Source organism: Pimephales promelas, chromosome 4 (genome assembly GCF_988280905.1).
Source record: "Pimephales promelas chromosome 4, fPimPro1.hap1.1, whole genome shotgun sequence".
Classification (NCBI taxonomy): Eukaryota; Metazoa; Chordata; class Actinopteri; order Cypriniformes; family Leuciscidae; genus Pimephales; species Pimephales promelas.
Window position 1 is genome coordinate 5110938 of NC_142772.1, and position 60904 is coordinate 5171841.

Here is a 60904-nt window from a genome sequence, read left to right on the forward strand (position 1 = left end):
CTGGTTTTTGCCTTGCTTCTATGTCTCATTTGAATAATTCAGCAGAGTACTAGTATTCTCCAGGGCTCCATTGTCTCAGTGTGGCAGTCAAGCAAAAGAGAGGGAGAGAGAGAGAGTGGAAAGGAGCAAAGAAGGAAGGGCAAAAGCCATAGCAGTGAGGCGTTCTTGCCTGCTCGCCTGACTGTGTAAATCAGTCCTAATGAGCCGGTGAAATGGCAGATAGTCCAACACGCACACACACACAGCAGCCATCATATCTTCCAGAAGCTCAAGGTATTGACTGCTCACCTGACCTTCTCCTTATCCCTCTACTTCCATCTATGTACCTTTTCTCTGTATTTTCAACTCTATTCAAGCCAATTGTGGCGGCAAACAAGATACAGAATTGTATTTAAATGAATTTAAAGAAGCAGAATTATGTAATGAATTCAAATATATTCATTTAGCTGCTGTAAATTCAGAATTTAATACTGCACTTCATTTTTTTTAGTATGCATTACTCTGAAATATCATCATAACACAACAAATATGTTTAAAAAAAAAAAAAAAAAAAAAACATTAGATAGATCCACCCATCCATTTTGCTGCTGCATTCCACATGTCCTTTTCCCCTGGCAACTTCCTCTAGTTCCTCTTGATGGATACCAGGGCACTCCAAGGTAAAATTCCTCCAGTGTGTCCCTGATCTGCTTGGGGTCTCCTCCCAAGACGTCATCTATTGAATCCAACGTATTAGTGCTCGGATTCGCTTCCATGGTGATGGTGCGACTCAAGTACGTCTCGAAGTCTGTGAGATAAACTAAATGCTATTGGCTATTTGAAAAGGCGGAGCCATTCAATATGTCTCGCCTTAGCTTCCTGTGTCAGTGGAAATTATGTCAACGCATCATACAAAGCTACACGTTTCAAGGCATTTCAGTGGGCCTTTAAGAGTATTTACCACCCGGTTACATTTTTATTGGGATGAGAAAATTGCTTCTCTGGAGGTTGGACAGGATCCAAACTTTTCCAGTTCCCCCTTACAATCTGTTTGGGTTTCCCTGGTAGTCTCCCCCACCATCTTATGACTGGCCCTACCTATGGCCCACTTATGACGAGCCCCACTTTCGATTCCAATTGGATTCATAAGGTCAGGAATCAGATACTTGTAATAAAATTAAAAGATCGATTCCGCTTATCGATTCCTCTGTGCGGATTTTAATGAGATTTTAAACCATTTCAAGTGCAAGAAGGCACAAAAGAGAACTCAATTTGTGTTGTAGACACATATACTCGTATAGTAAAAAAATTTGAATGAGTTCTCGTACATGTCTTCTTGCGCTTCTTTTGGGCCAGTATATATGCATTAACTGTAGGTGCATCGCTAGTAACAGTATTGGATCCTGCATTAGGTCTTAAAGTGAGAGCAGCCTAATAAACCTGCAGTCTGTCAATTAAAGAACAAAGAAAAAGAAAATCACACTGATGTTGACTGAATATAATTTATAAATGCTAATTTATTTTGCTCTAATTTATGACTGTTTACTTGACTTTAATAATGTTTGGAATTGATATTAGTTGTTTTTACTGTGGTATTTTTGTTTAAACCATAGGGATATGCTATATATCATCACTAGGGATGGTTTAACACAGTTACGAATGCACACCATGCCAGATTGACTGATACCCCCATCTGAGCCTGGTTTCTCCCAAAGTTTTTTTTCTTTATTTCTGTCACCTAATGAAGTTTATATTACTAGTATTTATTTTCCCAAAACAAAAAAATCATGTAAATTAAAGTGTATTGTGTATAATGTATTATAAAGACCATGAACTAAAAACCTGTCCTTGATTTACATTATTTAATAATGATAATGTACATCACTTCCACATTAAGTAACACAAACATAATTTGTACACACATAACTTCAAAAATGGGTTATTTTTATTTTAAGTGGCAGATTAAAGTAATCTCAAAATGATTTTATATGGTTCCCATGGTTCTCAATCTCTCTTCCGTTAGGTCCATGCCTTTCTGTGAAAATAAACCGCACAGATTTCCAGTCTTTATCATGAGACTCTTTGTCAGGTGCATGGATAATGATGTCATTTGAAATGTTCTCTGCCTTTAGTGCCAGCCAGAACAGTGGCTATATTAATGCTGGTGGTTTATACTAATCCGCTCTCCTTTCACTTTGTTGCATTCACTTTATCTGATCAGGACCCCAAGATTTACTGTCTCTTTTACCTAAATTTCTGAAGTGATGTGCATTGCCGCCATCTGCTGTTCAACACGTTCACACTGTGCTTGATTGTATTTATCAGCATCAAAATCACAATCCCCCCCCCCCCCTCTCTCTCTCTCTCTCAAATAATAATAATAATAATAATAACAACAACAACAACAACAACAAACACCTCACAACATCCAAGGTCAAGTTCCAGGAGACATGAAAAATCAGATTTGTCTTATCTTATAGACCATTTCACAAGATGTAAACAACACTGGTCCATAAGCACTTCCTGTTTCAGTTTGTAACTGTTTTCTTTATTTCACATGTAAAGAAAACATCTTAAAGATGTTTGTTTAACTTTTTGATTCAGTTTTAAATGTTTTGTTGGTTGTACTTTATCCCAGCTTTTATGTAGTGTTAAAAAACTGAAACAGGAAGTGCTTCTGGACCAGTGTTGTTTACATCTTGTGAAATGGCTCCTTTCTGGATATTTCTGGTTTGTAAATTATATTTTTTATATAACTATTTAAACTATAACTATTTAAAAGAAATACATTTGTATAACAGAAGAATAAAGATTCTGAAATGAATTTCTTCCTCCATCCCAGTAGATGGCGAAAATGCACCGATGTCTTGACAACCGCCGTAAAACCTAGTAGAAGAAGAGGAAAGAGTAGACGAAGAAGAAGACATCGGCGCCAAATTTCAACAACATTCATGGCGGAGTTTGGTTTCACTTGTCGATGTATAGATTTTTTTTGCAAACATATCTAAGTCTTTTTAAGACATTGTACAAATCGTCTGGAAACGCCTGTGACATTTTGCGCCTTTTAATTCAAAGTGTCATGCCGGTTGATAGTTAATACGGGTCGCGTTTCACATAAGCGTCAATAATGTGGAATAACGTCGAACTTCTGCTGAACGAGGACACTAACACAGTCCGACTGTACAGCGATTGTGAACAAGAGTCCGGGAACGCTTTATATCAAGTGGATACATTGGTTAAAATCTCATCCTCCGAAAGGGTTAGTAAAAACTGTCTTTGTTGATATTTACAATAACAAAAAGTACGTGTCATATTGACATTTTGGAACAGTGGTAATGACAGCTGGGTTTTGACGTAACGTACCAAACCCAGTTCGATCTCATCAATATACTGGACCGGTCAAAAGTTTGGAACATTACTATTTTTAATGTCAGAAATCACTCTAATATGCTGATGTGATACTCTATTATTATATATGTTGGAAACAGTTGTGCTGCTTAATATTTTTATTTTTTTGGAACACTTGTGATACTTTTTTTTTCAGGATTCAATGATGAATCGAAAGTTAAAAAGAGCATAATTCTAACATTTGATCTTTACCATCACTTTTTATCCATTCCATTTAACACATAATTACTGAATAAAAGCATTCATTTATTTCAAAAGACTTCAAACTTTTGAGTATTTTGTTACAAAAGATTTCTATTTTAAATGATGTTCTTTTTAAACTTTTTTATTCATCAAAGCATCCTGAATCCTGTATCACAGGGTATATACAAATATTAAGCTGCACAACTGTTTCCAACATTGATAATGACTATCAAATCAGCATATTAGAATGATTTCTGAAGGATCATGTGACACTGAAGACTGCAGTAATGATGAAAATTCAGATTTGGATAACAGAATTAAATTGTATTTTAAATTATTTTCAAATAGAAAACCATTATTTTAAATTGAAATATTTTTTCACAATATTACTGTTTTTCCAGTATTTTTTAGATTGCCATCAAAAACATAAAAAAGTAATGTTTCTAAACTTTTGACCGGTACTATATGGATATATATAGTTTGTACATTTGAGCATTGCATACCATGTTCAGTGTTTTACACTGTAATTAATAGTTGTACTATATAGTTTGTATAATGATGGTAATTGCAATTATTATTGTTTCTTTTCCTTTTGTTGTCATTATTGTTCTTGTTCTTTTGTGCTCCAGGTACTGTGTAACCCAAAGGTCTACGCCACCAGCACTCCAAACTGCTGTATTGTGGTTGCTGACACTGCAGTGGTTGTCTTTGATCCTGGTTTTCAGACTGTTCTGATTCACCTGTATTTTGGTAACACAGCTCTGTCATGCACAGTTAACATTCACTGTCCACAGTACTGTATACAAAATAAGCAAAACCTAAATCTTCAATTGCTCTCATGTGTGATACAGACTCCGTAGTAGATGCTGTTACTGCTTGCCCCCAAGGCCAGTTTCTTCTGGTTGGAGAGAGAAATGGAAGTCTGCACATCATCTATGTCCCTCTGAAGAAGACGGTGCTGACCAAAGTAAGCTACAATAAATGGATTTGCATTAATTGCTAGTTTGACTCTAATATCACAGAGCTGAAACCAAAATTGCGATAGTTTTTTTCCCCCTCATGGTGACTAAGTGGAACTGCCTCTTGAACAAGAAAAACATTTAGGACGGTACTTGATTTTGTCCATCAGCCTATACCATGAAGCCGGTTTAGGTGGCTAGCCTTATATGTTTTAGTTTAGTTTGTGCCAACCCTGAGTTTTAGGCACCATGAATGTGGTTTGGCTTTTAGCAGTGTTCATCGCCATAGTAACTTGCGCTCCCAAGCTAACCTGGTCCAGGGCAGGTAATGTTTCAGGTAAGAGGGTGCAAAACGAACTTGGACCAATCAGCTGTGAGCAAAGTGACATATGTCTGACACGATAAAGTCACTCCACCTGTTTCTACTCCAAATTAAAGGTCACTACATAGCAAATTATTTGTAAAGACAAAATCATCTGGCTTTTAGTAATGCTTATTTATAATAATAATAATTTGTATGATTTAGAAAATATTTATGTAATTATTATACTCTTAAATGATCTCACATGTACAATTATAGTTCATCAACTATTAGTATGCCGATTTTAAATGAATGTCTAAATACGCTTTAGAATTAATAAATGAAGCTATAAAATGACTACATGTGTACTTAAGCCTAAAACCGTGTTCTGGACAAATGTGGGCAAAATTGTTTTGATTTATTTTTAAAAAATATCTCCCTTGATCTGAGCGGTACAAGACTTTGCTACTTTTCCTAAGTTTTTTGCTACTTTTCCTAAGCTTTTGCTAAGTTTGCCTCCTAAACACACACAATTATTTTGACTCAATTCTACAAAAAAAAAAAAAAAAGTGGGTGAAAAAAACTCCTTAATCTTGTATTTGGGTCAAAAATGGGCACCCATAGAAATTAATGGGAAAAACTGTAATTTAATTTAATCTAAAATAAGCCAAAATAAGACACCAGGTCATTGGCAAAGTCACTTCATCTTTAGGTTTTGGCTCTAAGAACTTATTGGAATGATATTTGAATGTAGTTAAAAAAATGTATAAAAAATAAAACATAAAAATAAGCATAATTTACATAGAAAATATGGTACTTTTTGAAGTAAATAAATTCAAAATTACCGCCAAAATAAAAATAAAAAAAACACCATAAAAGGATAAAACTTTATCGAAGACAGTGATATAACATTTATTATAAATAAAAATTAGGATCACATCTGAGTCCTCTGTGCCTACATTTGTCCACAATTACAGGATTAAGGGCTATAAAGTGAATACGTTTTGAGGGCTAAATGTTCAATTGAAAAACTTCACACAACTTTTACTTGCACTAATATAGCAAGACCTTTTATTTTAGTTGTCCTCTTTCATAGACAGCTATTTTATTCTTGCTGTGTAAATTTGTTTAAATTCTTAATATTTTAATACTTTTATTTAAAGGAGTAGTTTACTTTTTAAAAAACATTTTCTGATAATTTACTCACCCCCATGTCATCCAAGATGTCCATGTCTTTCTTTCTTCAGTCGAAAAGAAATTAAGGTTTTTGATGAAAATATTCCAGGATTTTCTCCATATAATGGACTTCATTGGACACCAAACGGTTCAATGTCCAAATGAGAGTTTCAGTGCAGCTTTAAACGACACCAGGCGATGAATAAGGCTCCTCCTGCCCTTGCACTAGTAAACGTATCAGAGAAGAGATAAAGCTGGAAGGGGAAGTTTGTTTGTTTAAAGATTACAAGGGCACATGAATAATAAAAAAACCCAAGAATTAGCTATTTGATTTCATGGTAACTTATCTTTTTTCCAGAATCTGCACCAACAAACCTCCTGTGATGGTGATGAGACAACCTTTAAGAGCCTAATTCTGCACGAGACACCTGGTTCTAAAGGTAAGTTTCTATAATATATATATATATATATATATATATATATGGCCACTGACAGCATTTCCATAGTCTGTACTTGTTAAATTTTCAAAACTTTTTCTTTCTTTTGTGTTTTAGGAGTGTATGATCTATTTTTCATTGTTAACAATGGTTTCCTGCACACATCGAATGTGGCTTTGGGAAAAATACAGAGCGCGATTGAAAACATGGATCTAGTGGCTTTAAATAAGGTAGATGTTTCAATTAATCAGACGTCTCTAATGTTTTTCACACATTTCTTTTATTAAAGGGGCAAATAAAAATTCTGTCATTAATTACTCACCCTCATGTTGTTTCAAACCTGTAAGACTTTTGTTGATGAAATGTGAGAGCATTTAAATGACTCCATTGATTCATATAAATTACTTTTTTGATGCGTGACGTTTTTGGGAGAATGGGCTTTCATTGGAGGGACACATATCTCTCAGGTTTAATTGAAAATGTCTTTGTGTTATGGAAGTTTATGGATTCAAAAACTTGAGGGTGAGTAAATGATGTAAATCCAGTAGACTATCCAGTTAAAATGATCATAGAATGGAATGGTTGTCTCATGAGATATGAGAGAAATGAGAAACAGGAGAAGGAAACATTTATTATTTTGTTTTCCTTACAGATCCAAGAAGATATTCGAATAAAGTTCTGCTCTACTGAAGAGATTCATGAAGATGGCTGCATCTCAGCAGGTCTGGTCTGCTTTGGGAGCACAGTCCACCTTCTGATTGGGGTAACTTTGATTCTATATCTAAAACTGCATTTTCTCTTCCTTCCCCAAAAAATAATCTGAAAACTTTACCTCAGAGCATCCGTTAACTCGAATTATTTGAAAATCTCACTTGAAAAATCCAATAACATCAGCAATTGTCATTCAAGCAGCTGATTTCTGTAAATGAATGCAAAACTAAATGTATATTGCAGCATAGGGTGAAGTCAGGATCCATCAGCAACGATTTGAGACAAAAAATAATTTAAATTTCATATAAAACTATGTAAATGGTGCTCTGTGGCGCAGCAGGATTTTGAACACGGTCCTGAGCCGTTGCTGGGCGGCGCGGACAGACACCACCGGTGTGTGTAAACTCATAGAGAATAATGTGTTCGAATTTTAAAGACGTGGCGCTGCGCTTCTCGTCCGGTGTGCGAACCCCTTTAGAGTTATTGATTAAAGAATTAAAATGCATTTTCAAAGTAAATGTTATTATCATTCCCTTTCCATGACTGATATACAGTCATAATTTGTAAAATGAAATGTAGGAGTTTAAGTAATTTCTCACCTGTATCTCTATGACAGGCTGATGGTGCTAATGTTCTTTCACTTTGGACCATGGGTCATGGGCAGACATCACTGTCTCTCACAAAACTCCTTGACTCTGCTTTAATGGCAGGTACTAAATGTGTTCTTGCTTTGTTTACATTGAATATTATTACTAAATATGAAGTGTGTTAACATAGCTGTAAATAAATGTACTAATGTTCTATTTGTCTATTCAAGAGGTGAAGAAGATCCAAGTTGTGGATAATTGGATGTATGTCCTAAACAAAGAGGTAAGGCCTTGCACCCAAATTAAAACTGTTGCCTGAATCCCAAAATATTTTGGACACTAGGGGTGTGTGATATTGACAAAAAAACAAAACAAACGGTTCTGACGCACTCTCTCCGAATTTGTTTCACTGATTTCATTCACTCCTTCAAGGGGACTATATTAGTGGACTAATGTAGGGCATAGTGAATGAGTGTATAGGGAGCAATTCTGAACACAGCTAAGGGCAACATCCAGGCAGGAGAGTTTGAGCTCTGGGGAATGCCCCTCTGGAAGAAGAAATTGAGATAAAAAATGTATATACATTGACTTCTATCTGTACCTTACAGTTGAGTCAAGCCTCTATTTAGATATGTAGTGTCACTGTCCACATTACATTCACATTACATTGTTTTTAGGAAAGTATTCGTCCGAAATGCCACCATAATCAATCACCATTTTCACAATCAATCATTGCTATCACTTTCGATTACCTGGATGCCCATCCCTAGTAAACAGCATAATGCAGAATTCAGTACCGACCCACTTCAAGCACTGCCGTCACTGTGATATTTCAGACCGTCCTCAGTATGAAAGATGCTCTGATGACAGAATTGGCTACATATTGTTACGGAAGTTGATCGTTTTCACGGATTTTGCCAATTTAAGCATTCAAGTGATTTTAAATCTTTCAAACATGATAAAACTCTACATTCAGTGAAGACTGAATTGTGCTATTAGTATTTTTACATTTGATTATTCAGTTTGTTACCTGAATGCTGCTGTTAAATAGATTGCCCCAGGGATGGCGTATCTTTGTAGGCCAACCCAGCATCACACTGGTTCCCTCGTCTAAAAACCCAATAGGATTTTTCCATTGGCTTTTGAATTATCTCATAAAATAAGCTTTTTGATCAATAAACATTTATTAATCTTATGTTTTGTCCTAGATATTTTTTCACAAATGCTTAACTTCAGCATCAGCATCACCACCAAGCCTCCAACAACTCTTTCGGTCTTTATTTACATTTTCCTTGACAGTTTGAGTCAATCGTTTGCAAGAGCTCGTTTATAAACACAAGGCTGTGGAAACTGACTGTATTGTGCATTTGAGTTTACCTGTCCAGCTGATGATTATTGTCCCCGACAACGTCTGTAGTCCCATTTAGCTACATGTTAGCAACCACCTTTTTTGAGACATGTAAAAGCATGAAGGTATCACTGCTGGTGTGTCATAGAGTAAAACGTGAAAATATCTTGAGCTTGTTTTCACCTCAGACCTTATTTCAGGTTTTTAACCAAAAACAACAACAACAACAACAAAAAAACATTGAATTTGGGATGATGGACCCAGAAGTGCTAAAATGCTAACTTGTTTATGGGTTTTGCCTATAATAATACATCATTCCTGCAGCACTCTATAGACCCGCTGTACCTGAGAAATTGAACGCAGTTTATTTCATTTGTACCTTTATTTTGTGTTTGCCTTATTGTTTGTAATTTGTTTCTTTGTTCTTTTAATAACAAGATAAAAAAATATATATAATGAGATTGGTCATATTGCTCATATGTACTTTGGTCTAAATGGTATGTCATTCGCACCCCTACAGTCAATGATCGCAGTGTTGATATCTGCAGTGTAAATGATTTCTAGTTATAATTGCACAATGCATATCTGCATAAATTAATTTTGATTTGTCAAAACTGAATTATGGGAACTATTAGTGAAGCTTGGGGCAATAATTAGTAAAATGGCTTGCATTAATGTGTCAGCTGATGAGATCAGTGACATCATTAAAGATGTATCAAATGGAAATTTGACTACTCTGTTGTTGTTGTTTTTTCTGAAATCTTGAATCATGGGTCCTCAGGCCATATAGCGCAAGTGTGGTGTTGATGCTAGTTTAGTTTCTTTGCATGACATGCATTAGGCAGGTGCTGTTTATAGAAGTTTGTTTTCTGTGGAATCTGTTAGTTAGATGACACAGACAGTTGTCATAGCTATTGGTGGAAGTTTTTATTTATGAAATCCTTCCTGAGATCAGAAGACATAGAAGTTTCTGACGGTTATCTAGCTGAGATTTAGCTGGATAGTTTTCTGAACTTTTCAAAACTGTTAATGTCAGTATTATTGTTAGCAAAATATTAAATTAACTAAAACTTTAAACTTTAAAACTATTAAATGATGCAGTTTTCTGTATAATTTGTAAAAGTGTTACAAGGGTTACTTTAGAAGTGCATATTCTTAGTGATCTGGTTGGGGGTGATCACTGTTATTGGCATCAGCTTAAAATTTCCTGATCAGTGCACCACTAATTTGTATCTAAAATATTCTTTTTCTTTCTAGGGCATGCTCAGCTTGTTGGACATCCACTCTTTTGTGATGCTTTGTTGCTGGCCGGATCAATACATTGTTGATTTCCTGCTGATATCAGAGAGAAACTCCTCATCTATTACACAGCAAGTGTCTTGTTTGACTTCTTTTTGTAAGACATTGAGAGACAGGGTGCTTGTTTTTCACCATTAATCCACACATTGCCAGATAAATGTATTTTGTGTTGTACAGGCAAGATGATAACAGCTTGAAAATCATGACCTTGGTAGCTGAAGGAAACAAGGTATGTCTATTACCATTTCAGTCAAAGACGACTCTTGCCATACGCGAGAGACTGTCCATGAATTTTCTTAGCAATTGACCGTTGGCAAAGACCCGCCCTCCTTAGTTACTGTCGATATGTCCGACAAGCGTACGCCTCTCTACTCCACACCATGTTCTCACCCTGTGAAAAATAAATTGTGGAGCAGAGAGGAGACTGACAATACACTGACAGACCAGCTTTTAATATTAAACATTAAACAAAATCTCACCTTGCAAATTTGGTCTTTTTTTTTCTTTTTTTTTTTAAAGAAAGAAATTTAAACAGCATACCGTTTTGTGGCTCTTTAATGTGTCATGACAGATTGCTGTAGTAGATTATCGCTGAATTTATTAATATTTATGCAATATTTATGGTCTATTTTTGCCATGGAAAAAAAAAAATATATATATATATATATATATATATATATATTATTTTTATATATATATTTTTTTTTCAAAAAAATATTAATGTAGTATTTTAGTTAAATATAGAGTCTAGGCCTTCAGAAAAAAATATTTTTTGAAGAAAATTAGCACCATCTGGTTACAGTATAGAGAAAAAAGTGTAGAATCATGGTGTAACCACTTGATGGCATGTACAGCTCTCTATGGAGAGGCATGTGAATTCCCCAGCTGTTTATGAACACATTTTTTTGGTGGATTTGAATATATAGTTGAAACAATCTCAAAAACTATTTCTTAAAAAAAAATAGTAAAAAAAAAAAATAGTAAAAATTAGTGAATTTTTGTTTTTTGTCAATTTCACATTCATTTCCTGTGGGTCGGTCATTTTTGACCGAAGACCACAAGTGGGACTTTTTTTTTATGACCACTTAGCGTGCTCAGATCATGACCTCAATTTTTTTTTTATTCACATACCTAATACCATAAAAGTCACCAAGTTTCATAACATTCCGAAGAAGCTGTGATTTTTAGAAATTCAAAACAGCAAATTTTCCGGTCATAAATGACCAAAGAGCACCTGAGGGTTAAACTGCGAGAAAGGTGTCAGTACATTCCGTTTTTCAAGTTCAAATCCTCCCATGTTAATCTAACTTACTGAGTCCTGACTGCTTTGTCGGACAAAATGGCGGATAGCGAAGCATGATTAGTCAGATCACCTGTCAATCAAGCTCCATGCAAAGGGTCAATTGTCTTTTTTTTACGGTTAGGTTGCTAGGTCTTTCCCCAACCCTCCCCATTACATGGCTGGGGACTCGCACACACGTGCACTCACACCCACGGACAATTTAGCATCGCCATTTCACCTATACTGCATGTTTTTGGATTTTGGGGGAAATTGGAGCACCCACACGGACAGAGAAAGGATGTATAAATGTAATTGAAAATCAAGTTTTATTTCTCACTTGTTTTCTTTGTTATCTATGTCAAGGGTCATGCTAGGAAGCTTGTGATTCAGTCCCTGCCTTCTATGGAGGTTTTCTACTCTCTAGAAGTTTCTTCTGAGTCTTGGTTGATCCAGAAGGGAATCAATATGGTAATTATAACAATACAAACAGTATGGAAATATATAAAATTAAATCAGATGTAATGTAATTCTAACCTGTGTGCTGCTAATGTTCAACGGGTTGTCCATAGAATTTCTTTGTCATATTTTGTAGGGGAGATACTGGTTGAAATAAAGCAAAAATTTGAATATTGTTTGTATCGCGATTATGCCAGTGTTTCTTGGCTGAATCTGCAATGTCTGTGCTATGGGTGTAACTGTACACAAGAATGACAAAAGTGGTACAGTATGTTTTCAGCACGGCTGGAGGGAAAATCTAAATATTAGTTGCTGCTTAAAATTTCTGGAATTTTGAAAGTCTCACGCTACATAAAACATTAAAGGTGCATTAGGCAACATTTCATGTTAAAAATACCCGTTTTTCGAACCTATACATGCTTAAACAATTGCCTGATGGGCTGAATATGCCCTTCTCTGATCACTGCGATCGCCTCTATACTCCTGTACAGTAAAATAAATGAGAGGGATCCGGGATGAAATGTAGAGATCTCCAGTCTACTCTAGGGCGCAAACGGGATCCTATACAAAGTAATAACTTATATTGTTCATGAACGTGTTTCTATAATAATACAATCATAAGTGGAAACAGTAAACACATAAAACAGTTCAACATGGAGATAGATGGAAACAAAAAACAAAGTTTTCTACTACCCTTGTTTCCCCCTCACACACACATAATTGTGTAAATTACTCAAATGCCTTTCCTTTCACATTTAAAATGACTTGCAGATTTATACATTTATTACCTCTGAAGACATTATCACTGTAACAAAAGATTTGTGCGGCTGATGCTCCTTCGGTTATGAACAGCTCGTGCAAGCGTGCGTGTGGTCCATGAGTGTGCACACCTAGTTGCAGTTTCGCTTGTTGCCAGAGGGGGCGTAGTTCTGCGAAAACTCAGAGACTTGCGCTATGCACCTTTAACAATGTCAGTCATATACTGTTGTCGGAAACATGCGCCAAGTCATTGCAGAAACAGGGTTGTGTTGCAAAGTGCACTTTGAGCGAAACATACCGAAAAAACTGGTCTACACACCGCACAGAAACATAAAATCACAATTTGCCATCCTTCAAATTTTTGGACAACTTTGGACTCGTTGATATCCAATACTTCCAAAAATTGGTTACTAATGGAAAGGAATCTGTAAAACCTATAGATTGGTCGACCTTTAAAAGAAACAATGCTTTTTATGCCGGTTAATACATTTCCAGAAGTATCATCCATCCCATATATAGTTATGCTGAGTCTGTCCTTGATATCTTGTATTGAAGCTAATTCATAAATTCAACTCTTTTCCTCAGGACACTATCTATTTGCTGGAGGGAATTTTGGCGAACACAAAGAGGTGACTAATAGACACAGTTATGACCGTCTATAGATATTAAGGGCAATTAACTTGTGCATTTATATTGTGGTGTCAATATGTTGGTATGAATTCATCACATTTGTGGATAGCGAAAGGTTTATTCGAATAATTGTTATGTCTTAAAGCAGCCATGAAGATCCAGTGTCTACTGTTGTGATCAGATGCTTCACAGAGGCGCTGCCCGAGAACAGGTACGCTCTTGAGAACATAAAACTGATTATAATTGAATTTACGGTTTTACTTTTATTTTGGTTTCAGAAAGATATTTTTAATAGATTCTGCTGAAGGAATGCACTGCTTGATTTTAACGCTTGTTTGGGTGTTTTTTTCTCCTTTATAGAGGTCGACCGATATGTTTTTTTTTTCACGCCGATGCCGATCTTTTGAAATCCGGGTTGGCCGATTAATGCTACCGATTTATTTCGTCTGATATTTGCTTGGTTTTTAACCTCTATTTGAAAGATAAAATGTAAAAGAAATGATAATTACTTAACATAGACAAACTTTCTCAACAAAAACATTTTATCCTCTCAAAAAATGTCCTGAAACATGTATTTTTGTTTTGTTTTGTTTGTTGACGGACAAAGACAAATGGACATAACCTAATTATCACAAAAAAAGAGAAAAAAACTTTAATGATTTAATTTTTTATATATAAGATTTATTATATTTTATTTAATTTAACTTCTAACAATAACGTATTTCACTAGTAAATTGCTGTTGAACGACAAAAACAACCACTAGATGGGAAAATGGGAAAACAAACCCTAGGCTGCCCACAGATGCGCCTGCCTAATAATCGGCTGATGCCGATTATGTTAAAAATGCCAAAAATCGTCCGATTAATCGGTCTACCTCTACTCCTTTTTTACACTATTTTATTTTCTATACGTTGCTTTACTTTAATAATTAAATTAAATTAAATGATACTTTTCTTCAGGCAAGCAGACTGCTTTTAATGCTGTACTTTGTACACTATTTCTCTCTCTCTGCTTCCTCCAGACTGAACAAACTTCTTTACAAGCACAAGTTTGAAGAAGCAGAGAAATTTGCAAAAGCTTTTGGGCTTGATGTCGAAGTAAGACATTAGTACATTTTCCATATCAACATTTCCTATATAAAAGACTTTCACAGTAAGTTGACAAGGTTTCTTTTTGTTTGTTTTAGCTGGTGTATAAGGTTAAGCTGAATGTTGTGCTGGAAAAGCTCATCTCAACATCAGGAAGTGATCAAACCCTTGAGTGGCCTGAGCTCATTGATGAGGCTAAAACCAACCTGATGAAGATCATGGTATTTGAGACACACAATAACTAATAACACTACTATCACTCTATTTCACACATTTGTACAGTTAGTAATACTACGGTATGCTGTACTGTGGGGATGCATATGTCAATTTGCTTATATTTAAAGGGTCAGGATGACATGAGTAATACCATTTTTGACATACTGTAGTCACTTTCATAGCCCACCCAGCAGTTATTACGATGTTAAGATGAATATTATATCTTATTATACTTTTAAGGCAGTCATCCTATGTGATTGTGAATGTCTAGCACCTAGTCTTCACATATGTCCCACAGGATGAGCAGTTTGTGGTGCAGTACTGCCTATCTGCTTCCTGGCCTACTCTCAGCATAGCGGAGGAGATGTTAAGTTACACTTTGAACCGTTTCCCGTGCTGCCAGATCCAAACAGCCTTGGCTAAGCTCGCCACCTTCGCCAGCATGTATGGACCCAACAACTTTGAGTACGTTAAGCTGGCCAGCAGTTACTTCTTTTCGACGTTTTTGAAAAGTTAGACATGAATTTTGTCCTCCATAAGCTTTTAACACTTTAGATATCATTGAATCACTTATTGCCTTACACATCCTTCTGGGTAATTGTATTCTCCATCTCCATTACAGGGGCATCTCATGGATTGAGTTTTTGAACAGCACAGATTATCTTAAAGACATCCACGCTCTTCTGAAAGAAGGGAATCTTAGTGGAGCACAATATTTGTGGCTTCGACACGAGGTAAAACTCGAAGTATGGTTTGTTCTGTTGCTTCAGTATTTGATGAGGAACCTGCCAATGGCTAGTGAATTGAGAATTTTAGCCACAATAATTTTATACTGGCCTTGAATTTGTATTTTACATTTACATTTTTAAAAATTGTATTTAGAAATAATTATTTAGCCAGTTTTCCCTTTGTTTTTACAACAAATCACAAATCATTGTTATATACTCTAGCCCGGTGGATGTCAACCTGGAGAGCAAGAGCAAAAGTTCTGTCTTTTCTTGAACATTAGCATGATTGCGAATAGGGATGGGCAACGATTAATCGCGATTAATCGCATCCAAAATAAAAAGTTGTGTTTACATAATATATGTGTGTAGTGTGTATAATTAATTTGTATATATAAATACCCACACATGTATGTGTATATTTAAGAAAAATGTGTTAATATATCAAATATTTATATTTTTATATAATATTAATTATGTATAAATATATATAAAGTATATACATGCCAGTATTTCTTAAATATATACATGCATGTGTGTGTGTATTTATATATACAAATTAATTATACACACTACACACACATATATTATGTAAACATAAACTTTTATTTTGGATGCGATTAGTCGCGATTAATCGTTGCCCATTCCTAATTGCGAATGTCTTATTGATTTTATGAAAATGGTCAAACTACAAAATAATATTTTCACTTACCCTTTAGAGACATTATTGGTTTTTGCATTATTATGTCAACACATTTCCCAGTGAAACCAAAACCACTGATTCAATTGGGATGTTAAACAGAAACTTAAAACAGAGTGTACTTTTAAGACATTTTATGAATTTGTTATTCATTTCATTTTGGTAGAATTTTCCTTCATGTGGAAGTTTTGACAATTTGAATAAATTGAATTTCTTATTTTCTATAAGTTTCTGATGGTATACTTTATTTACTACTAAGATCGAAGGTGCAGGTGCAAAAAAAAAAAAAACTAAAAAACAACACTTCCCTAGACTATTTAAATCTCTTTGTTTTTAATTCTTTTATCGGTTTCTGTTTTGTTTTATTAGTTGGCACTGTAACTTAAAGTTGTTACTACAGGTTATTTCCTCATGATTTTCTCTCTCTCTCTCTCAGGGTGAGTTTGCCAGTGCATTCGATGAAGACTGCCTGCATGCTCTGTTGGGCTCCATTTCATCAGACATCCCATCACCGGACCTAAGTCTGTGGTTTAAGGGTGTTGTGGTCCCGTTTATATGGAGAGTGTTGCCCAAAGGACAGGTATGAGGGCAGCTTTAAACTACACTATTTGTTCAGATTGTCTTAATGACCTTAGTTTTATTCAACTTTAAATCACAACACCAGTTATCAGGAATAATTATTGCCCTGCAAGGTGGCTAAGAAAGGGTTTTGTGTGAATGCCAGTTTTGATAAATCACTATAGATACGGTAATACAATTTAAGCAAAATGTCTGAAAAGCAAGTATTTCTTGCATAATCTTACTGTAATAGTAAGTTCTGTTCTAATCTCTTGGTTGAGAATGGAGCAGTGATTTTTAAAATTAACTAGTTAGTTGTGCTTCATATTAACACTTTTTATGTTTTAAATGTACACAGAAAATCCTCGCCAGGTGGTTGGAGCAGCGCGCAAGGAATCTGGAGTTAACCGAAAAGGTAGTTAACTCTTATGACAAGTTTTTCTTGGCAAACTATCAGGATATTACTTTTCAATATAAATACCTGAATTAGCCTGCCCATCTGTGACCCTTTCTGTCTCTAAAGCATCATTTTGTGTTTTGCCAGACATCAATAGTCACACATTATGTAGCCAAATCTCAATTGGGTCAAAGTATACAAAAATTATCTTTCTCTCTCAGGTAATTTGATTTATTTTATTGTTATAATTTTTTTTTATTTTATTTTTTTATAGGCTGACTGGCCTCATAATGGACTTGTTCTGGCTGAACTTGGCTTGCCTTCTCTCTGGAGGTCTATGGGTTTGGTAAATGTCAAGTTTACCTAATATTTTGTTCCTAAATTTTAAGCTGAGAGCGCTGAGGACCATATTCCTGGAAAGTCGGAGCGACTTCCTCAGATAAGAATTAAATTGTTTTTCAGGGTGAAAACTGTGGAGCAGAGGAAGTGCAAAATCTGAGGTCCTTAGTGGCAAACCTCCGACAGCTTTGTGACCTCTACACCAAATATAACTGCCACCTTTCACTGTCTGACTATGAAAGGGTGAGTATGAAAGTTTAGATATTCTTATACATCAGTGGCCCTAAAAGTATTGGACACAAGTTACTTCGAAAATGTTATACATAATATATTACTAGTACTGTCAGATTACAATATTACTGTCTCTGAATTGTAATGCGTTACCCTACTTTTGCGCTACTCTTGAATTACTTTCACCAAAATAACCACAGAAGTATGACTAGGCATTAAAATTTCCTCATTATTGCTCATTATACATGCATTTGAGGGCGATGGGATATAGCATAATGACTGTGTAGGAAGGCTCATGACTTAATACTATAAGTAACAATCACTGTCAGAATCACAAAAGTAGACAAACGAAGTCTGGTCTGGTAAATTATGATAGAGATTCCAAACCTGAAATCTAATGACACGACAAAAGATATTCTTATAAATATATATACTGTAACACCACCTGCGTTGTTGTAATGTACATTACTAAGATTGTATCGAGTATAACATTACCAACATTTTATTAGTGATGCGTTATATTACTGTTACAGCAAAAGGTAACACTTTACTTGAAGGGGTGTGCATAAGACTGACGTGACACCTTCATAATCATGCCATGAAACAACTGTCATTAAGTGTCATTCGCTCAATTATGACAATTTTAATGCAAATATGACATTGTCATGACAACTTGACACAAACCAATACATCATAACCTGTCAGTGTCTTGATAATAACACCTTGACATTACCAAGACAACATAAATTGTCATAAATATGTCATAAACATGACATTGCAGATTAATTATCAAACTTAAGAAACCACTTAGCTTTATGGGTTAACATTACATTAAACTGTCAGGTGGTTGATTACGACATTTGCTGTCATGAAATAATTTTTATGAAATTATAAAGGCCATTAATTATATTAATGAAATTAATGAAATTCCATTAATGAAATTACAAGGCCATTATAACTGTTATGAATATTTTTCTTGATCTCAACTACAGTGGTACAAATTGAATTTGTCATTTCAATGTCATTTAAGTAGTTTGATAATTAACTATTGATATCTGATCATTAATCTGCAATGCCATGTTTATGACATATTTATGACCGTTATGTTGTCTTGGTAATGTCAAGTTGTCATGACAAAGACATCTCAAACAATGTCATATTTGCATTAAAAATGTCATAATTGAGTGAATGACACTTAATGACAGTCGTCACAAACGTGCATAAAACCTCCTTCATGTTCATGACATGTCATGTCAAGATTATGAAGGTGTCATGTCAGTCTTTTGCACACCCCTTCAAGTAAAGTGTTACCATTATTTATTTATTTTTATTCCCCTGAAAGTGTCTGGGCATCACTCACCTTCTGTGAATGGTAATAACTGAGTTCCAATAGTTCATTTAGTGAATGTATAAAATTATTTCCCCTCCCCAGAGTTATAATTCACAACAAGAGAAATGTGATATTGCTCATATAATGGCAGGGCGGGCTAAATGATAATGTAAATTCACTCTCTGACAGTAGGTGGTAGTTATTGAAAAGCAGAAATACAGTGGTTACCCCTGTACATAAACCATCACACCAAATTTCAGATCTTTGACTTTGAAAGTTTGATGCCCAGACAAATGCTTTTGTTGCAGATGTCACTTGGTGTCAGGGGCACTATGTTGTTGCTAAATATAAATACAAGATAACATGCTAGTGTTGCCACAACATTATAGTATTCTGGTTTCAGTGTTTTTTTGTTTTGTTTTTTTGTTATTGGACCCATTGAATTAGTTTAATAATTTATCTATAAAATGTTTTTTTTTGTTTTTTTTTTTGTTTTGTTTTTTCATTTATTGATTATTCATGACACAAAGCATTGATTAACCTGTGTTCTGTGGCAGGGGAGTACACGTAGTATGGCCTTTCTGATGCTGGATAAGGTGCAGGCCCCGGAGCTGATTCCTGCGGTTATTGAGAGCAGCATCCAACCTTATGCTCTTGAGAACGGACTGGACCTGGACCAGACCCTCTTACACTATATCAAGGTCGCCTTTATTTTTTAGTAATTAGGAAAATGATTGTTTATAGTGTTATTTTTCGATATACTCTTGTTGCGCCAATCTCAGACATCCAATCCCTGTCAAGGCCTCTAGACAGCACTCAAGTGTAAAAACACTCTATATTATAATCAGTAGTAGTCCTAAGGTCATGCATTGCGCACATAAATTCTGGATTCTGTTTTGTAAGGGAACAAAGTTGAACAAAAACTGATATAAAATTAGGTAAAAAAAATAAAAAACAATCAGAATACTAAAAAATATTTTGTTTACCTGTATAACGGTTGACAATTAATCAACATAATCAACAGACAACCACGTTAGTTTATCGAAATATAAGATTAATATCAGGTTTGAGTAAATATTTTAAATCAATTTGGCTGACAAAAAAAAAAACAGTTTGTGAATCCCTAACTTTATGATTGGCTTTATATTCCTGATGTTTCATCTCATTTTCTCACGTAAATCATCAATTTTACATGGAAAAACTTAATGTTGATCACTATCGAATTTTGTCACGGTGGGCAAGTGATGTAACCGGTGTTGTTGCTGAACACCCGTAATGCAGACTATCGCAGCAAGCCTAAAAGGGTACATGAATGTCCTGTGTCAGTCACTGTAAAGGTTTACTCTACAGAGCCAAGTGGAGCGGCACACAAATAGCTGTGCGTGTAATGTATATATACACAATAACCAAGGAAAAATATTAGCAAAGCCTCAGGAAGTAAAATAAAATGCTGCTTTATTTTGTTAAGCAGACAAAATTAATCGCATAAAAAAAAAAAAAAACAGTTGATGTATTTATATTAATTATACACATATTAATTAAACATTTTAATGTCAAGGTGTAATTAATTTGGGTATTATTTATATTAGTTCCTGAAAAGCAGCCTATGACTCTCAGTCTGCTCATAAAAGTGTATAAACAATGATAAAGGTTTTAAGCAAATCCCTAATGTATTTGTATACAATCACGCATACTACAGACATCAGTGGTCTACCTTTTGGGACTGGGTGATTTTTAATGAATTGTTGTTATAATAAAATAGTTTTAATTTATTGTGCTATCAGTTTATGTTTTAATGTGTTTAAATTTTAGGACCTGCTAGACTGTTGCAGCTCTCAAATCACCTCTCTCTTCACTGAATGGGAGGCCAAAGCCGTGGCTGTACTACACTGCATGACAGACACTAATGTAAGATCTGTTCATACATCTAACACCGTATTCTGTTACACAATATCAGAATTATATAAATTATTTATTTAGTAACAATTAGTGATTCGATTAGTGAAAATTCTTTACTATCGATACTATTAATACTGGTGTTGTATAGAGAGGATCGATCATCACAAAAATATTGATAGTGTTTGACGAGGAATTTTATGAAATATTTAGTGAAAATAATGGCAAAGAAAGAAGAGGAGAAGAGAAAAGTCATATGGAGTTCTCTTTCTTATCTCACTATGGGAATTGGGAACTTGTACTTTGGCGGTATATCGCCAAAATGAGCTGTTTTTGACAGCGTGCATATTCATTACTACAGTGAATATTATTTGTGCTAGGGATAAACCAGAGAACATGTTACAGTGAATTCTCTTTCTGTACTATTATGGCGACCGTTAGTTCTTCAAGCGGTGGAGTGATGGGAAAAGAAGCCTCGAACCTACAGTATGTGTGTGTGGATGAATGTGTGTGTCGTGTGTCGTGACTCGGTATTGGTCCGTCAAATGATAGACATTGTGATATTGGTGCTTCCAGGATTGGTCAAATTGGCTTTCAAGTATAATTGCTTATTTTTACTATGTGTAGGCTATATCTAGAGAGCTGTCAATTCTAATCGCATGAGAACTAGAGACTGCTGGAGATAGAGCAAAGTTGAGTAGGGTTCCTAAATGCTGTCAGTGTGATGGCAAATTTACTGTTTTTAATCACAGTAGTAGATTCTGTTGGAAAACAAGATTGTCTTTTCACATGTTTTAGAAGGTGATGGATGCTGTGATTGAAATAATGTACAAGGCCGTGGTGCCCTGGAGTGAAACCATCGAGAAACTTGTTCAGCAGCATTTGGAGAAGGAACATCCAAAGTGAGTGGTGTGGTAAAACATAAAATTTTCATTTTTTTATTTTTAATTTATAAGCTCTTTTACATGACTTCACTGTAGAGTGGAGCTTCAATGCCATCTCCGGTGGCACATGTTAACCGCACTCAGAGTTTACACTATTTCAACTCAGGGTAGCTTTTATTACTTATAACTTATAACTATTTTTTATACCATTAACTCTTTTAACATTTTATATTTATATTGTATATTTGAATGTACTTTTTTTTTTAATGCTTTTCTTTTATAATGTTGTATTTCTCTTTATTTTTTTATTTTTTTGAATACAGCACATAATTTTCGACTCATGCACTTTAAAAGTTTGATTTTAGTTGGACTAAAGTAATAATTTGACTTTTTTAAATGTAATGTAAATGCTTTAGTCTGACTGATCTCATACTAGACCTGCGTGATGAAATTGTAGCTTGACTCCATCCAGAATTTATACATATTAATCTGACATATTAATAGAGCATTTGGACACGCAAATGGTACATGTGACCTCAGACTTTACAACTGGATAGCATTCCTGTGTGTTTGTAGCATATAGCTGCAGTACTTCAAATTCAGTTAGCACTAAATTTGTAAGTGTTTTCATATCTACAGACAGGAGTTATTGAGAGAGGGTTACAGATTGATGGAAATAAAGAAGCTTCTCAGATGCTATGGCATCCGCACCTTAGCCCTCTCTAACACTCGTGATATCATGGTAAGTTTGTCTTCATTAACTTAAAAGTCCTATTATGTGTTCATTTAACAATTTTACTATTCCTTACTTTCTTATGCTACGTTCACACCGGATGCGAATAGGGCGTCAGGCGCGAATGATTTCAATGTTAAGTCAATGCAAAGACGCTTTACGCGCGTGAAAAATTCCTGCGGCGCGAATGAGGCGTGGAGCGCGGCGCGGAAGACGCGAATACGCCTCATTCGCGCGTCAAGTTGGCGCGAATTGAGCGTTGTGCATTCACGCGTTTGACGCAAATTCGCGTCTGCCGCCCGAGTTGAAAAATCTGAACTTTGGCGTGAATTCGCGCTGCGTTAACCAATCAGGAGCCTAGCTGCTTGCTCACGTGGTGAAGTGTCTGGATGCTTCAATAAATTATTTTGGTAATACGACTAAATGCATGGTGGGATTATCCACAACAAAGCAAATGTTTCATCACTTAAAACATTATTTCTATATAGGAGACATGTTCATTTTGTATTGAATGTTATTCATTCCATATCTAGAAATAGTATTATGTTGTAAAGACAATCAACATATGTGCATAAATTCGTGTCTGGACGTGAGAGAGAGAAAAAAATCACAGGACAGGTTAATAACTTTTGAAGGCTGGCTCTATTTATTTTTAAAACAAAAATAAATGACAGCTAGATTAGATGGATGAGGGCGAGGGTAATCCTCGCTCAGATGCGGGACAACAGGTCATCAAACTGGGCGCGTGACAGGCGGAAGAACCGCGGACAGCGGCCGTCATCCAGCGCAGCTCCTGGAGCGAGCAAATGGTGAAACTCGCCAAACGGTTCGGCTCTGAAGGGTCCGGTGGACACAAATATACGGCGACGATGATCCCCACGCCGCTGTTCTGCTCTCCAGAGTAAATACAGAGCGGTAAATCTCTTGATGAATGCTCGGTCGACATAAAAACAATGGCCGCCAACGGATTTTGATTCTGACGCGCGTCACGCGCGTAAATTTCGCTTCAAACTTTACGCGCGCCAGTTTCGCTCTTGACACGCAAATTAACACTAGTGGTCAAGCGTCAAACTAGACGCGTCAGGCGCGAATTTGACGCGCGATTCGCGTCTGGTGTGAACGTAGCTTTGAAGATTGCCCTCTGTTCATGCAAGTCCCTGATATTTCACTGTTGTTTGCTTTGTTTAGATGCTCGTGAGGCACATTCTGAAGCAGGACCTGCCCACCTCTCTCGAGGACTCACTGAAGTTGATTGAGGCCTATAAACTAAACCCAGCAGAGATCCACCATCTTCACTGCATCCAGCTTATACAGTCTAATAAGGTATGACTTCCACTGGGACTTGGTGGTATATAGGTAACAACATGATGGACCCTCACATTTCTTCATAGAGCCAGAACTCATAAATGGCTACCTTCAAACGAGGCACTACAGCAAACATCATTATTGCATTTCCTTTTGCTCATATAATAAAGAAAAATCCTCAATAGCATTTCCATGACTTTCCGAAAGAGAATTAAATATATAGAGATGAATAACGCCCATTAGACGAGAGAAAGATGTCAATTTTACCATCACTCCCTCAGCCATGGTGTTATAAAACACACTTGCAGGGTATAAAAAAATTCCTGCATTTTTATTTCACAAAAAATAACTGTGGAACACATCATTAGTCTGTCCACTTCTCTTTTTAACTTTTTCTCAACTTTAAGTTATTCATTTTGCGCTAAATTAAACCATCAAAAGTCCTCCAGGGACCACCTTGACCACTTGAGTGATAATACCAGCTAAATAAATGAACTGACTCATGCAGAAGAACTGATTCAAGAAAACATTCAAAGCTAGCAGTTTCAGAGCAGTTCACAGTCAATGAATACCACTCATTTATGCCAAGCGATTGCTTAGCATAGACTGTTGATGAATTGACAATATTTACTTTATGTTGTTTGTATTGTAATGTTTTAGATTGTTCTAAGAGCGCATATTTTATCTCCCTTATATGTTTAATTGAGGAGCTGGAAAGTAGTTAAGGCATTTCAAAATAAGAGTCCGAGTGAATTTCAGGCTTATTTATAATTAAATGTCCTGGATTATACAGACCATGTTTTTTTCTGGGTATAATTGGTGTTTCAGGTTAAAAAATAGTGTATCGAGCATATACTTTAATATTTAGAATATATGTAATTCCATAATTATTAAATAAACAATATTTGAAGCAGAAATATTTAAAAACCTAGTTAAAAATTAATAATTAATCATTTTGCTTATAAATGTCTACTTGTATGTATACCTTTTATTAAGGGAACATTTTTTAATATGCCCCTAAATTAGCTTCAGAATTTCTCAAATTAGGAGCACAATTTATCTGAAATTACCCGAGGCTACTAATAAAAAAAGCACCAGGTAAATTTAAATATATATCCGACCTGACCCGACCCACGCCTGTGGCACTTGTCATATTTTTGGACCCGAAACAGCTCGGGTCTCGGGTCAGACCTCTGGTTTTCGAATCGAAGTGGACCAATGAAGACCTCTAATGAAACCAATGCAATCTCTAACAAATTCATATATATTCTATATAAACATATATATCTCCTAGCCCTAATCAGCAGTTACAACATGGAACTGTTAAGATATAGTAATTTTAATTCAGATAGGAATCAAGGGTGACCTATTTGGATATTGTATTTACAGAGGGAGAAGTGTATTGCGCTGCTGAAGAATCTGCCCCATTCTGAAGCAGAATATGTGATTGAGCGAATGGCCTGTTGGGCAAGACTTGAACTTCAAGACAAGCGACACATTTCTGAAGAGGTAAGAATTTGTGTCAGAGAAATGTGGTGTTAATTGGTTAAAAATAAGAAATTTTGTATTTTGCATAAAGACTATACATTTATCTTGACAATGTTTCAATGGGAAAAGAATAGTAAAGTAGTATTAGTTTTCTATATGAAAAGTTTGCATTGTTATTGTTAAACACATTTGGATATGTTCATCTATATAAGCAAAATTGATATATGTTCTGAATTAAATGTATTTACTTTCAATAGCAGAAGAAATTACAAATGCTAATATCACAGATTATGGTTGAAGCTTTGAAGTACCTGCAGAGCATTCAGACAGGTGAGTGCACAACCAAGTATTTACTGGTTTCCAATGTCTAATAATGAGGTTTAAAAAAGGATATTATCCATGTTGAAAACAGTTTTTTACATTTTTATTTCAGGATTCTTTGATGAATAGAAAGTTCAAAAGAACAGAATTGATCTGAAATGGAAAGCTTTTGTAACATTAATCACTACCATTCAAAAGTTTGGGGTCAGTAAGCATTTATTTTTTTATTTTTGGGGGAAAGAAATTAGAAAATACTTTTATTCATCAAGGATGAGTTAAATTAAACAAAAGTTACTGTAAAGGCATGTATAATGTTAGAAAAGTTTATATTTTAAATAAATGCTGTTCTTTTGAACTTTCTATTCATCATAGAATTTTGGGGGGAAAATGGTACACGACTGTTTTCAACATTGAAAATAATAATTTGTTTTTTGAGCATAAAATCAGCATATTAGAATGATTTCTGAAGGATCATGTGACACTGAAAACTGATGTGTAATCAGCAACAGCAATGATGTTGAAAATTCAGCTTTCAAATTACATTATAAAATATATTAAAATAGAAAACAGTCATTTTAAATTGTCATAATATTTCACAATATTACTGTTTGCCATTTTTTTTCCCATCAAATAAAGCAGCCTTGGTGAGCAGAAGAGACTTCATTTAAAAACATACAAAATCTTACAGATCTAAAACTTGTATGTATATATATATATATATATATATATATTATATATACTTAATATGTCTTATAATATATATATATATATATATATATATATATATATATACACACACACATATATATATATATATATTTATATATATATTTTATATATACTTAATATGTCTTATAATATATATGTATATATATATATATATTATAAGACATATTAAGCCTTTCTAATTTAATACAAATAATTAAGACTTGTGCAGTAAATATAACTAAACAGAAAGGGATTACTGAACAAACAATACTCGTTTTGACTGGAAGAGAAGTGTGCACATGAGGTCAAAATCAAATTCAATTATTTTAATTGACTGATAGTACTACTACGAGCATGATCAATTTAATTTAAAAAAAATTGTGAACTAGATTGAGTGTTTTAAGACCGTTAAAGTTTCCTGTCCTTTCTTCTTGTAGATGATGCGTTCAAGAAGACTGAATGTGGGAACAGTCTGAACATGTTCACAGCCATGTCTCATCTACAGGTCTTTACTTGTTCATAAAGGGATTTGAGGCATTTAATGCCATATTGGACATACATTTACAAATGGTTTATTTTAAAATGTTTTGACTTTAGGAAGACTTTGACATCTTCTTAACACCAGAAGAATATGAGGATCCTTTAATGAGACTTAAGTTCAACCAGCAGCTCATCACCGCATACGAGAATGCACAAGCATGGCGGCGCTCAGGAAAACAACACCCTGACAAGGTTTCAAGTAGTCACCTGAATGGTAATGCTGCAGTAGCCAATGATCCTGATGGTAAAACGAAGACACTCTCTACTGAAGCTGGGCTACACCGGCTCGCCAGGCAGCTGCAAAAGACAGAGCAGGAACTGTGGGCAGACCTGGCACTGAGAGCTCTGGATGCTGGAGATGTGGAGAAAGCCCTGCAGATCCTAAGGTAGGGGAGAAGGGAATCATGGCTGGGTATTTAAGGATCTAAATGCTGCGAAAAGGTATATACGAAGAGTTCAGATGCAAAAGCCTCTAAATGCCATTTGAAATTTTCTTCTTTAATGATGATTTTTGTATATTTAATATTTAAGTTCAGTAATTTCACTTAAATAACAATTAATAGGTAATTATCAGTGCCATTTAAGTGAAATCACTGAACTTAAATATACGAGCTTGATAAAAATGATCATTCTAGAAGAAAATTTCAAATGGCACTTAGAGGCTTTTGCATCTGAGCTCTTCATACATTCGGAATAGGCAGTTATTTCTTATTACCAAGCATTCGTTTCAATCTACAGTCTAATATAATTTATTATTAATATATTATTTTTCTGTTCATCAGAAAAATAATACAACTGCACCTGATTATTAATATTGATTGATCAAGTGATCCAAAAAGTCTATAACAAAGTACAAAACAAAGTGGTTGTAGTTAATAAGAAACTATTTTAGTATCATAACCTACAATTTAATAATATAATATAATAAAGTTTTGCTTCAAACGTGTGGATGAGGAAAATATGGCGTCTTGAAAATCTCAGCATCTCATCAAAAAATAAAAATGTTTAGGCTCTGTCAAATGAAGCAAGGGCGTTTTGAGTTTCAAATGCTGACAAAATAAAGGTAAAATACACAAATTACCTGTTACTTCTGTATCTGAATACAATCCTGCCAGACAAGCTGCTCCACTTCACTGTCCGCTTCTAATATTTCCTAATTTTATAATATTATCTGTGTAAATAGTAAGCCTAGTAGTAAACTAGCAAATGTCAATGGTTTCATTATTCTCTACATTTTACAAATATTGAGATGCGAAAGATGAAATACAATTTGTGAGATGCGCAAGATTATGTTTGTAAACGTCTTGTCAACTTTATTTAGCGCTTTATACAATACAGATTGTTTCAAAGTAGCTTTACAGTGATAACAAAAAACATTCAATGATGCACACTTTCTCACTCGAAAAGCAAGCACATTTTGGCAAATGGACAATTTGATGAGTATAACAAATATATTCATTTGTGTTAAGATGAACAAAAGTCTTGATTTTGGAATAACTAGAGGGTGAGTATATGATGACAGAACGTTCATTTTTTCCACCTCATACAGTGAGCTATACCAGCATCACTCCAACTGCAGCACAGGACGAGTTCTGTTCAGCACTGCGCAACGCCTCTGCCAGATGCTGGAGGAAAACGTCCCCATGGTTCTGCCTGAAAAGGTTAACCTCCCTGCTGTCATCCATAGGCTGGCCTGCCAGGCCATTACAGTCTGCCACAGTGGTACTAAAACACTTTCATCATTCATATTCTCTTAATGTATATATCACTTGAGTTCTCAAATTATCTATTTATCATTCATTTGTCCTCTACACCAACTTAAGAAGTACTTGTATTTTCCCTTTCACAGACCTCTTGCTTGACTGTTTGGAGCTGTGTAAAAGCACCAGAAGTGCTGCAGATGTGTACAGACAATGTCAGATTGAAGATTTTGGGTTTTTACCTAAGGTACGCTTGCTAAACTTTGTTTGTTTATGTATACTACACATTACACACACGTGAGTGTTGACAGCACCCCAATATATTCCATGAAGCTGTCATCACTGGAAGCATTTAGTTGACAAATGCTTTCTTCATCTGGAGTGATATTCAAGCCACTTTGCTAAAAATATATAGAATAAGAATATGGAGTAGATATTCTGTGTTTCCTACTGAATTGTGTGAGACTGTGAAAGGTTGCAATTTCGTTCATGTGTGGTGCAACATTATTTTTTTACATTTCAAAAGCTGCATTTTAAACAGGGACGTGTAGACTTTTATTATATACCCACTGTATATATTTCTTTTCAGGAATCTGCACTGAGTGGAGAAGAGGACACTTACACTGATTCCCATTTTCATGATGTCTTTAATGAGGACTGCATTGTGCTAGATCCCGTCTCAGTGCTTCCACTCCAGTATAAAATCACTAGAAATTTGTTGCCACTTTCAGGTAAGAGTTTGCCTTTACTGGTGTGATGAATGCAAACTAGTGCCTTGATATGAATGACTGTTTTAAATTGGACCTTAGAATAACCGAACAAATTTTAATATGGGAATTGTTGAAGTGTTGGGCTGGAATTGATATTTGAAATTAGAGCCCGACCGATAAAGGATTTTGAAGTCCGATACCGATACAAATATTTATTGGTTTTAAAATCCGATATTCCGATATATCGGCCGATAATTTAAAAAAAAAAAATTATTATTTCAGAAACGCGCAACAAATTGTAAAACATACATTTTCAATATAACAGGCCAAGGAGAGATGATGCGTCTCATTGCTATAACTGTCACGTGCTATTAAAGAAATACTTCAGTCACATTGTCTAAAGTTAAAAGGACTACACTGTTACAACATAACGTAAATATTACTAGCTAATTCCGCTTCACTCTCGGCTTATTTAACAGCAGCAAAACTGGACATGATGGTCACAAATTTTGTTTGAGTTAAGAGAACTGATGCGGATGGTCTTTTAATTGTTATTCAAGCAATTTATGTCTCGTGACCAACTCAACGAGTGTTGCCAACAGGGACGGTGTAGAGTGCCCTCTGGTGGACAAACTATACAACTCCAACACTCAAGACATGGTTCAAGCGTGTTTCCTCCATTTTTTATTTTATTTTTTTAATATTAATTTTTTCGGCCATTATAACTGCCGATATACCGATAGTTTGGAAAATGCCTAATATCGGCCGATAATATCGGCCTGGCGATATATCGGTCTGGCTTGTTTTTTTAAAAATTCATTGAATTAAGAAACTGTTTTTGTTTATTCCTTCCTTATGAACTTGTATTAATTTGTTCCTATGATTGAACTAAAATGTAATGATTTAAACATAAAACTGTGTCCTTTATTCCAGAATCGAGACTTTATCCTTTTGGCTGTTCCTGCCTGTCATACTGTGCTCTCAAAGAAGGTAAGAGCATCATATTATTGCTTTGACTATTAAACTGTGGGATTGTTTATACTATGGTCTTAAAGGACAAGTTTCTCATTTATTGGTCGGCAAAATTCTGCCGGCTGATGAAAAAGCATTATTTGGCTGAAAAGTGGATCAAAAGTCTTTTGCTTGGTATAGACAACCTGGAGAAAGAACATTAATTTACATATACTTATGACATTGTAACAACCCAAAGCTGGTTGAACATCAGCGAATGTGTACATGAGCAAAGAAAAACAGTCCAGCCACTATTCAAGAGTTTGGTAGAGCACCAACTCTGGCTTTTTCCCCACCAGCGAGGTCAAATTCTAAAGTACCAGATGCCAATTTCCGCATCCAAGGTTCTGTTTGCACGGACCCACCTCTTCACCTGCCGATTTTTGTTAATCCCACTGGTCCCCTATTAATCTGTGCAATTGGTGAGCCCACAAAGAGGCACCCCCACATTTTTTTCCAGCTACTCTCCCAGGCCTGGCTTCCGGAGAAGGCCCCGGTATCCCTAAACCGGGCAAAGTCTTTCTTATTTTGACCACATAATATGGGAAGGAGTTGTGCTAAACTTTGTCTATTATAATTGGTTGTGGTTGTTGTTGAATATTAGAATATTATGCATTAATCTGTCCTAAACACTTCTTTCATGTTTTCATTATTTTTAGGGCATATTCAACATTACCAACTTTTAATTGGCGACGACATTAGCTTCTTCTCTGTAGATTCTGTAGTTATATGTAGGAAGACAAGCAGCTTTAGGGGGCCAATGGAAAAGGGGCATGTGTTAAACTCTAGTGCTAGTTGTTTAAGTGTTGTCAGGTTTGTGCAGGGACTGCCGAAGACGAGGACACGAGAACTGCAGTATAGTTGATTTATTTAACAACTCAACTTACAGGAACATACAGGAGCAAAGGGAAACTCTCCAGGACTTCAAACACACTCAACCATACATCGACAATGACCAACAAACACACAGGGCTTAAAATTACTGGGACTATTAACTGAACACAGGTGAAGGGAATTGCTAATTAAACAGACTGGGAAACACTAACAGGACTAAACCAAAATCACAAAGACAGGGGAAACAAGATCACAAAATTGAACTAAACGCATTGAAAATGTGACAAGTGTAGTACTTTTCCAGGGATTAAAAGCGTATAATATGAAATCTGACTACATACCTACCCAGGATTAATTACTGATCCCAGATAAAGTGTGATACATGGACATAATCCAGAATTACATTTTTCCAAGACTAAATGACCCTGGGTGAACCGTTTCATTTGTGAAAAGCCCAAATGGGTAAAGGCTGTGGAATATAAAGAGCTGGTTTATTATCTTTAAAAAGTAAAATATACTTTTAAACTTTTATTGTGTTGTTAGAGGCCGATTTAAATAAAATGTCCTTATTTTCACAGAAACTGATTTGGTTGGGCCTTTACTCAATCCCATGGCCTCAATGCTGCAAATGCTACAGGAGTGCAGTCAGCTTGAACTGGCTCTGCGACTTCTGATGGAGTCTTACGGCAGTATATTACTGCACTTTGTTTCTAACAACATGGACATCTCGTTAAGCAAAAGGGTGAGAATTCTGTAAAGTAACTTTCCTTAATTTTTAACTTTCCTAAATTTCCCTAATTAACCTATCCTTTTTTTTTCATTGTCAACTTTTAGTCTGTAATATTGGTGTTTGAGCTTGAAAACGGTCTGCAAAGTTACAAAGCATAAAGACCACTCCAATGGGAGTTATTCTCTATATCAGTAAACACGGTTTCTGAACTCGCAGAAATGGCTTGATTGTAGTCTTGAGTTTTCTTCTGGGAACAATTACATCACATCACAATATTCCTCATTTAAATAATTCCCACCCAAGGTATATGCAAAATAAAGGTGTGAAACCTGGTTGAGTTGTGTTGGTAGTGTGTTGAAACTCGCGGTCACGGTGAGGGCATCAGAGCACATTGCGCTTTTCGAGAGAAACTAAACAGAGCGTTGCTGACAGACTGGGAATAGAGGTGCTGCAACAATGAAAAATGTGTGAAACATTTTGTTTTTTGAACATTCAAACGTGAAAACCTATTTTTGTAGAACCTAAAATCAAGTCTTTGTAAAAGGGCATAATATAACATCTTTCAATATAAATATAATGCAAATGAAAGTGTTTTTTTTTTTTTTTTTTTTGATGATGATGTTGTATTTCTCATTTCCAGCTTCAGTCTAACAACCGCATGGCCAGAGACAAACAGACTCTTGACCGGATAGAGAAAACTGTTCTCTCGTCTGTCACTGTGGTTGTGGTCTCCTTGTTACAGAAGGTGTGCAAAGACACTTAAGTTGCACAATTGTATTATTTCTATGAAATGATGTAGGTTCATTCAATTGATTAACTGTAACGGAGTTGTGTTTCAGGTGCTAAACTGGAGAGTGGTCGACTCTGATTTGGCCATCGGACTTTGCACCATTTTGTCCAAGGCAACGGTCGTGGATATTCTGTGGAAGATGATCACCAGTGCCTGGCAAAATTACGACAAGATAAAGGTCAGACTGAAATTTGGTTTGTGACTCAAACTTTCATTTATTAGTTGTGCTTGCTAGGTCAAACTCCTAACCCTAAGTATTGAAGGTAGGGTAGGCAATTTTGGAGAGGCTAGCAAAAGCAAGACAGCTTTAAAAGCATATGATCCCACCCTCCCTTCAGAGCGTATATATATATATATATATATTAGGGCTGTGCAAAAGTTAATTGCGATTAATCGCATCCAAAATAAAAGTCTGTTTTACATAATATATTTGAGTGTGCTGTATATAATTATTTTGTATATATAAATACCTATGCATGCATGTATATATTTTTAGAATTAATTGCGCTTAAATTTTGTATATATATATAAATACATAATCTATATTATATAAATATAAATATTTTATATAGGAATAACACATTTTCTTAAACATATACATGCATGTGTGTGTATTTATATATACAAAATAATTATATACAGCACACACAAATATACTATGTAAACACAGACTTTTATTTTGGATGCGATTAATCGCAATTAACTTTTGCACAGCCCTAATATATATATATATATTTGATTATTACTAATAAATTAAGCGACACTACACCTTCACTCAAATTTTTCTCAGAAAATGTAAAAATATACTTGAATAAAATTTATTTAAAATTGTATTTATTTCTCTTCTCTAGGTTGTTGCTATGGTTGGAGCCCATCTAAGTTTTTTGTATAAGGATGAAGAGGAGAGAGAAAAGTTTCTGTCTGTCATCACTGATGCAGAGTGGGGCATTCAGCTTGGCAAACTTGGGGTCAGTGCTGAACAAGTTATTTCATTATTTAAAAAAAAAAAAAAAAACACAATATGGCCAGAACTGTTACAAAAAAAAAACAACCTATACTGTCTATTGACATTTCTTTTTAGGTTTCCATCCAGTCTGTGTTCAGGCAGTGCGCAGAGACGAAGAGAAACTTGATTCCTACACTTGTGAAAAACAAAAATATCACTCCTGACATCATACTGCATTACTGCAGGCAAGTCAGCTATTCTGCTATTTTGCTTTATTTGTAATGGGGTGTAAAACACATATTTGGTAAGGTTTCTAAGATTATCAATTGTTTATTAATAATAATGTATCATCATTGTTTTTGAAAATGGAATATGATTCTTATTAATACCGGGCATTACTGTTTGAGCTGAAGAGTGAATGAACTACAGTAAACTAAAGCACTATAGAAGCGGCAAATTTAACTTAACCAAACACTGTATAATTCTAATAATAATAGAACATTACAATCAAATCAGTGTGATTGAGCTGGTCAACCGACTATAGATAATATATATTTAAAAGCTAATGTTTCATTTATTTTACAAACTTGCGTTTCCGCCACAGAATAAAAAATTAAAAAGCTAATTGCAACTTTTTAATTCACAACTTTTTAAACTCAGAATTGTGTGATATAAACTCCCACTTGCAAGAAAAAAGTCAGAATTTTTTAAAGAAAGTTTATATCTCACAATTCAGACTTTATAACTTGCAATTGTGAGTTTATGATCTCGCAATTCAGAGAAAAAAAAAAAGTCAGAGTTGTGGGATCATAGGTCACAATTATCTTTTAAATTGTTTTATTCTGTGGTGGAAAGAAACAAACTTGCATATATTTTTCTTAAATTTTCAGACTGGAAGCATTTCCCATATTTAAAAATAAAACTAAAATAAAACTGCTTTGAAAGATGCTTTGGAAAAATGTAGATAAAAATACCAGTAACGTAAGACACATTTCTAACAGTAAGCTCCAAAGTATATACACTGTTGTTAAAATAAAAAATAAAAAAATCAGCTGCACTTTTTTACAGTACAGTTTGTGCACTTACTCATGAATTGTTTTTGTAATACTTTAGTATTTTTTTTTTATTCTACAGCACATTTGGATTGGACAGCAATTCTGCAATCAATCTGTACATAACCACTCTACTACTGCAGGAAGATAGATGGTATGAGATGGAGATTGAAGAAGGCGATGCCAAAGGTACCCTGCGGGGTGAAGAGTCGCTGCTACGAAAAGACGACATGCTAGAAAGAGCTCTACAGATTGTTCCTCAGCTCGGCTCTACCAAAGACCTTGTGTTCAGTCTCAACTCCGCCCTGACCAAGGTCTTGTATTGCACAATTCACCTCTGATAGCCTAATCTCAGTGATTTTAACTTCTGTTCTCCATGGAAAATATTTCATAAGATGTTTGTAATATTTTATGGGGTACAGGACATAAGGCATTGACCAATGTTAGAGTCCGACCGATAAAGGATTTTGAAGACCGATACAAATATTTTTTGGTTTTAAAATCCGATATTCCGATATATCGGCCGATACATATATTTTTTTTTTCTCAGAAAGACGCGCAACAAAACATTAACAGATTTCCCTAGCATAGTTATTTGTAGTTATTTATGAGTTTTAACTAAAATAATATGATAAAGCATTTTAAAAAGAAACTTGTTTCTTTTGTCACAACATCAAAATATATTAAAGTTCTGATAAATAAAATAATACATAGTCCCTACATTGCCTTATAAGCTAAAGCTACCTTATAATTACAATGTCAGGTTAGCTAGTCAATGATGAGCCATAATTTAGCAATATATAACGTCATACTGCAAATTGTAAAACATACATTTTAAATTTAACAGGCCAAGGAGAGATGATTGAAGCGTGTTTCGTCTGTTTTTAATTTTATTTTTGAAATATTCATTTATCGGCCATTATAACTGCCGATACCGACTAATATCGGCCGGCCAATATATCGGTCTGGCTCTAACTAATGTATAGTTTGTGCCACTAAGTGACATTTGATTACTCAAATGTCATTTTGATGTGTTGTAGTATATATTAATCTAACGGTGTATACTGTGTATGAATGCGATATTTACAGCTAAATCCGTACAACTATGAGTGGATAGAGAGAGTCCTCAGAACTATTCAGATGGCTGACGAGAGCACAAACCTTCTACCCCTTGGTCAGGTCAGTGAAATTCTAAGATTAATAAGAAAAAAAGATAGCTGTTTGATTTGGCACGGGAATAAGTTCCATTTGTAACATTTTTATGATTTATTGTTTAGATGGTTGGATTACTCCAGCATTTAAAGTCGCATAGAAGAATCTCTCCTCCCACTGACCTGGAGAGCTCGTATCTTTTGGAGAACGGTCTTGAACCCACTGCTCTAGCTAACACCCGCCTGCCTTTTCATCTGCTATTCCAGACCAACCACACCTTCTGGAAAATTGTCTGTGTGTATCAGTGTGTTGACTTTTTGCAACCTTATTCATTTTACCACTACTTCCAAATTTACTTTATTGTGTTTTAAATTTTTCCTTAAAGGGATACTCCACTTTTTTGGGAAATGGGCTCATTTTACAACTCCCCCAGAGTTAAACTGTTGGGTTTTACCATTTTCGGATGTATTCATTCGATTTTCTGATATTTAGAGGAATATCAGTAACCAGACAGTTACTCGTCTCATTGACTTCCATAGTATATATTTTTTTCCTGCTATGGAAGTCAATGAGACCAGAAACTGTCTGGTTACTGATATTCTTCTAAAGATCAGAAAAACCCAACTGTTTAACTCTAGGGGAGTTGTAAAACGAGCCTATTTCCAAAAAAAGTGGAGTATCCCTTTAAGGACAAATTTAAAACACAGTTTTCCCTTTAATCCCTTTTTCCCTTTGGAGTATCCCTTTAATTACTAATTTATTTTCTGTACAATTTGACGCTTTCCTCTGTTTTTCTTATTGTGTGTCAACAGCTCCTGAACTTAGTGAGGACACTTTACCCACGCTGCTCTTCATCTGTAAACTACTGAAGGTAACATGCTGTTGACGAAGCTAAGATCACATGTTTCTTTTTTTTTCTTCTTCTTTTTGCATGTCAGTGATTTATTATTATTAGAACTTCTTGCCATGTAGCAGATGTTTTTGTAGGTAAAGTGACAGCACACAGTTTGCATTTACAACGCTAATAAAACAAGGGCTTTGAAGTGCCTCTTTCACACAGAAATTCTGGAAAAGTCGTTCCAACTGCTTCGGGATTGCGTGGTTTTGTTAATTCACACTGCCAGAGTGTTCCCGTACTCTCTGCATTTATTCACACACACCCCGGTCGGTCCATAAAGTGACATAACATTACATGCACACACACCCCCTATACATTATAGTATAATATATTTAACTCTACACGTATTATCTGACATGAATAAATATCAAAATTAAACAACCAAACAATATTAGTGCAGTTTTTAAAAACATACACCTGACATTCCTGAGAGCAAGAGTTTTTACAGGAGATATTTACTGTAATTTTTTTCTGTTTTGCTCTTTACCCAGCTTAATCTTGATAAGCTGTATGTTTTAGCTGTGAACCATGTGTTCAAGACGAATCTTTTGCCTTTGCTAATGGATCGGACTAAGAAAATCCAGCATCTTGGTCCCAGCAAAGAGTCGTCCAGTGTGACTCAGAGTATCTTTAAACACGCACTGTGCATTCAGAATCTGGAACTTGCTGCAGCCACTATCCATAAAATTGCTCAGGACCTTCCTGCAGGTGAGTCTGGTGGTATGACAGCACTCGATCCCTTCAACACTTTTTTTGATTTTTATTTAATAAATCCTGTCTTGTTCAAGTTTCTCTTTTACATACCCCATACAATTCATTCATTACCTTTTGAAATCAAGACTGTGCCTGACACTAAGATTTTCATTTCCAGCCTTAAAAACGGGTTAAAAATAAACCAAAAGTACTCATTTTTAATTATTATAAGAGTTGTATATGATATGTATGTATGTTTATATTATTATTATTTCTTTTTTTTATTGAAGTAGTTAATCATGTAAGTTGTATTGTGTATAAAAGCCCTTCCAGGGACAGGAGTTAAAAATTAGCGATAGCTATAAACTCTATATGCAACACTTCAGTGACATGCTTGGTTTTGACTCTGTTTGTTTGCATTGTCCCTATCAAATAAATAAATAAATTTAAAAAAAAAATTGTTTATTTTAACTTTTTATTATTTTATTTCAGGTCCAGAAAAGACTGATTTCTTAAAGTTCAGCTTGGAACTCGTACACAAGTTGCAGCAGTCTGATGCTCTGGAGGTATGTTGACTTCCCAAAGAAAATCGAAATATATTGTTTTGAGGGCAGTTTAAAACCATGCTTTGCAAGTGCACCATTTATATATTTTAAATCTGTCTTGATAAATAGATAAACATGGCTCATTTATTAAACCAACCCACTTTATAAGGGAAGACAGAACTTGTTGGATCACAAGTGGTCAGTTTAAAGACATTAAAGTACACCTGATGTTAATGCTAAATCTCCAGTAACCTCTTTTGGTCAGATTTTGTCGAGTGTCCTGGTTTTGTGACTACTCATACTTTTAAGATTTTGCACGTTTTGATGCGAAGCATGACAACAATGAAGGATTAGATTTATTTACATAGTGCCTTTTCCCAGCAGCACAATATTTACATTTAACCATTTAGCAGATGCCTTTATCCAACTTACAAATGAGGAGAACAAAAGAAGCAACACAAACAATAGTACATGCAAGTTTTTTTTTTTTTTTTTTTTTTTACTGAATAATATAAATATAGTAGAATACTAAGAGTCAAGTGAAAAAGATGCGTCTTTAGCTGTTTCTTGAGAATGGCTAAAAACTCAGCAGCTTGAGTTGAATTTGGCTGGTCATTCCACCAGCAAGGAACAATAAAAGTCACTGAAAGTGATTGTTATGCCTTAGTCAGTGAGTTATTTTCAGTCAGTGCTGCTGAATTTGCTTAATTGATCTCCCTAGCCTGATTTAGGTGTTGCCAAAACAGAGGAGCTGTTAGACTGGAAAAGTGCATCTAATTGACAACCAAACATGGATCACTTTTTGAATATGATGTTTAGGGGCAGGTAAATCTGGGGTAGCAGCTCTGGACAACACCATAATAATGAAATTATGAAAATAGTTTGCTGCAAAGTGGTTACAGTAAATAAATAACCTCAAACAAATCAAAAGTTTGAGTATTCAAAGTCTGACCTGAATCATATATCGATCCTTCTCCCTCTCTGTCACCCCTACATTCCTGCTTCTATTTTATTGTATAATAGAACGACTTAGAATAAGAGTTCCAGCAAATACTTGTCAGTTAATGATGGAGAAAAGTACTGCTATGTTCATAAATGGAAACTCAACAGGTATAAACCAAGCGTGCCGCACAAGCCCTCAAAAGTGAAGCCAAAACGTCTCAATCGCCCCCCTGTGACCGGTCCTAGTATAGCTCATAACCCCTGCCTCCCCATGTTATTCAAAGGGACGCGAGACCAACTAAACCATTCAATTACACTTCACATATCCTTTTTCCAAAGATAGTTTGTGTCATTTACTGTAGTTTCTATCACGTTGATGTAATTTCAAGTGTTCGTTTTTAAAATAAGTTTGTTTTTTCAGTTAGTTATGTGATGATAAAAACTGTGCTCTGACATCATGATTGACAGCTGGGATTGACAGGTTCTCTGTGCGAGGTAGTCACTGAAGCACCAACGGACTTTTTTTTTCATAATGTTGATTATGTGGTTAGTAGTTGTATTTACCTTATTTTAACGAGGTTCTGCAATCAGCAGACATCAATGGAGAGGAACGAAGCAGACAGAGGCCACTTAATGAAAGTGCGGGGCGTGTGCTTGCGTTTGATTCAGCTCGAATGAGGGCGCGGCCTTAATTTCGCGGCTTTACTTCCTGCTCACGACTGCGCATGTCTGGTCCCGAAAACAGCAAGTGCGCAGACTCAAGTTCCAAGATGTCAGCGTCATATCGAGACACTGGCGGCTTCAGTTCTCTCTGATGGAAAAGAGCGAAGGGGCGTCGTCCATCTTTTTTTACAGTCTATGGTAAAAAGTATAATTAGTAAAAAAAAAAAAAACACTGTTAATGAGAAGACCAGCACTTATATTGGTTGGTTTGAAAAGGTTAACGAAGGATAATTGTTTATGGATGAAATCATGATTCATTGTTTAAATCAACAGCCCTAAAAAGTAATAATAATAACTCTGTCCTTGTGAGTAAATGTGTGCTATGTAGGTGCATTAAATGTTGTTACAGTTTGCAGTGCCTCTATCATTAAAAATGAACTGGGAACTTGTGGTTGTCCGATACTGTTTACAATTCACTTAAAGGAATAGTCCACCTAAAAAAAAATAAAAAATAAATAAAAAAAATGGCATTTGCTCACCCTTGTGTCATTCACGCAAAGTAGAAGCTGTTCATTTTAAAGAAATAACAAACACATAGGAATGATTGAAGGAATTTCAGACTTTCTCCCTGACAGCTCAAAATATGAATCATCATTTTATATTGGCATACTGGCAGGTATTTGACGAATGAGCAAGGATGTATTTACCGCCATGGCTTTGCATTTTTGGTTCTCCATACTGTGTTTTATTGTGCAACGACACCTTGTCAAAAAAATGTGATTTCTGAATTTATGATTCCTTTAGTTTTATTAGTAAGGACTTGATGTTGACCACATTTTTTTCACAAATCTCTGTCTGCCCCAATCCTTCATTACTCTTCTTGATTCTGTCTCGTTTGTGTGCAGGCTCGAGGTGAGGCACTCATTTCTAAACTGCAGTTGCAATATCAGCGCTCGGCCACAGAGAACGCTCTCCTTTCATCTCAGCTCAGCTCCACAGAGCTCCTCAAACTCACAGGCCTGCCTGGGCGCCTTATTGTTGCTCTCTTTGAGCATAGCTCAGTGGTGGACCATATGAAGAACCCTGCTGGGATGACTTGCCCTGGTAAGGTATATCTGTGCTATAAGATCAATTTGGTCTTGCATTATTTGCTGTGTTTTATTGATAAAAAGTAGAGGTCGACCGATATGTTTTTTTTCACACCGATACCGATCTTTTGAAATCCGGGTTGGCCGATTAATGCTGCCGATTTATTTTGTCCGATATTTGCTTGGTTTTTAACCTCTATTTGAAAGATAAAATGTAAAAGAAATGATAATTACTTAACATAGACAAACTTTCTCAACAAAAACATTTTATCCTCTCAAAAAATGTCCTGAAACATGTATTTTTGTTTTGTTTTGTTTGTTGACGGACAAAGACAAATGGACATAACCTAATTATCACAAAAAAGGAGAAAAAAAAACTTTAAATGATTTAATTTTTTATATATAAGATTTATTATATTTTATTTAATTTAACTTCTAACAATAACGTATTTCACTAGTAAATTACTGTTGAACGACAAAAACAACCACTAGATGGGAAAATGGGATATACTTGATATTATATACTTGGTATATCGACTTGATATACTTGGATATTGGCCGATGCTGATTAATGCCTAAAATCGGCCGATTAATCGGTCTACCTCTAATCAAAAGTGACAGTAACCTAGTGACATGTTAAAGTCTTTCGAAGATTCTATTCATCAAAGAATCTTAAAAATGGGAAACTTCTTTCCAAAACATTTTAACAACCCTAAAAAAAGTTGCATGTATGTGTGCTTGGATATTTATTCTGCCGCCTTTTTCTGAAACTGGACAGACATTCACAGCGTGGCCAAGGAGATTGCCTCCATCAATGGTGTCGATCTTCTGAAGATCCGGAACATTCTTTTGGAGAAATGGTTGTGCCAAACAGGGCAGTCTAATGGCAAGGTGTGTAAAATAAATCAGACACTCTGCAATTTCTGCAAAGTCACACATTTATTGCTATAGTAGTACAGCAAATTCCGACTGTAGCTTGATTAAATCTACGCATGTAAACATACTTAGTATGAGGGAGCATTATTAAACAAGACTTAAATTCATACTCCCTTTTCTGTAGGACATAAATCAGCAGGACAATGTGACTGATATAAATGATGACCCTGATCTTTTGAGGTACTAATACAACATACAAAAACATTTTATCATGTAACATTACCAAATGGATTAAAGATGTTTCTGTAACATGGTTAGAAGTCTTATTGAAGTCTTTCTCTTTATACTGCAGAGTTGTTTATTTGCTGCAGATGCACCCCATGGATATAAGTGCTCGCTTGCTCAGTCCCATCCTGACAGCACAAACGTGGGTAAGTAGGAAACCTCTTTACACTAGTGCGTTTTCGTTTTAACATGGCGTTTTAAAATGAAAACAATCCTCGTCCATACTGGCATGTCAGAAAAGATCTCACTATTGACCCGAAAACACATGTCACATGAACATTCATGCACACTGGACACGCGTGTAGAAGTGTAAACAGTTGCTGATTGTTTCCGATAAGTCTAAAATCAAGGCTTGCCTCTTGCACATGTAGGCGGCTGCAGTTATATAAAATGCAGAGTTTAACTGCACAACTGCTGCTAAAAAGGTTAAGAAAGTCAGCAAAGCTAGCAGTTCCGTCTCCATGTTATTGTTAGCACGGTATGTTACAGAGCTGTCAAGAGCGACGGCTCTGGTCTGTTATTGTCGTGTTCCGGTAGCGTAATGGTCATAGGATGGGGCTTGACGAATCAGGGAAGGATACGCAGTGATCCAGAAGTATTTATATTTTATATTTATTAATTTAGCTGCCGCTTTTATCCAAAGCGACGTACAATTGCTATATATGTCAGAGGTTGCACGTCTCTGGAGCAACTAGGGGTTAAGTGTCTTGCTCAGGGACACGTTGGTCTCGCAGTGGATTCAAACCCGGGTCTCTCACACCAAAGGCATGTGTCTTATCCACTGCGCCATCACCACTGACCCCAACACTCCCTGATTGGTACAGCAAATGTGGGCAACCTTCGTTTTCAACAAAGTGTTTTGTGTGAACTAAAGCGGTAATAGGGCCGAAACAGTGAAATGAGTCTATGTCAATGTTTAAGAATTTGTTGAAAGTGCACCTAATGTTGGTAGCGAATAATGGTTTGATATGTTGTCTATTTATTGGTCTATGTGTGTCATTATTTTATTTTTTTAAAGAGCTCTGGTCTTTGTTTTGGTCTCTGTTTGCACATTGAGTATTGAGAGAGTACTTTGATTAAGATTGAAATTGTAATTAAGACTGAGACATTTTTATTTTTGTCATTTATACTCTTTTTATTTCTGTTCAATTTGTGGAAAGGAGTTAAATTAAGAGGTCACACACAGCCTCAATCAGAAGTTTTAGAAGCTCAGAAATCATGTAAAAATTTTGTCTTGTTCTCGTGAACCCAATCTCCTGTCTCGTCACACCCCTAAAAATGACATTAAATTTTCTATAAAAGATCTATAAATATAAAATAGTAAAAAGCTATTGAACTTATCATTAACCAATTAGCGTTTTTATATACTTTAACCGTTAAAAATTACTATTATTTTTAACTAAACTTAAAAATGGTAATGGAAGATTCAAAACAGGCATGCATTTGAAGCATCATTTAAAATGTGTTGAAAGTAAAGAAAGTAAAGGTCTGACATTCTTAACATTGGTTCATCTTTTCAGCCTCTGGGAGGATCGGGCCTTCGTCTGACCTTTGAACATCGTAGCCGTGCTTTGATCTGTCTCACTCACTTAGCAGATGCTAACACTTTGGAGGCACTTTCCAACCGCCCTAGTAGCAAAGTCAAGTGAGCAGCATCTAGAATACACTATTAAATTATTTCTGAAAAAAAAAAAAACTTTTTGTTTTAATCAAGATTGATAAATTTGCAGCATTAATGACCATAAATTGATTTTTTTCACAGATATTATCTGAAGTGTTACATGTACCTTGCCCAGATGGAAGCCCTGAACATTCCCTATACCTTGGAAATGTTCATCAGCAGCCCAAAAGAAGGCATGATCAAGGGTTTATGGAAGAACCACAACAACGAACCTCAGGTAGATTGTGCAACTAATATTAAAACCCCTCATTTTGACAGACAAGTTCATTTTAAAAAAGAGTTTAGTATGATGAGAAGTGGTGGGGGAATTCAACATTTTGAAATCAGTAAGATTTTTTGTTTGGTTCTTTTTTTTAAGTCCCTGTAAAGGCAATTCAAAAAAAAAAATTCTAAACCCATCATAAATGTTATAAATGTATTGCTAAAACATATTACAAGACTGCGAACTGTGAAGTACTGAATTGTGGAGTTAGACCATTAAACAGTTTTTCACCTTTGCTATTTTACGTATTTTTTGGGCGGGGCTAAAACTGGGCTATTTCTTTCATTTTACACGGGATCGTTTTATAAACTTTCGTCAGAGACAACTGGGATTGACTGATAACCCGCTGTTACTGGTGAACGGGGCCGAACCGACTATTAGCCTTCATCCTCCCGTCCCGAAAGCAGTATCAGCCAATATCGTCAGCAGCTTTCCCTTGAGTGGGCGTGGTTTCAGTGCAGCCAGCGAACAAGCCCTCAGCATTTGAGAGCAGAGAATAATGCTCTTGTTTTTTTTTTTTTTTTTTTTTTTTTGATAGCTTATTTTATGTACTTGCCGGCTTTTTTATCATTCGAATTTGGCTCGGTAGCTAATAAAATTTTTCTGTGGTGTGACAGTCTCAGAACACGCACTTAATTTTGACTTTACAGGGACTTTAAGAGATTAATACTTCTATTCAGCAGGGATGCAGCAAATATATATATATATTATTTTTTTTGCACTAAAATACATTTAAATCAAAATCACATTTGGAAATCAGACTGAATGTTCATCTTGATGTGAACAGGTCTTAAAGCTACACTGTGTAACTCTTTTAGTTTATTCTTAGCTAAAACACTTAGTTCTTTCAAAAATATATGTGCTCGTTAATATATATTTACTTCGTTCAAGTAATAAAGTATTCTCGTGAGTGTATAATATGCCATTGAAAATACATACGGGTGTCGGTCGCCATGTTGCCCCGCCATCTTGAAAGTACATTAGCCAAAGAGGGACATACCCGTTAATTCAAGCTTCGCCTTTCGCGTTTACGTTTGAGTTAACACTCATGGACGAGGTCGAACTGGAAGCCATGTTAATCTTGGACTACATTGGCCACCGTAGGAGCTAAAACAAAATCGGAATTGAGAGGAACAGAAACTAATATTTAATGGATGGTCATATACCTTTTCACCGCTAGATGGGGGTAAAAATCACACAGTGTAGCTTTAAGGCCGTGCAGTGCTTGAGCATTTAAAGATGAAGTGTGTAATTGTCTCTGTTTTATACTTTCTCCTAATCAGTTTAATGAGCAGAGAAAACTGCTAGTTATCCATTTATAGTTTGACGACCTGAAGAGTGAACACTGTGACATTGCTTTTTTTTTTTTTTTTGAGTGTTGTTGGACCCGTTGTAAAACATGTAAACTCTAAAAAATATATAGATAAATAAATACCAGTTAAAGCTTAATGTATGTGTTTTATATATATTTCTTTATTCTTGTACAAACTATCTCACAATTCCACTAAAGCATAATCTGCATAGATGTTTCATTATTTTTCCAGGCTGTCCGTCTTGTGGCAGATCTTTGTTTGGAGTACGAGATTTATGACTTGCAGCTGTGGAACAGTGTCTTGCAAAAACTTGTCTCGTTCAATATGGTAAGTCACATGTACGTTACTATCTTTTTAAAGCTGTCATTTTGTGTATTTGTGCACAAACACTGCATCCTGAAACAACGGCGATGATATTTTTGATATTGGAAAAACACGCAAAAATTGTGCATGTGAACTATGAGTCTCTTTTTAGATGATTAGTCATGCTTTTTACTGCGTTTGAACAGTATACCTACAGTAAAGCTGGCTGATATATGTGATGTTTGTTTAGTTGGACGGTACATTGCTGCCTCCTTGTGTTCATTGCTGTTTCTTCTTTTTCTTCTATAGACAAGCTACTTGCAGAAGGTTCTTGAAGCTCTCATTGCAGTGCCCAGCCTTTTAGAGGTGATCATTTCCTAAACTTAGTTTTTATTTAGATCCTTATTTAGTCAGACTCATTTTAGGGCAGGGGCCAAACTAAAATATTATTTATTGTGGGGTACTACAACATGCTCAACACAATGACTTCTAGTACTTACATCGCATCAGAACATGTTTCACAATTTGTTTATTTTTACCTCAAGCCACATACATATTAAAAATGTCACTCATTCATAGCAAAGGGCCTTAAGTTGAAGTCTTAAAGAAAATAGTGAAATATTTTTTAATCTGGGCTAAAATCAGTTTAGAAAAGGGCTTTTATTCCTAAATGATCAGTTTTTGGTGTAAAAATCCAACATTATAATTGCACCTCAGGAAACTAGACACTTTGTAGAAATTGCTGGATTGGGCTCCTCCATGGGTAGGTCAATTTAACACCAAACTGCCAAGATATATTTTTTTTTATACATATATTTTTTTAATATTATTTTCCTGCAGGGGCAAAGTCTTTCCAGGATATGGCGAAGTGTGATTCAAGCCCCTTTCTTGACCGGTAAAAATGGAAATACTTAGAAGTTTCTCTGTAATGCTGCTTATCAATTTGTATTGCTTTTCACTGTTTGTCTTTTGATTATTTTACAGCCTCTCTTCCTCTCAGCCCTCGACAACATGACGTTATGTATCAGACATTCGTCCTGCTTCTAAAGTAAGTCTTCAGTCCAAATGGTCTGTTTGATAACAGAAAGTATGAGCATAGGGTGGGCCTAATGTATTGTAAGCAATAGCTTATTAGGGAAGTTGTTTTCAAAAAAGTTCTTGTTAGGGTAGGTTTATCACTAAAAATTGTATTGTTCTTTGTCTACTCTTATTGTAATAACTGAACACAATGGCAACAGCTTTCTTGTGTGCATAATGGCTTTTGGCTTGGTGGGATTGGGCAGAAGCAAGGTTGAATTTCCCCCAAAACACTGTGTTCGTTGTCATCCAGTTTGAAATGTTGACTACAAACACAGAGGTTCCCAGTCTTTCACCTTATTTACAATTCTTTTCTGCCATTAGCCACGGCCTACAGCTGAAAATAACTCGCTCCCAATAAACATTTACTCTTTGAATTCTTGCACACGGGAACAATACACAAGTTTACTAAGCGGTATTTCCTACTAAAGCAAGGTGGTATTTCACTTTGGTCAAGCCTATCCATAGCAGACTGGTGGGAGTGGTCATTTTGCTGGAAAACTTGGTTTAATAATAAATAAATAAATAATTTAAAAATTAACAAAGAAATTATTCAAATATAATGGCTAAACAAGCCATTCTCATTTTTTGTATTTTTTCACAAAAAAAAAAACAAAAAAACAATTTCCACTGCACAGAATGCTTTGACAACATTGTCCCACTACATAATAATTGAATTGTGTCTTCGCTCGATTTGCATTCTCTTGGACAAACACTTCCTGTTTAATGTCCCACTGGCGATGTTTCAGACAACTCTACATTAACAATGGAGTGGTTCGTCGAGTTTTATTGTGAACTTAGACTTGAGTATAAAGATATACATAGTCCGTGCTTAGTTCAAGAAATTCAGTAAATTTGGCAATATATTCACAGATTTGAACTTCCCAGATCAATAGCTTGTGAGCCAGTGTTGTAGTACTCGAGACTCGAACTCGTCTCGGACTCGGTCTCGAGACCATATTTTATTGGTCTTGGTCTTGGTCTTGTCATGGACTCGTGTGCATTTGGACTCGGAATTGACTCGTACTCGAACATTTTTTTTTTTAGGACTCGGACTTATTCCCGAGTCCACTCGTGTTCAATTCAAAATATTTGTCATGATTATTAATGTATGTTAATAAAATATTTCTTTTAATTGATTGACACGCCCAGTGATTGGTGATTTTCTAGTGCGCAACTGCGCATGACAAATTGCAATAAAATTGCTTTTAACACCACCTACTATGTGGCCTTTTTACCCTAAACTGATCATATTTTTTAAACTCTAAGTAAATTCAGTAAAAAAAAAAAAAAGGATTTCTCTAAGTAAATAAAAGTAAATTAGGTAATCAACCCTCACTGGTCTCGGTCTCGACTTGGACTCGACCGTCTCTGGTCTCGGACTCGACTCTCTATGGACTCGGTCTTGACTCGGACTCGACTCTCTCTGGTCTCGGTGTCGACTCGGACTCGAGTGAGGTGGTCTCGACTACAACACTGTTGTGAGCTAAACGTTGTTAAGCACACAAATTACACCTCTTTCCAATCATAGCAACGTAGACAACGAGTTACAACCTAATTTTCCTCAGAATGAGCTTTATAATATAAATTGTTCTCTAAGCAGATGGCTGAGGGTCAAGTCTGAAGGTACCGGATGTAAAGTGCAAAACCCGAAAAGCGTTTCTAGTTACACACTGACTGCAGTGTCGCCAAATTCAGTTTAAGTCGAGTCACCTTTATTTATATTGTGCTTTTTACAATACAGTTTACACATCAATGGTCCCTTACTGGTCATACAACACATAGTTTGATATAAATGTGCTTTTGCATAATTTATATGATTTTCTTTTATGAAAAATATTCAATAACTTCACTGTAACTCTGCTGTCATCAAATTCAGTTCACACACCACTGCTCTCCTGCTAGTTATACTACAAGACTTAGTTTGATAATACATAATCAGAATAAATTATGCAAAAAGACATTATGAGATAAAAATCTTTATTGTTATTAGAAAAAATATTCAATAACTTCACACTGTTAGTCTGATGCCTGTCATGCAAAAGCTATGCTTGTAACTAGTATGTTAGCTACGTAACATCATTTGTAGAAGTGTAGGCCTGCTTATTTTTTATGTGCTATTACTTGCCAAACTAAGTGCTGTAGTATAACCAGTGATGTGTGGACTGAATTTGATGACAGTACAGTGTGTTACAGTGAAGTAATTGACTGTTTTTGTAGAAACGCTTTTCGGCTTTTGCCCTTTGCGTACGGTATCTTTAGACTAAATTTCACCCGGCTGGCTCGTTTTGAGGAAAATTAGGTTGTAGCTTGTTCTCTACGTTACTATGATTGGAAAGAGGTGTCATTTGTGTTAAACAACGTTTAGCTCACAAGCTATTGATCTGAGAAGTTTGAATCTGTGCAAATAGGCTATTGCCAACTTTACTGAACTCCTTGAACTAAGCACTGACTGGATTTCTTTATACTTAAATCCAAGTTCAAAATAAAATGCTCCATTGCTAATGTGTGGAGTTGTCTGAAACATTGCCAGTGGGACATTAAAAGGAAGTTTTTGTCCGAATTCACAAGATCTGTGAGAGAAGGCTAAAGTTTGCGAGAGAAGCCAGAGAACACAAAGTTTCTTGGAAACACAAATGCTTTGCAAAAGATTTTTATCCCATCCCAATTGTTTCCACCACCATGTCTCTTTAGGGGCTCCGTAACTCAAAGATGACCATTTCTCTTTTCGTATCTTTTTTTTTTTAGATGTCCATTTTTATTCACTTTGGATCTGGTTGCCATTGCCAAGCGGTTTTCTCAGTTCAGTTTGCAGGCCTTCTCTTTGGGCACACTCTTGCTCATACCTTGTGTCAAAAAGAAGGAACCACAGATTCAAGTAGGTTCAATTCAATTCAAGTTTATTTGTATAGCGCTTTTCACAATTCATATTGTTTCAAAGCAGCTTTACAGAAAGTGCATTACAGAAAAGTACATGGAAAAATACATTTAGTTAATCATGTAATATTAAGGGCATAACAAATCACCGGCGTTGAGTCGTCTCGTCACAGGCGAGGTAAACAATTCATAACAATAAGAGGGATCATCAAATGTAGTTTTAGATTTTTTTCATTTGCCTTGATACTATTTTTATAAGCAATTGGTAAATATCTTGTCTTTTATGAGAAAACGCTTCCCTGCCATTCACAAGGTTTTACTGCTTTCCCTGTATGGGGAAAGGGGTGCTATTACACATCTGAACGAGTACAGTATCTCCAGATCAAAACTGGCAAAGAAGCTGAAATAAGTGGCCTCATGTGTAAGCACATGCATATGAAAAATAATGCAATCATCAACAAAAAAAACTGCATAAAAATCAAAATGGCCTAATGTTACCGAGTGAAATGTCGACCCAGGACGGTTAGTGGTTTGGACTGTGAAGCTTTGGGGGTGTTGATGGACTCGATCTACTTCATCTTTGTTTTGATCATCATTCTGAATACGATCTGGACATAGTTTTTGAAAAGAGAAGTAAAATATCAAGTGTTGATCAAAAAGAATGCATGAAGCTAGAATAAAACTGTTTTGTTTGTTTAAAACAGAGGGTCTGTTCTTTTTCTTTTGATATATTGCATGTTCAGATATGCACACAACTAAATATTCTGGGGGACATGAAAATTTTGTGAAAATGGCTGACGATTGCTGACTGCATAAAAAACTGCTAGCAGGGAAAGAGTTAATTGAAACATGTTTTGTAAAGTGTGTTTTTGATGATCTGTTTTGAGATTAGAACTAAAAGTTTTGAAAATGTAACATTTGCTTGTGAAAATGGTATCAAAGTGATTAAAAAATTATTATGATGATTATTTTTTTTAAATAACATTTTGCATTTTCTTCAAGGTGTATGTAAACTTGACTTCGAGTTCATGTAGTGAAGCTTTTGTCAGATTGATTTCTTATTTCAGGATTCATTAAAAGTTCAGATATTTGTTTGTGAATCAGAATCTTGCTCAATATATTAGCGAATTATTAAAATATCTAAATATTCACTTTAAGTTGACAGCATATCTCATTTTCTGCCCACTATGTGATGTTAGATGTGTGATGTACAGTGTAAACCGTAAAAGAAACATTTAACACTTCACAATATTGTTCCAAAAGACGTTTTATGGAGAATAATGCTTTACAACCCAAAACGGCTGAATGAAACACTAATAATATCATACCTTTTGATTTAGTAATCAGTAATGTTTCTGGGTATAAAGCGTTGATGCATTTTTGTCGCTCCCATAGTTTACATCAGCTGATTGATGAACCTACACGTGTGTGCTCTACCACTCAAACCACAATTGACCTTGTCCTAGTGTCAGACAAATCTAGGATAACTGAAAGTGGGGTTATAAAATATGGGCTGAGTGACCATTCTATTATATTCTGTACTAGAAAGATCAAGCAAACAGTGCTTAACTGCCATACTTCTATTAAGATCCGGTCACTGAAAAAGTACAGTAAAGAAGTGTTGAATGGCTGCTTAGTTAAAATGAATTGGTCTACGGTTTTGCTATGTAGTGATGTGGACAAAGCATGGTACTTATTTAAAAGTATGTTGTTAGAAACTATAGATAAAATAGCCCCATATAAGGAAATTAGAATAAAGCAGAGAACAGAACCCTGGGTAAATGATGACATCCTTGAGGCAATCAGGTTAAGAAACAGGAAGCATGGGAAATTCAGAGAAAAAAAGGATGAGCAGAGTTGGGCTGACTATAAAAAGGCAAGAAATGAAGTTAACAAATTAGTTGTCAATACTAAAAAGGCATATTTCAATGAAAAAATTGCTGAATACAGAAATGACTCAGGAAAGCTATGGAAATCCCTTAAGCACCTTGGCTACAGTAAAAGGCTAAAAACAAAAAACACAAATATTACCCTAGATCTTGGTAACAATATTACATCAGAGAAGGAGATAGTGGCAGATACCTTTAATATGTATTTCTCATCAGTTGCTAGGAAGCTTGTGGAAAAGTTACCTGGCCAGACTGGTCAATATGGTGAAGGACATGTGCAGGACTTTTACTCTCAGTTAGGTGTTCAGGCGGGGAGTTTCTCTTTTGAAGAGGTGAAGGAGGCACTTGTTCTTGAGAAGCTGAAGACGCTTGATGGCTCTAAAGCCACAGGATTAGATTCTATTCCATCTAGATTTGTGAGGGATGCCGCTGAGATCATTACTCCGAGTATTACTCACATTATAAACAGGTCGATAGAACAAGGATACTTTCCCAATGACCTCAAGATTGCCAGAGTGATTCCAATATATAAGAAAGGGAGTAAACTAGATCCTGGTAATTATAGACCTGTTTCAATTCTTGGTTGTCTGTCAAAGGTAATGGAAAGGATTATTTTTGAACAGATTGATAATTACTTAAAATCACAAAACCTACTTTATGAGTTCCAGTCTGGTTTTCGTAAATCTCATTCTACGGATTCCTGTTTACTGTTTTTAACTGACTATATAAAAAGGGAGGTAGATAAGGGAAACTTCTGTGGTATGGTTATGTTAGACTTACAAAAAGCCTTTGATACAGTTGACCATTGTGTTTTAATGTATAAATTGAAAGCAATGGGCTTTAGTGAATTAGCACAGAAATGGGTGGGCTCCTACCTGGAAAATAGAACGCAAGTAGTGGATATTGGGGGGAAAATTTCCCAACCAAAAGGCATGGGCTGTGGGGTACCTCAAGGAAGCGTTTTGGGCCCACTTTTCTTTTTACTGTATATAAATGATCTAAAGTCTGCTTGTTCATGCAGTCTTTTTTTATATGCAGATGATTCTGCGCTGATTGTTTCTCACAAGGATAAGAATATGATTGAAAGCATACTTAGCACAGAACTTCAAAAGGTTAGGTTGTGGATGGCTGAAAACAGATTATCACTGCATTTAGGGAAAACTGAATCCATATTGTTTGGAACAAAGATAAAGTTAAAAAAAGCCTCATGTTTTAAGGTCCTGGTTGGAGATACTGTAATTAATGCCAAGGAATCAATCAGTTATCTTGGATGTATGCTAGATTGTAATTTATCTGGAGTAGGTCAGGCCCAAAAGGTAATCACCAAAGTTAATCAAAGAGTTCGTTTTTTAGCCAGAATATCAAAGTTATTGGATGAAAAAACAAAGCTAGTTTTGGCAGGAGCTTTAATTCAGCCATTTTTTGATTATGCTTGTGGTGCATGGTACAATGGTCTCACAGTAAACCTGAAACATAGACTTCAGACGTCTCAAAATAAATTAATAAGGCTAATTTTAGACCTCCCCATTAGAACTCATCTGGAACCTTCCCACTTTGAAAGGGTGGGATGGTTAAAAGTTGAGGATCGGGTGTCTCAGATGCAGCTGGGTATGGTACAAAAAATTGTTTATGGAGATGTTCCTAAATATTTTAGAAATTATTTTAATACGACAATTCACCATGACGTCACAACAATAAAAGACGTTCTTCCGGGTGGCAAAAGCCGAAGCGTCCCTATGGCAACACTAGTAAATTGCATGGAGAGAGACACACCGCCGGCAGAAGCCTATCTACATTTCAACAGTTGATTCAAGAACAGACGTGGTGGAAATTCAGACATAGTTAACATGATCATTAAAGCTTAGATTCTTTGATCTAGAGACGTGCACTCCCAACGCACTAGACCGCGGCGCGGGACTAGATCTGATGGCCGAGTGCGGGCGGTAATGCACTCTGTGTGTGCGGATTGCAGGAGAATAAAACGATTCGCGGGACTCCCGCAAACTAGAAATATCTATGAATAAAACAAATAAAAACTAATACATTTGTATTCATCTGTTGCAGAAAAGCAACAAGAACAACTAAAACAAAATAGAAATGACTTACATGGCAGAGTTTCATTTTATAACGTGACTGCAGCGATGAGCGATGTAGCCAATCACAGACATATGTGTTGATTTATTGAACGCACTGGCCAATCAGAAGCATTTACGATGAAGAAGCATTTACTCACAGTTCAAAAGAAAGTAACATAGAAAGTAATAGAAATAACTAAGTTAGTTGAGAACGTCAGTTATATAACGACCCACGTATTAAAATGGTTGGGTTTAAATCGGGCTCAGGCTCATAATTAGAAGACGACATGCACTTTTGACGACGTCCACTCGCTTTAACCTTCTCACCCAGGTTCTGCTGGATAGATTTACTTTTTTCTGAAGGAAATCGATAAAAAACCTACACCTTTTGCTGTATATCTGGTGGCGCAACCCCAAACACAACATATTTTCGCCATAGATTCAACTTTGATCAACATCAATGATTTTAACTGTGTAACTGTTCAGTTGCCGGCTGGATCTCTTCAGTTAGTCAATGGAAGCCGTTCGCGTTCTGCCACCCGGAAGTATCGCGGTGCCTATTGTTTACAAACATTCTGAAATGCCCTATAGAGTAGACGAAGTTCACAGGTACTCCACTAGGGGTAGCTCAACTGATTTTGTTCCCCCCAGATTTAATACAAATCTGGGCAAACAGTCTTTTCTTTATGTTGGAACTACCCTTTGGAATCGGTTACCTGGTGCACTGAAGACAGTAAGAAGTATAGGTCATTTTAAACAAGGTCTGAAATTATGGTTTAGGGGCCAAATGTAGTTTTTTATAATACTAAGGTTATTTATTTATTTATTATTATTTTTTGTACAATATGTATGAATTTGGTTTATGGATGTGAATGATTGATGTGTGATGTGTTGCCACTTGACTTCTTCTGCTGCCTTTATAAGGGACCACAATGGAAATAAGTCTTCGGGCTTTATTGTGTTATCCCTGACTACTTTTGTACTTGTTTTTTAATGTATGCAACAGTTTTCTTACTGTTCTTCATATTTTTTATATTTAAGTGGTCAAATAAATCTAATCTAATCTAATCTACCTTTGTTGTATGGGAAAAAGTTTCTTGGACATTCTGCACATACTGTATCTTTAATGTTTTGCGAAATAAAAGTGCTAAGTTTTGTGAGTTTTGTTTACTATGAGGGCAAGTAAATAAGTATATGGGTTTTTTTTTCTCTTCCTTGAATTTGAAATACCCAAAGAGGCACTGAGCAATATATGAATTAACATCATGTACTTACTATACAGTTAATATTGGGGTTAGTTGTTTGGAATTATGCTTAATTTACTATTATTACTACTATAGTAAGTACATGTAACTAAAAAAAAGTATTGTGATTTTGATTTTGAATGTATACAAGCTTTCCTGCTTCACTGATCTGGGATCTGAATAATGAGTCTGATTTTCAGTTAGTACTACACGAGTGTTTTGTGTGTTTTCAACAATAGAGCTTCCTGTTGTCCTGTAACCCTTCCCTCATTCTGGATCAGATAGAGGAAAGCATGACCACTGGAGAGTTAGCCGGCATTCCTTCACAGGTTAGTCCTCGTCTTATCGTTAAACAAATCTTTTCACAGTACTTCTGTTGTATATTTTAATTATTTTTTATTTGCTCTAGATTAGAGACACAGTGTTCACGTTCCTTTGTGAAAATGGCAAGTCCCAGACGTTGATGAAGACCAAACACTTCACTTATTTGAAGAGGCACTTGATCTCGAAAGGTCTCTCTGAACTAGTGCAGGAGCTGCTGGACTGCCTTATGGAGCAAAATGGGTTAGTTGATCCTACTCGAAGTTTCATACATTATTTTTTCTGATTCAGTTCATGATTTTTTTTTTTCTGTACTGGTGAAGCTCTTCTATATAACAGATTTACAAGGACTAATGTACAGTCAGCCGGTCAGTATGGCAAAATAAACCTAACAGAGTGATTGGGAAGTATTAATAGTAAAACACTGCAACAATTACTGGTAAAGGATTTGTTTGTTTAGTCGAAAAGAAATTAAGATTTTTGAGGAAAACATTTCAGGATTTTTCTCTATATTGTGAACTTCAACGGGGAGCAACTCGTGACGTAGGCGGAAGTACCGACCCAGTGTTTACAGAGTGAACGTGCAAAGACTTGTCAAAGGGCCTTTACAAAAAAAGGTATAAAAATGATGTCAGACAAATTTGAAGTTGGAGGAGAAAATAAGATGGAGGTTTTCATCCTATCTTACATTCCACCCATGTCACGTGTGACCTTTCCAACGTGAAGTCGTGGACGTGCATCGCAGAGCTAGTGAAAGACCAGCATTTGTGGTTAAAACATATATAAATTTTAAACTATATAAAGAAACTGCAATTTGGACTTTCAAACCGTTGATCCCTATAGAAGAAAAATCCTGTTATGGTTTCGTCAAAAACCTTAATTTCTTGAAGAAAGAAAGACATGGACATCTTGGATGACGTGGGGGTGAGGACATTTTAATTCTGGAGTGAACTAATTCTTTATTACTGAAGTTCTCTGAGGTCAGGTAAAAAATGTTTTCAACTTACGAGAATCATTTGCTCCTCTAGATGAACAATCTTTAATATAATATTAATGATTTTTAGCATCCACGTTTCCACTTTGCTTTATAAATTTCTTTGTATCAATCTTTAAATTAGGGGTCGCAAGTTCGCAACCAGTGGCACGTGGAGTAATAATCACTGGCGCGTGAAAATAGCTAAAGAGGTGTACAGTGTATTTATTAAATTAACATATTCTCTTGAACTTGCATACAGACGTACTGTACATTGAGGTAATCATTACTTAGTCACAGAGCCTGTTTTAAGTTAGGAGCTCTAACTACTATTAAAATGTGAGTGTAGGAGCCATTTATTTGCCTTATTTGAAGGATAATTGTGTTGATCTTTTTCTTTTCTTGAGAGGTGCACCCTCTGCAGGACAGGTGAAGCTTTAAAGCTAGACGTGGCTTGTAGGAGTGTGGCCTGCTGGGAGCACATGGTATACAAAATAGTCAAAACCAAGCATCACACATAAAAGAAAAGAACAGGTTACATATGGCAGTTACATTTTTGAGTTTTAACATGCCCTTAAAGGAGACTTTTGCTGATAATTAACTCGCCCCCATGTCATCCAAGATATCCATGTCTTTCTTTCTTCAGTCGAAAAGAAATAAAGGTTTTTGATAAAAACATTCCATCATTTTCTCCATATAATAGACTTCAATGGGAACCAAACAGGCCAAATGAGAGTTTCAGTGCAGCTCCATAAATAAGGGTCTTATCTAGGACCCTTCGAGTGATTAGAAAAAAGATTTGTTCATTTTGATGAACGAGTTCGAACTGGAGAGTCACGAACGCACATCACAGAACAGAGCAAGGTGAGCATTTGTGCTTATAAAACTTAAACTTTTTTATTTATTTTTTAAATGAGCGATCTTTTCACTTGATAAGACCCTTATTCATCGTCTGGTGTCGTTTAAAGCCCCTTGAAGCTGCACTGAAACTCTCATTTGGACCTTGAACCGTTTGGTTCCCATTGAAGTCCATTATATGGAAAAAATGCTGGAATGTTTTCATCAAAAATTTTCATTTCTTTTAGACTGAAGAAAAAAAGATATGAATATCTTAGATAACATGGGGGTGAGTAAATTATGAGCAAAAGTTTTTATAAAAGTGAACTACTCCTTTAAATTTATTTAATGGGACTAGATATTTTAGATGTAACAAATTTAGCTGATTATTCCAAGACCATGGTGCAAAGTAAGAGAAGGCTTTTTTTTTTCCCCAGCTCAGTAAAAACCCTTGGAACCTGGGATGCACCCAAATGATAATTCTGGGCCGAAACCAAAAATTCTGTATGCACTTTGCCGAAATGAATTTATTTAAAATACTTTTTTTGTATAATTGTATAATTATTATTATTAGACTTATAAATTAAATGCAATAATTTTACTGAATATGAATTAAAAAAAAAACTACAAGCCAACAAAATAAAGTAAGTGCACTTTTATTTTAAGTGACACAAATATTTGACTGAAAATAGCCCTTTACAAAAATATCAATTACAACAGAATCAAATTTAACAGATTTTTTTTTTTTTTTTGACCATTTATCAAAATAAAATATAGTCCAAGAAAGCTATTATTATCAGAGCATGTGAGCATATATCAGAGAATGGATCAGTGAACGAGAGGATAGCGTCATTTTACCAATATTGCCCAGCGCGGCTACAGCAAAGGATCAGGCTATTGCAAACAAACACGTCTACAGAGATATTTCATGCCGGTGTGGTGAAGAGATGGGTCCCAGCTTAGGACCCACGCAATCCGATTGGTTCAAAGCTAGTTTTATGGGTAATCGCTTTATATATCAGAGAAGATCACTTTATTATAGAAGACGTTTGAACTACGTTACAACGAGTCATTAATGTCTCCTAACTTATATGTTTAAAGTTCTCGACTGAAAAACTCTTAAAACTAAATTTCGTGACAGAATAAAAGTAGGATTTTTACATTTCGTGGCCTTTTCTCCTCTGCTATTGATGCAACCTACTATGAAAAGTGCTATACAAATATATGTATTACTTGATGACAACAAACTTATTTTATTTTTCATCCTATAGCACATAGAAGCGGGATTTAGCATTGAAGCTACACATAATGCCAAAACAGCTCACGTTAGCTACAAGTTATCGCAAAACTAGATTTAGATCAGGCATACTAATGGGGTCCTAAGCTGGGACCCATCTCTCCACCACACCGCCACGTTATTTGAGCGGACTTTGCTCAAATATGAGTGGAGTGTTTGGGCTGTGAGTGTAAAGAGGGGGTGATAAGGAGACTGTAAAGGGTGGTGTCGTTACTTATGCAAGACAGTGTTCAAATGTTAATTTCTTTTGTTTTCTCAGAGAGAGAGAGAGAGTAGCCCTCACTTCCAGTTCTTCCAGTTTCTCCAGTCTTACACTTTTGTAACAGGAGGGTGCAGATTTTTTTTTATATCCATATGTTACTCAAGTCATTTCTAAAAATGTTTCTTCACAAGTAACTTGCAGTTTTATGCTTCAAACACTAGAGGGCCAGAAGTTACATTGTGTAGCTTTAATGATGGAGGTAGTTTTATTAGATAGAGGTTCCTAATCTTTATAAGTAAAACAAGTTAATTTGTGTTTCTAAGTCAAAGTTGAATAAAAGAATAGTTCCATTGAATATTTTCCTTTGAATAGTGAAGAAGAGGCCATTTCCTTTGCCCACCAATATCTGAAATACAGAGAGATGAAAGGAGGACAAACAGCAGCTGTGAGCTACACTCTCTCGGATCCCGTCAGGGTAAGAAAGCTTAAAATATTTAACAAAATGTACATTTATTTGTAATTGATGTTTATTGTGGTTATATACAATCTACTAAGGTTCTCGTTTCATTTTTTGTTTTGTCCTTCAGGTGTTTTTGGACAAGGCACTTGAATCTAGGGGTGCCCAAACACCGGTTTAAGATTATGAAAAAATGATGATTTTCAATCTAAAGGCAGTAATAAAGTATTTTCAGTCTGATTGCAAGACTGCTCAAGTAAAATGTAATCCGCTTGCATACTTTACATTGTATATTGTAACTTAATAGTATTTCAGTACTCATGTTTTGTGCATATAAACACCATTGTGTATGTAGACAGCTGATTTAAATAAAAATTACTATCACTTTTTTTGATAATATTGAAGTGTTTATGGAGCATTTTAAAAAAGGACCAAGAGCATCCCTCGGCACGATGGTTTGGACCTGAGCCTTTGAAAAACAGTGTGCCAATAGACTACCATAGGAATTGAAGAATGCAGAAGTAATGCGTCGTTGGCCAACCGATAGTTCCAAACACTGCATTGAACCCCGTTCATTTCAGTGTTTCTCAAGCACACTTGCTGGTAGGTTGATGACATTACTACATTTTTGACATTTCTCAGGAATCTAGCCAGTAGCGTTTTTTTTTTATGTAGTTCACTTTTAAAAAAAAAAACTGTTTCTGATATTTTACCCACCCCCCATTTCATCCAAGATGTCCATGTCTTTCTTTCTTCAGTCAAAAAGAAATGAAGGTTTTTGATGAAAACATTCCAGGATTTTTCTCCATATAATGGACTTCAGTGGCCCCTTTTCCACCAAAGCATTTTGAGAGCCGGTTCGGAGTCGGTGCCTGCGTGCGAACCAGTTCTTTGTGTTTCGACAGCCAAAGAACCGGTTCTCGGCCAGGAGAACTGGTTCCAAAGCAGCACCAACTCTTTGCTGGACTAGAACCGTTCTTTCACCACGTCATGCTTACGTCGGGGGCTGGGGTGGGTTTAGATGTGTTCTAAACATCTTTTCTGACCATAATAAAGGTTCGCAAAGCCAAGAGAAACATTTGTAGAAACACGATGGAGTCCGCCTTGGTAGTTAACGCAAGCGTTTCTATTTTTGTAATTTTTTTTATTGAAGACATTTTAAGCAAAGAAGAAAAGTAACAATATAGAACAAATAAATGGAAAGAAAAAAAGACACAAGACAGGGGTACATAACTTATCAGAAAAAAATTACATATCAAACGAAAAGATTAAAAGACTTACATATTTCAATTGTTTTTAAAGCTTTGGTGCACGAGTTAGAGATAATTCGAAAGTAATGTTGCATTTGCAAGCGTTTCTAGCTAAGCCGTATGGCGACGTACACAGTGACGTAACGACGTCGTTCCCTGGGCGCTCTAGTCAGTGGAAAAACAAATACGTTCTAAAGCGGTTCGCAAGTTGAACCAACTCCGAACCAACTTTGAACCAGCACCAGTTCCGAACCAGTTCTTTTTTTGGTGGAAAAGGGGTAAGTGGGAACCAAACAGTTCAAGGTCCAAGAGACACTTTCAGTGCAAACTGTTCAAAGGGCTTTACATGATTCCAGACGATGAATAAGGGTCTTATCTTATCTAGCGAAACGATCACTCCTTTAAAAAAACGAAACAAAGTTTAAGTTTTATAAGCACAAATGCTCACCTTGCTCTGTTCTGTGATGCACGTTTGTGACTCTCCTGTTCGAACTCGTTCATCAAAATGAACAAATCTTTTTTCGAGTCATTTGGTTCATTCAACGAACGAAATTAACTAGTTGACTCTGGAAAAGATTTGTTAATTTTGATGAACGAGTTTGAACAGGAGAGTCACGAACACTCATCACAGAACAGAGCAAGGTGAGCATTTGTGCTTATGAAACTTAAACTTTGTTTTTGTTTTTTGTTTTTTTAAATGAGCGATTGTTTCGCTTGCATCGTCTGGAATCGTTTAAAGCGCTTTGAACAGTTTGCACTGAAACTGTCTTTTGGACCTTGAACCGTTTGGTTCCCACTGAAGTCCATTATATGGAGAAATCCTGGAATATTTTCATCAAAAACCTTCATTTCTTTTCGACTGAAGAAAGAAAGACTTGGACATCTTGGATGACATGGGGGTGAGTAAATTATCAGCAAAAGTTTTTTTTTGTGTTTTTTTTTAAGTGAACTACTCC

General features: G+C 35.6%; 1 protein-coding gene across 2 annotated transcripts; it reads left to right on the forward strand.

Annotated features, from left to right (window-relative positions):
- The first annotated feature begins 2891 nt into the window (after positions 1-2891).
- Positions 2892-59092, forward strand: kntc1 (kinetochore associated 1). Of its 2 annotated transcripts, none has more exons than XM_039690610.2 (60): positions 2892-3238; positions 4200-4320; positions 4422-4537; positions 6365-6446; positions 6561-6673; positions 7096-7206; positions 7771-7864; positions 7972-8024; positions 10347-10459; positions 10566-10617; positions 12034-12138; positions 13471-13514; positions 13661-13726; positions 14538-14613; positions 14703-14825; positions 15119-15285; positions 15443-15554; positions 16682-16825; positions 17162-17218; positions 17475-17546; positions 17663-17782; positions 19658-19801; positions 20913-21008; positions 21795-21898; positions 22520-22622; positions 23802-23936; positions 25308-25427; positions 25664-25736; positions 26873-26940; positions 27033-27361; positions 28525-28697; positions 28825-28922; positions 29265-29406; positions 30319-30375; positions 31809-31972; positions 32601-32705; positions 32800-32928; positions 33602-33718; positions 33832-33941; positions 34831-35062; positions 35838-35927; positions 36026-36194; positions 36713-36771; positions 37290-37506; positions 37984-38057; positions 40547-40745; positions 41508-41620; positions 41790-41845; positions 41958-42036; positions 43411-43535; positions 43653-43788; positions 45378-45473; positions 45759-45815; positions 46290-46344; positions 46434-46497; positions 49275-49404; positions 54851-54940; positions 55021-55175; positions 58614-58716; positions 58829-59092. In XM_039690610.2, exons 1-60 carry the CDS (start codon positions 3107-3109, stop codon positions 58877-58879), a joined length of 6690 nt encoding a protein of 2229 aa, XP_039546544.2. In that variant the 5' UTR covers positions 2892-3106; the 3' UTR covers positions 58880-59092. The 2 variants fall into 2 exon arrangements, with proteins under 2 accessions (XP_039546544.2, XP_039546546.2); XM_039690612.2 differs by having other exon boundaries at positions 13664-13726.
- Positions 59093-60904: the final 1812 nt, after the last annotated feature.

Bases quoted from the DNA above. Each gene is read 5' to 3' on its own strand.
- kntc1 (XM_039690610.2), top strand. From the start codon at position 3,107: ATGTGGAATAACGTCGAACTTCTGCTGAACGAGGACACTAACACAGTC. The intron at 19,802-20,912 runs GTCGCCTTTATT...TTTAAATTTTAG, and splicing joins CCCTCTTACACTATATCAAG to GACCTGCTAGACTGTTGCAG. The intron at 42,037-43,410 runs GTAAGTAGGAAA...TCATCTTTTCAG, and splicing joins TCCTGACAGCACAAACGTGG to CCTCTGGGAGGATCGGGCCT.